The sequence below is a fragment of the Ascidiella aspersa genome, chromosome 9, assembly GCF_963924565.1.
Source record: "Ascidiella aspersa chromosome 9, kaAscAspe10.2, whole genome shotgun sequence".
NCBI lineage: Eukaryota > Metazoa > Chordata > Ascidiacea > Phlebobranchia > Ascidiidae > Ascidiella > Ascidiella aspersa.
Genome location: NC_139455.1, coordinates 18183155 through 18238795, shown reverse-complemented (window position 1 = coordinate 18238795; position 55641 = coordinate 18183155). Strand labels below are relative to the sequence as shown.

The 55641-nt window shown below is 34.0% G+C and overlaps 5 protein-coding genes across 6 annotated transcripts; 4 read left to right on the top strand and 1 right to left on the bottom strand.

Moving 5' to 3' along the window:
• Positions 1 to 391: 391 nt before the first annotated feature.
• On the top strand, positions 392 to 9264 carry LOC146133382 (ras-related protein Rab-5B-like). The gene is made up of 5 exons (XM_083397969.1): positions 392 to 646; positions 1158 to 1309; positions 4993 to 5115; positions 6564 to 6657; positions 7787 to 9264. The coding sequence occupies exons 1-5, from the start codon at positions 496 to 498 to the stop codon at positions 7891 to 7893; spliced, it is 627 nt and encodes a 208-aa protein (XP_083254095.1). The 5' UTR covers positions 392 to 495; the 3' UTR covers positions 7894 to 9264.
• A 297-nt stretch (positions 9265 to 9561) lies between these two features.
• On the bottom strand, positions 9562 to 17606 carry LOC146133381 (uncharacterized). 2 transcript variants are annotated; one of them, XM_083397967.1, is made up of 15 exons: positions 17421 to 17606; positions 17133 to 17188; positions 16901 to 17048; positions 16434 to 16679; positions 15635 to 15688; positions 15359 to 15478; positions 15048 to 15211; positions 13665 to 13735; positions 12432 to 12484; positions 11945 to 12045; positions 11642 to 11755; positions 10899 to 11061; positions 10708 to 10771; positions 10256 to 10384; positions 9562 to 9909 (listed from the first exon to the last, which is right to left on the bottom strand). In XM_083397967.1, the coding sequence occupies exons 1-15, from the start codon at positions 17591 to 17593 to the stop codon at positions 9796 to 9798; spliced, it is 1770 nt and encodes a 589-aa protein (XP_083254093.1). In that variant the 5' UTR covers positions 17594 to 17606; the 3' UTR covers positions 9562 to 9795. The 2 variants fall into 2 exon arrangements, with proteins under 2 accessions (XP_083254093.1, XP_083254094.1); XM_083397968.1 differs by having other exon boundaries at positions 15048 to 15208.
• A 1681-nt stretch (positions 17607 to 19287) lies between these two features.
• On the top strand, positions 19288 to 27653 carry LOC146133380 (peroxisomal bifunctional enzyme-like). Its single transcript, XM_083396439.1, has 15 exons — positions 19288 to 19447; positions 20361 to 20465; positions 20738 to 20838; positions 21155 to 21282; positions 21925 to 22091; positions 22463 to 22622; positions 22808 to 22975; positions 23785 to 23951; positions 25161 to 25322; positions 25538 to 25666; positions 25839 to 25940; positions 26185 to 26330; positions 26641 to 26833; positions 27011 to 27170; positions 27457 to 27653. Exons 1-15 carry the CDS (start codon positions 19316 to 19318, stop codon positions 27633 to 27635), a joined length of 2199 nt encoding a protein of 732 aa, XP_083252565.1. The 5' UTR covers positions 19288 to 19315; the 3' UTR covers positions 27636 to 27653.
• Positions 27654 to 28945: 1292 nt separating this feature from the next.
• LOC146133379 (peroxisomal bifunctional enzyme-like) lies at positions 28946 to 36713 on the top strand. The gene is made up of 15 exons (XM_083396438.1): positions 28946 to 29077; positions 29419 to 29523; positions 29685 to 29785; positions 30614 to 30741; positions 31553 to 31719; positions 31913 to 32072; positions 32430 to 32597; positions 32982 to 33148; positions 33224 to 33385; positions 33507 to 33635; positions 33868 to 33969; positions 34324 to 34469; positions 35009 to 35201; positions 36002 to 36161; positions 36497 to 36713. Exons 1-15 carry the CDS (start codon positions 28946 to 28948, stop codon positions 36673 to 36675), a joined length of 2199 nt encoding a protein of 732 aa, XP_083252564.1. The 3' UTR covers positions 36676 to 36713.
• Positions 36714 to 40712: 3999 nt separating this feature from the next.
• LOC146133378 (uncharacterized) lies at positions 40713 to 44112 on the top strand. Its single transcript, XM_083397724.1, has 3 exons — positions 40713 to 41056; positions 42416 to 42553; positions 43180 to 44112. The coding sequence occupies exons 1-3, from the start codon at positions 40713 to 40715 to the stop codon at positions 44033 to 44035; spliced, it is 1338 nt and encodes a 445-aa protein (XP_083253850.1). The 3' UTR covers positions 44036 to 44112.
• Positions 44113 to 55641: the final 11529 nt, after the last annotated feature.

The window sequence follows — 55641 nt, the reverse complement described above, 5'->3', positions numbered from 1 at the left end:
ATTAACACCAAGATTCTCAATCCTAAAGTAACGCACATTTTTTATTGACATGTTATGTAATAGCCTTGCAGAATTCCTCTGTTCTGTAAACTCAGACACTTGTTCTCAAAGCCACCCATTCAAAAGTTATATAGAATGTTGGCGCTTATACAAAGTAAAAATAAGGATGTTAAAATCCTGTATTCCTGTATAAAATGATTTTATGCCTACTTTTATTCACCCAGATTGAAAACTTTGCAAGGAAGATGTTTAGGCAGCCTAAAATTTATCGAAAAGTTAATGTACTTAAGTTAATGCTAAAATTTACAGCTAAGTGTTTATATTTTTACATTTATGAGTGGACTATATAATTAATTCACTTTTTGAATGCTTTTTTTACTTATTATTAAGAATTTCTTTTTAATTTTAGCATTAAATATAATCGCAGACTTTTTGTTTTATATTGTTCAATTTATTTCAAAGTTCTGTATATAAACTTCCCTAACAAAAAGAAAAATGTCAGCTCAACGAACGGCAAATGCAGCGCAAGGAAAGATATGCCAATTTAAGTTGGTCCTGCTTGGTGAATCAGCAGTTGGCAAAAGTAGTTTGGTATTAAGGTTTGTCAAAGGACAATTTCACGAATATCAAGAATCCACAATCGGAGGTAACTGTGCAATGCTGCCTTTTTTACCTTTGCTCGTTTATTGTGGGCATGACAGCTTTTATACATTATACAACTCTAACAAAGTCAAAAATTGCCCAATTATTTAAAACATGAACTTTGATTTTAAAGCACTATATTTTTGAATTATGGTAAAAACTTTGTGGTATGTTTTAAATGTGTTAAAATTTATCTGATAAATCATTAGTTTAATGTTATTTAAACTATTTTATGTTTTATTAGCTTTTATTTAATAAAATGATTAATTTTATGTAAACTATGCACATATCTTTAATAAAGAATATTGAACGCTAAGGCAAATAGGTCAAGTAAATTGACATTATAAAATATGTTTGATATTTACATTATATTCAGTAGATGATAAATCTATTTTAACAATTTGTCAAACAAATTACACCAGGGTTGAGTGTTTTACACAAAGCTCATAATTATCTTATTCTATGTTATCTTAATATTTTCGTCAAATAATAACTACTTGTTTTGCACTTTACAGCGGCCTTCCTCACTCAAACCGTTTGCTTGCAAGATACCACTGTTAAGTTTGAAATCTGGGACACAGCAGGCCAGGAAAGATATCACAGCCTCGCACCGATGTACTATAGAGGAGCACAAGCAGCTATTGTTGTGTACGATATAACAAATCAGGTGTGCTTTACGAATTTATATCAGTTTACCAAATATTATGTTGTTGTTTAGTCAAACACTTGTTTTTTTTTGCTTTTCAACAACCATGCACTATATTAACTTTCATTAGTAGGGATTGTGAAAGTTCTACTGCGGGTTGTTGGAATCAAGTAGCTAAAAGTTATTACGACTCACAAGCAGGGTGACGGAGTCAGAACGCGACTTGTTAAGACTTGTCAGAGTTGGTTCGTTTTGTTGGAGTCAGACTCTGGGCCTTGAGTATGATTATGTAAGACTTATTGAGTCCCAAGCCTGACATGGGCATACCATATTTTAAAACTGTTAAGGCCACAAGCTGTAATAGTAACTAGGCATACCAGCATGTCTATACCCCCATGAGTGGATTGCTGTATATCCAATATCCATCCAATTTGTATAATTTAAATAAGTGAAATACAGACTGTAGAGTCGGAGCCTGACTCTAGACTTAACGAAATGCGCATTTCGACTCGCGACATTTTTAACCGACTCAGCAGCCCAGCCAACAAGCATTCTGGACTAATGTTATGTTTTTTTTCCTAAAATAAAGAAAAATGAATTAAAAATATCATTCTCACTTTAAATAGACACTTTAACCCAAATTATTCAGTTATTGTCAACTTATGCCCAGATATAATTTGTTATCAAGGATAGCATTCTTGCAATTAAGTTACTATGCTAATAGATGTGTGACTGAGCACTGCCTAAACTGGTTATAACGCCAATGATTTATATAATTGCATTTATTGGTAATTAGTAATTGTAACGGCTACAATTTTTTTTAAATACAATGTTGAGATACAGGAGGTTGCTACTCATTTAAATGCTTATGCCCCTCATGGTGCCAAAACATTTAGACTGCTTGCTTTGTATGCAAGCAAGTAGTATGACGCCATGCCGTCGCACAATGAATTACTTGTCAATTTTGATACCTTTCGTTTGGTTGTTAGTTATATTGTTAATTAAATATTATTGGACTAGCTGACCAATGTGTATTTCAAGGCGTTTTTTTTTTCAACGAAGCTCTTGGAAAACCATTTCTGCGCTTCCGCATGTTATAAATAGAACAATGCTTGTGTCTCCTATAATTTTGCCAGAACAAATTGTTCATTACTAAATGAAATCATATCATTTCAGTGCTTTGGTTTATATATTTGGAGGCAGTGCAATACTTTTGCAGATGTTACCTTCCCACGCCTTAATTTAGGAAAGTATTGCACAATGTTAATTAACCTAAACTGTGTTCCTGAGGGCATGTTTTGTGTTGTCTTTATAGTTTTCCTTGCATGTCAAAATTCCAGGGCGTTTTGACGCATGACTAGAAATTCAGGGTGTAAAAAACACTAGGGATCGACTGATATGACTTTTTAGGACCAATACAATACCTGATCAACGGATACTAATTTTTTTATTTACCCGGGAAATGTTCAAAACTTAAATTAAAAAAGAAAAATCCAAATACCGTTTTAGTTTATATACCTTTTATTAATTATTAAACTATTATTTTGCATATTAACTTGGCGTGATGCTAAAACCAAAATTTGTTTGATCGAAAAATGGGTAAGTTGTTTGTTCTACAGGAAAATTTTTATCGTATTCTTGTACTAAAATATCGGCCTACATTTATCGATACCGATATATCGGTAGAAGCCAATTATCGGCCGATATCATCGGTAAACAGATATATCGGTCTATCTCTATAATACACTACTAGGTGGTTCAGGTCAATTTTAAGCCACTCACCAACAAGGTTACATGCGGAATATTTATCATTATCAACGTTTTATGAAACAGACAGAATTTGTCTTAAGTTTAAGTGTTGCATTGCACTCAATAAAAAAAATCTAGTTTTACCAGCACCCTTAAATATTGCAGGATTATCACCAAGTCTTTGAATCTTTGTGAATTTATTTGTGTATTGAAAAGTTTGGTGTTGTTGGATCAATTGGATTCTATTGGTTGATTGGCGATGCCTTATGATAAATTCCAAAGACAATTCACACTTGTGCAACTACTAAAAACACAATAAACAAGCATTTAAAACATTGTAAAAGTCCAAACAATTAATGAAAGACACACACAAACATATGTGTTTAATAACTTCTGTGATCTAGCCCCTCGGAAACAATTAAGTAAGACGTTAATTTGAGTGTTGATTGGAAAAATTGGAAATTAGAAAAATTGCGGATTTTTTTCTTATAAAATGTTGAATGTCACAGTCAGTAAACCACCTGGTACAATGGCTGAACTTTGAAAATTATTTTACTAAAAAAACATCTGCTTTTTTATGTGAAGGTAAATTGGAAATAAGTGTAATGAACCAGTACTTAATTTTATAATAACATGTTAGATGAAAACACTTAATTTCAACCCATTCGACTCAATGGCCAAGTCAAGCCATTTGTTAAAAATATTTAAATCAAGTTAAGTTAGTATATAAGCCATATGCCAGCGCTTCTGGGGGCGCCCCCCTAGGGAGGCGCCAAGCAATTCTTAGGGGCACACAAGCTCCAAGTTAATTTTTAAATTTTTTGCAAAGATTTTAATTGTTTCGTTTGGGTTTTACACCATTCCTACAGCGCTGTAGGCTACAAACTCTGTTTTTGCAATGTTTTACATTAAACCTGCAAAAAATTTTCGAGCTTCGCGAGAAATGTTTTAGCCCAAAGTCTCTTTGAGTGCCTTTGCATGTTTTCATATCATCGAATGTATAATGGCCCTATTTAATTACATTTTTTTCTAACTTATAGATAAACGATGAAAGTCATCTCCCGTTCAAACTATTTTTAATCCATATTTTATATATGACAACAGGCTTGCAACAGGGGAAATCAAACTTTTTTGCGTGAATCTATAATGTTTTTGCAATATGGCCGTTGTATTGTGTGTCGTCACATCTTTTGAAACAAGATAACGTACTGTTTAAATCAATGTGAAAACCCTCCTGAATTTACAGTTTAGCGTCAATTCAACCAATTAAACTCAATTTATTTCGCGCTTTGCGCGATCGACAACAAACTTTACTATTTTCAAGTTGTCTTAGTGATATTTAATTGAAAATGCTGAATTGATTTTCGTAGCGGCGTGGGGGGGGGGGGCGAAAGGCCTATGAAAATTATCAAAGTGGGGCGCGGCTGAAAAAAGGTTAAGAATCACTGCCATGGGCTATGTATAATTTGCCAGCAATAAGCCTGAATCGCTATTTGAAAAAAAATTTTTGGCCCGCGATGAAAAGAAGTTGGACCACGCTGGTCTGATGAATGAATTTAATCATACACAAAATACTTTTATACCTTCCAATTCTATAAAAAGTTTATCAGTCTTAAACAAACTTGGTAACCACCTAAGTCTGGCAATCAACAGGAAATTATTTTGTTTGCCTGAAGTTTGAACATCACTCATTTTTGATTTAAAAAGAACCAGCTTGGGGAGTTTTTTAATGAAAAAGACTGAATTATTTTTAGTTGTTCAGTACTGTGAGATATAGTGTTAAGTGCTTATGAACAAAACTCAAGAATTCTAGCTGACAATAAAGTTGCTTTGACTGTATGTCATACAAAATGGTATGTTTTAGTTTGTTAAAACTGAAACTATGTCCCCTGATAAGGAAAGAACTTACGTAATATGTTTTTTGTACTTTACTATTGTTTTGTACTGTGTTTCAGGACACCTTTGCACGAGCTAAGACGTGGGTTAAAGAACTCCAGCGACAAGCAAGTCCCAGCATTGTAATCGCCCTTGCTGGCAACAAGGCTGACTTGTCCAATAAACGAATGGTCGACCATGAGGTAATGCAACACTACCAACTACCAATCAATATTTGTCTGAATTTTTTTAACCAAGGCTTAAATACTGAAACATGAAAAAATGTTTGGCTTTAACACACTGTTTTAGAAAATTAATACAGGATGGTACAGCATAATATTTAATAGTTAATAAGAGGCCACAGCTGGATGGAATTTTACACTTTTTTAAACGATACCTGAGAATGGTTTGTCACAGGCAATATGCGTTTGATATTTACCAAAAGGTGGCACAGGATTGTTATTAGTAAATACCCTAGATTTAACCTGTGTAACATTGGGCATTTTGCCTTGTATTACTATTAAAAAATAAACTGTAGCTAGGCAAAATTAAATAATTTTGGGTGGAATTTATATTTTTTTTTTGTACTGCATTATTATATTTGTTTTAGTTAGAATCCATAACCGTTGTATTACTTGTGTTATTAATAAATTAGTAACCGCATGACACGTTAGCATTATGTCAGATTTATTTGAAATCTTTCCTGTCATGTTTAATAATAATTAATTATTCAAAATTCATAATCTTGTTGCTAAACTGTATCTGAGAAAAACTAAATTGTTATTGGTTAGAACAAACACTGTATTTTATAACACTCTTTTCTCAGTTTTATATGTATAAAGATGGTCTATAATCGTTTCTAAAATAGTAAAAAACATTCAGATATTTTACTCATTAGCGTGGTTTTCATATTACAAGTTTTTATATGCAGTACAGATTTTGTAATATGATAGTTAGGTTGACTTGGTGGGGTTTCAAAGTTGAATATAACTGAAAACAACATGTTTAACATAACACAGACTTCTTTAAAAGCCAGGAACCCATATGCGCTTTTTCACACCTATTTGGAATATAATTTTTTTCACATGCTTGTGTCAAAGTGCTTAGAAAGTAACATTTAATTAATCAAGAATTACAGGTTAGACTGTATGCAAGATAAATTTAACATGATTTCAAATGCATGAGTAATTATAGAAAACAGTAGTTCAACAAGAATACATGTTGTTATACATTACCAACATGTCAATTGAGAATGGATTCTATATATAGCTTTATGTTAGGAGGCAATGTCATAATTCATGCAATTCTTGTATAGTCCTTATTGTGTGCCTGGCAGCTTCGAAAAACAAATAATCAATATGAAGTTAGCTGTGGTAGGGCAGTCAGTCAGGGCAGTGGCCAGTAATCGTGTCAAAGTTTAAAGATAATCACTGGCCTTGGGCAGTATTGGCATTATATGGCTCAGTGGTTTTGGTGTCTGCAGCGGAATACTAAAATCACATGCTTCACAAGTCTGACAACTTTCAGTTTGCAGATGTGATATGCTGTGAAAACAACTCTTGGTTTTACTGTTTTCAATACAACACCACTATTAAGTTATAGCCTTAAAAGTATATATAAAAAAGCTAATAGATATGATGTGTATTTGCAGGAGGCAGCAGCATATTCCGAAGAAAATGGACTTCTGTTTATGGAGACTTCTGCCAAAACAGCAATGCATGTCAATGATATCTTTTTAGCTATTGGTAAGTGACTGTTGTAAGGATAAAGTACTACAGTTTGCCTTTTCATTGTTTGGTCAACTTTGATAGTTGTGTTTGTTTGGTTAGGAAAATAAACTTGAGTAATCACATTACATAGTCTTTGAGCAAACCCTAGAGCAGACATGGGTAACATCTGGCAATATGGCCATTGTACCGCAAGGAACACATCTGTAACTTGAAGCCTGATTTTTGGTCATAAGCCCAACAATTTAATCAACGCCAATCCATTAAGTAGTCTACATTTTTTATCTGTGCAAAATGTGTGACGTCACCCTCTATGTCTAAATTAAAGTTTGCATTTTAAAACAAATAGTTCATAGTCACACTATTTTTCTATTTATTTTCACTCCTAACGTAATAACAAGTTCTTTCGCTTATTTGTTTTATAGTGTCCGAGTATGACGTCATATTTTTTATGTATTTGAGATTCTATTTTTGATCCGGCCCACCACAGCATTTTAAGATTCTCATGCGTCCCGCGGTTAAAAATAATTGCCCACCCCTGCATTAGAGTGTGCTAAATATTGCCTGACTTAACTGGTCGTTAGCAGAAAAAATTGCCAAACCCGGTCTAAACTTTAGACCAGTGATTCTCAACCTTTTTTAGAGCCAGAGCCGCATTTCAAACCTAAGATTTGCAAGGAGCCGCATAAAAAAAACACTAGGCATATAATTAAAAAACATTAAAATAGCAACAAGAAAACAACAAATATACATCACGCTAGCCTAGGCTAACTAATTAACAGTGTTTGCCATAGCTTTGCCTATTGCCATAGCTTGGCGATCAGGACTAAATATATTGTGACGTAACAAACCACAAAATTATTTTAAAGAGCCGGACGGAAGTACTCGGTAACATTAGTACTTCGTACTCGGGATCCTTGCTGATCAAATTCATTAATTCTTGATTCCTCTTACTTCCTTTGTTGCAGTTCTGCTACTGCTAACTAATTTTTCACTCCGTTAGTGAGAGCCGCAACATGTACAGTGGAGAGCCGCATGCGGCTCTGAGAGCCGCGTGGAGAATCACTGCTTTAGACAATGATAAAATGTATTGTTTAAAAAAAATGTTTAAAAATATAATTCATGACCAAACCTTTGCGTTTTGAAGCTGAAAAATTGCCCAAAAACGATGGCGGACCCAATCGTCCTGGACCCGAAGTACAAAATCTAAACCAAGATGCGGCCGGTGGATCAACCGGTAAATGTTGTCACTGAAGCGCGTTTGTCTCTTGACAAAATCCTGGTGAAATTTCAATATTTTTGTTTGCTAATGCAAAAAACAAAAACAACAAATCCAATAATTCGTTATGATTCAATGCTGAAAATGTGTTTTTAAGTTTTCTTTTGCCTAATAATAATATCAATCATGGTCTAAACTTTGCCGAAATGGTATGATAGAAACATATAAGAAATCTTATTCCATATAGTATATATGTAAATGCACTTTGCTCCAAACATATTTTAATTTTTTTTTTGATTGAAGAAATATCTTTACACCTAGCGCTTTTTGTCAGCTTTGTTCAGATTTAACAAAGAGAGCATGCAAATTATAGATATCTTGATTTTTGCTTTATTGGTTGCTACAAACATTTGTGTACATATATATGTATTGAAGCTTTCTAAAGCTTTGGTATGATGTGGCTTTTCTCGCACTTGTAGTAATAGTAAAGAAAAAAATTGTTAAAAATAGGATAAAAAAATGGCTGTAGTCTTGGCTCTCGTGAAATTTGTGAGCTTCAGTGCAATTTGTCTTCATTTTTCGGCGGGCCTGTGTCGCATAAATACACCTTCATATGATTTTGTGTGTGTTTGAAGCGCCACCATTTATAGCATTTCATGGATGCATTCAGTTTACTATTATTCAAATACATACATGTAATCACATCAAACTGTAATAACAACTATGATGTTTCATTTTTCTACATAAATTACAAATATTTAAATGTAAAACTGGTCAGACATTTATCTTTTAAATTGTACAGAAAAATTTAATGTACGTGTACTTTTTGTACTGTTTGTAACCATGCAAACGGACATTGATCCTTTTGGAAACTGATGGTTACAATACCTTTATTTACTTAAAAAATCGTTTTTGTGATTTTTCATAGCTTTTGTGTAATTTGACAGGATTTTATGGGTAGTATATATTTTTTTTATAACATTCGTCTATTTATGTCTTTTACAGATTGTTAATATAAAACACATTTATTTCACTTAAAAGTTGACCTAAACAAAAGTGCAAACTTTAAATTAGTTAACAAAAAATTAGCCCAAAAAAAACAAAGATTAGAAAGCTGGCTTGGCAATAAATACCCATATTCTAATGTCCATAGATGGATTTAAAATGTTGCAAAAACTCCAAACTGGAGCTTCTAATAATCGCATTTGTTTAACTGTAAAGCCTTACAAAAGTCCCTGTTCAAAGCATAAATTACCCCTGCATTCCATTGGTTTAATCTGATTGTTTGGAACACATCAGTTTTATTTAATTGTTACTGTCGTTGCCATAGATTCTCAAATATCTGTGTTCAGTCGTATACCAACTTGTATTTTCCTCTTGTATTCTATGTGTTGAATAAAAATTTGTTCAACACATGATGACTGACCTTTTCAAACAGGAAGAGTTAAAAAATTTAAACCAGAACTGAAAATGCTGGTCATAGCAGTTAGCAAAATAATATGAATATCATTTTTGTGTAACATGAATAAACACGAGTTTAGTTTTTTGCTAAAAATACTACACAGATGTAACAAGAATAAAGTTAATGCACATTTCACAATGCAACAGGATTTATATTAATCATGTAGTATTAAATTTCATGATTTTTTGCACAAAATATTTATTAGTCTTCATCACCTCTCTGATTTGTGGTATTTTAATAAACCAATATACTAGAAAACAAAAAAAACAATTTTAGAGCACCTAGAAATCAGAACCTATTAATTGTCATAGTGGGCTAAAAATTTTGTTTTTCCGTGACAATACCTTGTACATCTACCTAAAGTCACAATATGTATTCACTCTAAACATATTCCAAAGTGATAGAATGAACAAATGCAAGATGATCAATATTGCTTGAAAACAATAATTTTTATTAACAAGGCAAAGAAAGTTGTTCAGGATGGATGGCGTTTTTTGCGCAAGGGGGTCAATCGAAGGGGCACTTCTGGTGAGGGCGGGGGTGGAGCTGGTGATGCATCAGCTTTTGTTACATCTTCTCGTACACTTGGCTGTTGACATCAATAACAGTGGTCATATTTTAATTTTTTTTTAACAGGCATCCATTCATAGTTTTAAACAGGTTGCTATGTAAACATGCAAACTCTAAGTTTTTAAAACTGTATTAAATGTTATTTAGAAGTAAGCCCATTTGTCAGATTAGAGACAAAATTCTCTATTCCTGATGATTTGCTATGTTAAAAATTACAGAAGTGCAGTAAATTAAATGTTATGAAAGCCCCTGGACTGTTGTACCCTTAGCACTAGGTCGGGTGCATATTAGTTGTATTATAAGTTCATGTGGTAACTTGGTTCGAAATAAATGCAACCCCATTCTAGTTTTTTTTTTGCATTTACCTTTGAACTTGATATAGTATGAACAGATCTTGGGGATGGCAACTTAGTATTGTTTATGCTTGCAGAAGTTTTCGAAGAAGTTGACAAATTGCCAAGATCGAGTTTTTCAACTGTACTGCTATTGGTCACCTGTAAAAATCTTAGATATTTAACCCGCACTATAATGATTTAAATGGATAAAATATAAAACATTGTTGATTTAGAAAGATTGCAAAAATTAAATTGAGATTTTTTTTTAAATAAGTTAAATTAGGTTGGATATCTTGGAAGTGTTGATTGCTTTTAGTAAAGCTGCATGTTTAAAAAGAAGAAAAATGGTGCCATCATTGGTTTAGACTTACTTTGCTAATGAGTGTGTTCTATGATTTGAGTGTTGAAAGCCTTACGTAAGCGCAAATGCCACAAAATAGAAAATCAACCAGAGGTTAAATTATCTTTCAAATGAAGTTTACCTGTGTTGGAATTTGTGGCCATGGTTCGGACACTTCATCATCATCATTGGTCCCTGCTTCAGTTCTTAAAGTACACAATAAATAAGTTTTAGGCATAGCTTAAATTGTGAACATAAAAAATCTTTAAAGTAAATCAAAAAAAATAGTAATGTGCATCATTCTTTAAATAGGAGTGGTTTGTAAAAACTCACTTTTTAGGGACAGAGTTTGACCCTTTTGACATCGGTTGTCCCCATGAAGAAAGGGTACCTGGAACTGATGGGTGAACAAGAACTGTTGAACCCCCGATCATATCATCATACTGCGAATCTCTCTCAGTAAGCGTATCAACAGGGGCAGGGGTGGTTATTGGACCTTCAGATAAACGTTTTACAGCATAAGCACTAAACAGTACACAGTTATCAGAACAATTAAACTATCTATTTTTACTTGCATTTATTAAAATTTTTAGCCATACTATTTTATTCTGGAAATTAAAAATCTATTATCTTTGTCCTTAAAAGTTACCTTAGAAATAATTTTAGTAAAATTATAAGGCTAACCCAAGCCCCTAATCCATTTTATATATACAAAGCCAGATTCTATTTCAAGGAAAATAAACATTTAAAGCTATTCAATCCTTGTTATTTTTGTATTATTAACAACATTAAACAAGCTTACTTGTTGAAACAACCAGAAAAATTACACTCAGATAAGACAGAAGTCAAGTAACATAATTATGTGTGCCTCAAAACAGAAAGTCGAATATGATTTAAAATTACTAAAAGTGCAAACAGTGCTTAAGTCTAAAGTCTGTTACCTGTTTGCTACATTTTTTTAAATTTTCAAACAAATATCAGTTCAAATAAATGTGGATATACCCTAATTAAAAAAAAGTATATTAATAGTGTTTTTCTACATTGGGCGTTGATCCTAGAAGTGTATATATACTCACATAGATGCAAATCGGTTGGTGTTGTTGAATAGTGAAATGGCTTTGGGGGAGAAGAGGGCAAGGCATTGTAACCAGTTATGGTTGAAACTAGCCCAGTCCCACTTGCAAGTAGGTCTGTGACAACAACCAAGACAGAATAAGTAACTAGAGAAAGCAACAATGATATAGGAATAAACCATTGAGATTGTATAACGCTTTTATTTCCAGACCACTCCTTAGTGGAGGAATATTTGACTCATAACCAGATCTGTTTTAAAACGAGTATGATATTAAAATATAAATGTCCATTTTTTTTTCTTTTACCTTTAGTCTGAACCTGTTGTGCAAATTCATTGGTCTTGATTTGATCAGACATTCGGGAGTTGTAATTGTAGCTTTTGTTTGGAGAATTTGAACACCTTCCCCTAAATTAAAAGTAACAACTGATATTTAACATAATAACATAATGATATAAAGCAGTGGTTGTTATTCTGATATAAAGCAGTGGTAAATATTCGGGCCTCATACCACCTAAAGGTGTTTTAGTTTCGTTTTATACCACCTGGTAGGAAGAACCACAAAAGAGAAAACAGTTTGCCAAAATTTGAAGTAAAAAATTACATAAAAAAATCGTCCCAAAGAGCTAACCGCAGAGTCTGAATTATATGTTGATTTAAGGTTAAAGAGAAAAATATAAATTGGATTATCATTCTTAACCCCACATAATACTGAAAGATTGTTGTGTACCACTTTGTGCCCTTAACAAATCTTGAAACAATATCCTTTAATTGAGACATGAATAGGTACATACCTTGATTCATGACCACTTTTGTTGTTTGAGAATAAAGTACTTCTTAAACCAGCCTTGGATAAAAAATTGTGAAAAATATTGTATAGAATTCTTTAGAATGTTAAATATTACACACATTTTATTATGTTTAACAAGTATAAAACACATTTTACCACAAGTATTAAACACATTTTATCATATAGCTTATGGTAGGGATGGCAAACCACTGATCTGCGGGTCAAAAAGTGACCCACTTGTATCTCTAGAATACTAATATAATTGTTTCAGTAAAATAATAAATGTTTCACCAAATCTTTGTTTTAAGGCACTAATGTTTAAACTACTGCTACGCAATCTAAAGGGCTATTTAACATGATTAAGGGGTGCTAATAGGCCTACATTAGCTTGGCTTCAAATGCTGAAGCAGACTGAATCATTCTCTATATTAGCATGTCCAAAGATATATACATATTATTTTAAAGTGTAAACAGGCCTAAATGTTCATTTCTTTTTATACATATACACAGAGTTACAATCTGGGCTGACCCAGGATTTTTGTAGGGCCCAAGATGTATTTTCAACTAAAAAAATTACTTTATTACCAGGCACAAACAATCGACCCATTGCTATTACATGACAGAATACATTGGTATCATTTTTTCCCTAAAGAACTTAGTAGGATAATAACTAAATGAGTGTTATATGTTTTTACTCATCATTTGAAGTTTCCAAATAAAAAGAAACATTCTTAGAAACTAAAATAAGCAAACTAAGCGTACACTTAACAACGGTACCATTACCTGATGTTTATACAGTTAAGGGCAAGTTTAATAAAATTAGGTATTTAATTTTTCTTCATGCTGCCCTTCTGTTTCAATAATGTGTACACATTTCAGCGTGTACATTATGTAAACAAACTTCCACCCCTGTCTCATGCAGTCAAAATACAATCACACTTGTAGCAAGGATACAGCAGCAACGTTTTGCATTCAATTGACATGTCATTAAATGCATGGCCCATTTTTTGCGTTTTCTACATTTACGGTCTTGTGTGACCAATACACTTGTGACCAATACACAATAAAGAAGGCTTACTATTTCTAGCCTATTGTGTATAGCCAGCTAACTATTTTAAAATAATACTGTAACCATGTTGCCAGTATTGGACAACCCTGATTAGATTATGGTATTTAATATAAATATACATAATTTTGCAATATATGTTGCAACTATTTTACTATTGTTAAGTTTTACCTGATTTGCAGCAGGTGTGGGGTTATTGCTTAAGATGTTTTCTCCAATATTTGTGCTTGGTACAAATCGACCTGACAGAATTTAAAATAATAATATATATTGACACATTTTGCTGTAAAAGAAAAATGCGTATAGATAGATGATAATTTATTACAAAAACAGTCAAAAAGGTCAAGTTTTATAATCAAAAAATTAATGTACTTTCACTGTTACTTTCAAAGTAAAATGATGTTTCATACAGGAATTTTTTTAGAATTATAGAAACATTGCATAGATAGGGCAAAACTGTCAAATTATGTAAAAGAGTTAAATAATTGTGGTTTTATTTCTCGAAACATTAATTTGGCAATGTAATTATGTATTTGGGCTTCAATAGTATATTAATTTGTTTGTTATTTCGCAGTTAAAAAAAAAAAATCAGATAAAAAAATGCCTCAAAAGGCAAATGAGAATGGCCACCATCTGTAGCTGCAAATATTGTGGGCCCAACGAGCTGAATAGCAAGCGATAAAAAGCTTTTGTTTTTGAGTGTATTTACAATAAAGTACTTCTGTCTATGTTAGTTGCATCTTTGGATAAATAATATGTCAATATTCACAGAAGAAGTCAGTTAGCATAATGTAAAATCATAACTTAACTAATCTTTAAAAAACATACTATTTTCGAATAAACTCAGGCGCTAAACACAGATGGACACATAAAGCAATTTATTAATTGGGCAGAAGTTGCCATTGGAGAGTTAATGTGAATCACAAGGCGCAACATGCCATAGAGTGCATATTGGCTTTGTCGTGCAAAGCACAAACATTGTTTGCATGGTACACTGTGTATAATAAGTATCCTGCCATAATCAGGTCACTGTAACTGAATATAAGAAACAGGAAAACAAGATTTGTATCACTAAGGAAAATGGAGTAAGTGATTGGCATAAAATAATGTGTGCATAGTTACTGCAAAAAAATAGTTTTAAATATGATATTTGTACAACTTTTTAATTGAGTTTAAAGAAAATTTTTTTTAGAAAGTTTTGGTGCCCCCTTGATAAACATTAGGGGCATGTCCCCCCAGTTTAAGAACCGTTGGGGTAGACTTTAACAGAGGTCGTTGTATTACTCAGAAAAATATTTTATAACTTTCAACATAAATAATAAATAAATGTTTTTTGGGTGTTATTTACAAGCTAATAAATGTGATATTTTAGCTTTAAACATAACATGTTAAGTTTTTTAATAAAGTATAAATGTTTTTATGTTTGGGACCCATATGCATAGAAAACTTTTTGAATGTTTTATGGGTGTGGTACCATCTTTTTAATAAATAAAGACTATGAATAATAATTTTATGCAATTTAGGAATATATTTTGGTTATTTAGATTTGGAAACCTGTCTCAGATGTATAGTGTTGTTGATGAGTATCATGGTTCTTTAAACCAAATAATTGGGCAGAAAATTGTTTTACGCCGTTTGCATCTGATGAACCTAACCGAGCCTCCTGTCTTGCTAGTTCGATGTAACGTGATACCAAGACAGAATGAGTGTCAGCTCTGCTAAAATAACAAATATTGTTTTAATTTTAAAAGTATTACTGCAACAAAGATTACATGCCATATTTACAAACTGGCTCCGAAATATCAGTTATATTTAAACCAAGAGTGTAATTAAAAAAATACAATGTATGTCAAATGTTTGGGTACCTAACTCTGGATTGTTGCAGTGTCTTTTTATACTTCTTTCCCTTGAGTTCGTTGGCTTGATCAAAGTTTACATTTGTAGGAAGTATGAGTCGGGAAGTGTTCAACGATGCAGTGCTTTTACTAAAAATACACAGCATGTTATCATTACAAAGAAAGAAAGAAAGAAAGTGTAGAAATTACAATGCTTTAAAACTTTAAACTATATCTTACATCATCAAATTTTACCAACACATATACAATTATTGAGTATTATATATTGACAGGTGAATAGAATACCTTTTCAATCCACTTCTTAATTTCAGTGGAAGTTCCTGAATTTCAGAGCTTGATCTAAAACCAATAGACATATCAACGGTTTTAAAAAAACATGAATTGAAATCAAATTAGCCAAAATATGTAAATATAATTTTTTTTGGGCTTGTATTTTAGTGGTAAGAACATATGTTACTTTTAATTCAAAAAACATTGTTTAAAGTGAGAATATTGGCTTAAATCAGGGAACCTAGACCTATGGGCAGGTCCCAGCCTCGCATATCTTTTTACAAACTGCGCATGAGGCCAGTCCCCATATATCTTGACTATATTAACTAGGTAAATGCATTTTTTTTTCTATTTATGCATATAGAATTTATTGATACATCTGTATATACCCTGGAACTATTTTTAATGCAAGTTTCACAACTTAGTATATCAGAAAGTATTTTAATGTGCTTCGTACAAATTATTTTAAGTATAAAGGTAGTTTTTAATGGCCTTAATCAAAATACACTTTCAACGACAAACAGTTGAATGATCTTATTTCTTGTAAGAATTTTTATTACACCTTTACTTTTGCAGGGGAGATAATTATCACGGATTATAAAAAAATAAAAAATAATTTTTTTACAAACAAATGTGTTTCACCATAATAGTTTAGGTTATAATTGTCTAAAAAAGTCTAGTTCCTATTGAATGATATTGTACAACAATTTTTATGAATGTTTAAAGCTGAGAAAACTACAGATAGATCAAACTTAAGCATCATTGAGCTAATATCACTAAACTGAAAAAAAAACATGAAATAAAACAATAAAACCTCGATTTTTGATAGGAGGCCCAAAGGTAAACCTTCTTCCTCATTGCACTTGGAGGAGGCATTGTCATGCTGACTTTGGCACATGACAGGGGCGAGTGGTGAGGGGTAACAGGCTGTGGCCCCTGTTTTACTGAGCTCACATTGGAATCAGTGTGATGGGGATACCACAGTTTGGTGTCGTTGAAACCGTGAGCGCTGTGTTGTGGGGTGTTGGTTGGTGCCTGCATCATTTCAGCTAAGGAATCTCTGGCAAGTTTTAACAGGTTTTTGTGGCTACTCTTGTATTTATTTGATACCATACAATGACAAATACTTAAGAAAAATGAATATTAAAGTAAAGGACTTACTACCTTCACACAAAAAACTGATTAACTATGATTAAGTTACGACCAAGTCCAGAGGCACCCAGTTTACTAGCCAGTAGTGTTTTTAAATTGTAAAGAATGTAATATACAAGAAGATGATACCTTCCAAGGGGAAGCCATTGAATTTTTGTCAGGTCATGGAGAGGAAGTGATGTTGTTTCTGATTGTGATTTCCAACTTGCATTGGTGGTAGATTTCCGACTTGCAATATCTTCGGCAAGGTTTAAGATTGAGAGACAGGGCAAGCCGTCTTCAACAGAAAAAGGCAAGTTATTGAATAGAACTATCATTTGTAGGCTATGGAAAAATGTCTAAGGCATGTTGAACTTTTTACCTGTTTCTGATAGTTCCTTTGGACTTTGGTTGGATGATTTTTGTGTTGACATATTCCTGTAACAACAAATAAACAGTTACATTTGCACCTGGCAACCATCATTAACTTTGTATAAATTCAATATAACAAAACATAATTCAATATAACAAAAACAGAAATGTGATAAAATGAAATAAAGCTAACAAATAAAGTAAAATCATTGAGACTTAAGCTATCCGATATGTTTTAGAAAGAAAGTCCTAGCAATGTTTTAGACTTTAAATTTTTTGTTTGTAAAATATTCTCCACCTGTCTCTTGATGCACTGTGCTTTGAATCTAGTGAAACCTTCCTTGCTTCCATGATGTTTTTCCTTACAGAGTTCCAGCATGCAGGGTGTTGGCATAGCTGAAGTCCGCACATGGAATGATCCCGGTTTATGGCATTGTGTGCTGTTACAGTGTAAGACAAAGTGCTACTCATCTTGCAGTGTGCATTAGCTGAAATTACGACTCCAAACTTTATTTGGTTCAGGAAAAAACAATATAAAATACCTATGACCAAGAGTGTCACACTGTTGTTAATTTTTTAGTATTTTAACGACTTATGTCAAATGGAAAAACCACACTCGAATTTGATCATAATTATAAAGGAGCCTCAAATAAATCATGAAACTTCAAACTTCTGGCAACATACATTTTAAGTGGTTATAATCAATACGCTTGCATTTAAACTTCTAATGACTACCGGTACTAAAACAGTCACCCAATGTGACACTGTTCTTGTGTTTCTAAGATAAAAATACTTTTTTAAGAGAAGCTGGTTAAAAACTACACTGAAATGCTGTTTCAAAAAGGATTTGTTATATGACAAATTATTATTTTTAAACAGTTGTACTATAGTAGTAATTATTGAATTAATTATTGGGTTTATTATGGTAAATTGTTTTAAGCCAAGTTTTTCAATTGTTTCAGGTAAACTTTTTAAGTTTAGAGGGATGAAAAGATGTGTTGCAGTGCACAGTAGTTTACCTTGGTAATTTTTTTACCTTGCAGACAATTTTATAAGGCCTAATAAATTAAAAAGCACATAAAATTTAAATTTGAATAAACATTATTACAAAGAAGGAGTGTCTTATCTGAAACTTAACAAATTAAAGAAATGTATTTTTTTTAAAAATTACTGCAAAATAATTTTAAAATGGGGGTGTTGTAGAGTAAAATAAACTTATAATAAGAAAATGCACATTTGTGACCATCTGTTTTAAGATTGGTGTTATAAATTACTATTTACATATTAACTAAACTAAAAGTAATAATAAGAATTATTTACATCGAAAATTTTTTGAAGAAAATGCTGTTTGTTATTGCAAAAGAATGTGAAATGTTTTTTTAATATTTATAATAACAAGCGTATTATTACTGGTTCAAAAGGGCTCAGACGATTTTTTTATCAGACCCCACACCCACGACACTTTATCCACATTTTTCATTACCTTTCCTTAAAAATATTTTTGTTTTCGCCGGGGAACTTTTCTTCAAAAAAGATGCATAGAAAAGGGTCCCCCAAATACAGTGATATGTTAACCATCATATGATGTGTCACAGTCACCTCCACTATGATAGTAAATCTAAATGAAGCCAGTAGTAATAATTATTCACTTTTCCTTTTTTAGTAAGAGTTAATAAAACCAGTTTAAACTTAATAAAGTTTTATTCAGACAAATCAGCTGAATCAGCTTCATAAAACCATGGTAACCAACGGGAAAGTCCCAACCATGAATCAAACCTTTTTGGTAATTTCAGTTTTCAAGCAAACCAATTTACATTAATTTTATGTGGAACACGGTAAAAATAAACGATTGTTTTCTTAAATGCCCTAAAGAAGATATTTTGATTACCCAAGAACTTCGCTATGCTAGTTGGGCGATTTGCAGACGTTTGCAACTTTGGGATTTTACGCATCGTCATTTCTGTTTGGTTGGTCACGCTCAGTACACTCTATTGCAGAAAACTTTGCAAAATTTTGAGCCACTTCTATTTGTTAAAACTTATAATGTTTAAATACTTTAATATGGCGTAAATGAACAGAAAAGCTAACTTCCTTCACCATTAGTACTTAACCATATAAATAATGATTTCTTAGATTGTTTATTGTTATAGAATCCAGTAGTGTTTTCCAATCTGGGTATAGTCAGCAATCAGCATGACAGCTAAATATCGCATCCAAAATGGTTTTGCTATTATTTCAATTTCAAATCCTCCAACAAATGCACTGAACTATTCTACTAGAAGAGCAATCCTCCAGTGTATTGAGAAGGCAAACATAGATCCAACTGTAAGTCAGGTTCAACTTTCAGCATATACTAAAGTGTACAAACTGCCTTCTAAGATATGATTTTTATTGTCGCTTCTCTTGTATCACCCTTTAACCCCAAATCCTAACCAACTCCTTAACCAAACCTCTCAGCCAACCTTAACTTCTTTCTTTGCACTACCCTTTACGCCGATTGCATTCCACTGCCTTCTAGCAAAAGATCTTTGACATGGAATGCTTGGCAAAAACCATGCCAGTGACATCATTTTGCGTTAATTATTGCTGTGTGACAATGCAAAATAGGCATTAGATGACTTTTTTATTGCAGAGTTTATGTGTAAGACTTCAACAAAAAAATCTTTGGTGGCCACAAATTATAGAATGTTGTTGACCCCCCTATCCACTTTTGCTATTCTAATAATATATAAAAGATTTAAGCATTTTAAATAATTCTAGCTGGACAAGTTATGTCGATGTTAGATGCATTTTTTGTTTGCGTTTTTGTTTTGTGCCTTTTTTCTTCTGTTATATAGTCAACATGACAAGTTCTCACAGAGTTACTTAAAGGGTAACGGGCAGTTATAGTTATTTAACTAATTAAAATATCATCAAAAAAATCACTTAAGCAACTTTCTATTTAGCTATTTTTTAGTGCCCAGCAACAAGCTTTAAATAATGCAAAATAACCAAAAATTATTTGTATATCCTTAAAACTTTTTGCTGCAGACATATTTTGCAAAATGTCAGAAAAGTTTATTGTTAAAAAGCTTTTTCATAAAGCTATTCAATTTGTTAAGGGCCTTTCATTTGTGCATGCTAAATTTGTATGATAATATAGATGAACAAACTTACATTTCATTTATCCGAATAACTGAATAAAAAATGCTATATTTTAAGATCATTCTTTAATTTTTTTTTGTTGTTGTTGTATTAGGTAAGTGGAATAATCATTTGTGGGGATGGGAAAGCATTTTCTTCTGGAGCTGACATTAACGAACTTGTAAAGTATAAATCTTCACGATTTCCTGCTATTATTGATGTAATAATCTGAGTGATTTGTCTTTTAGGCATAGTATTTAGATAGTGTTGGGTTATAAGCCTGGGATAATTCAATAACTGTGATTTTCATAAAAACAGAAAAATAATGTTTGATTGTGATTTGCTTGTTGTTGTTTTTTGGATACCTTTCCAGTAAAATCTATTTTATTCTATTTTATACTTAGCACAAGATTTTTGAGTATTATACGAACTTTTTAAAAATAACTCCAGAGTTCAGGGGTTGGATATATTAATTGCTTTTGGCTCGTTTAGGTTGTGGAAAGACTTGAATCATCCTCAAAACCAACAATTGCAGCTATTCACAACTTTGCGTATGGAGGTGGACTTGAGTTAGCCCTCGGTTGTCATTATAGGTAAATGGGTTTCGTTTTTTGAAGTCTTTTAATTTTTTAACATTGATAAATATAATCCAGTTACTTTACAAAGTAGCTAGCAGTTTGTAAAAACACAGAATGCTAAGTTAATGATTTACATCAGAATAGAGGCATTGCTTAAGAAAGCTATGCTTTTATATAATATACATATACTATTTTGTAGCTATTTGAGATAAATGTAAATAACAATACTAACATCATGTCAGGGCAAAGTATATAGATACAACTGAAAACTTAAGCACAATTTTCAAGATTTAGTTTTCATCTTGGTATGCTTTTTTAAATTTCTGTTAAGGGTTGCTGAGGCTGAAGCCCGGTTTGCTCTTCCAGAAGTGAAGATTGGTATCCTTCCTGGGGCTGGGGGGACCCAACGACTGCCCCGGGTAATTCCCATTGACCAAGCACTAAAGTGGTTTATATATGGTAAGCATCTAAAAAATTCTGCACAATATTTTTTTAAATATATGCTTTTGTTGTCAACTGATTGACTTTAGTAAAATTAAAGGGATTGTTTTCTATCTTTGAGTAGACTAGTGTTGCATGCTTATGCAATCCTTGAAAGTAATGTCTTACTTTATAAAGTTATTTATTTAGAGATTTTATTGCAGTCATTGTGTAAATAGGGATTCTTTGCAAGACAATCATTGTTTCACAATCTACATGCTACCGACCAGTCTTTAGCATTTCTTGTAATCATCAATATAATTATATGTGTTTTGCATTATTACCCAAAATTGACTTTTTATCATATTTGGCGTACTAAGCTGTGAATGCTGTTAGGTTAAGGTAGAGCATAACATGCATCCCTGTAAAGTTAAACATTAACTTTCGGGAATTTGGTGTCAGCTAACATTGCTATATATCTTTAAATTGATCAGTTGCATGTCAGGCCACAATTGCACATTTTATATGAATATTCAAATTTATGGTTACAAATGTACGTTCTTAGTCCAAGAGATCTCCGCAATCTAATTCATAGCAATATAGTTACTGAATTTTTTAATGAAATTCTTAGATACAAATTATGTTTTTTTTCTGTATTTATTTTTTTATATTTTTTCCTAGGTAAAGAGAATTCAGCCATAGTTTCACATGCCTATGGTCTTATAGATGTCCTTACAACTGGAAAACACACTCTTATCAATGAAGCTATCGGACTTTTAAAGAACAGACAAAATGAAAACCTTAATGAACGTAGAATTTCTTTGCTGCCAATTAAAAATCCTGAGAGTGTGAGTAACAGATTGTGAAGTCACTATAGCACAATATCTGTACTGCATTAAAGTATGTTACTTTATATTTATTACAACACATCAACATAATAAAGTTTATTGTGTAATTAGGCTATCATATATTCTAACAATAACAAATTATGTCATCATTAATGATGTTCTAAGTAGAATACCCAAGTTTTATTAAATATTAGGCTTTCCAATCTGAAATGTTGACTAAATACCACACTAAATAAAATATTGAAAGCAATCTTGAGAAATATTTCTTTATAGCAATGGGTGCTTATTCAAATTTGCCACTTTTATATAAAAAAATTAGGCTGCATTTAATTCACAAACAAAAACGTTTTAGCTAAAAAAAATTTTTTCAGACAGGAGCAATAGACACAATCTCAAAATCACTTACAGAGAAGTATCGTGGTGCTACTGCGCCTAATATTTGTTTTCATGCTGTAACCTTTGGTTGTGCAATGCCCTACAGACAAGGTCTTTTGCATGAAAAAACCTGTGCAAAACTTCTGGCGAATTCGGGTAAATCTTTTCTAAATGTATACACCTTATTCACAAATTTGTTGCAACAAGCTTTATTAACTTAAGTTAAATGCTATGTTCTATCAAATAGCAGCCATTGGTTGCTTAAGGACAAACTAATAAATAAACCAATTGACAGCTGAACATTTCCACCTTAGTCAATGGTTTATTCCTCAATTTTTTAGATCAATCTCGTGCTATGATTCATTTGTTTTTCGCCCAGCGGGTTTGCAACCAGTGGCAGATGCCAGGAATGAATTACAGTGGGGTTACACCCCAAGATGTAAAATCATTTGCTGTCATTGGTCTTGGTACAATGGGCCGGGGAATTGCATTGTCTCTGCTACGAAAAGGTGCAGTTATCTGATTATATTAATTTGAATCAATGGGATTACAAGATTAGCTTGAATTGTTTGGGTTACTAAGGTTAATATCACTGATTTTTTCGGTTACCTCTAACCCCGTGTTTGAACCAAAACCTGAACCCCCCTAACTTTTCTGGTGTTTGTGTAGAACCAACTAAAATATTTTGGCTGGAGTAATCTTAAAGATCTAAGTCACAGTAACTGTCTTTGAACCTATGATTAAACCAAGGGGTTACCAAATTTTTTTTCATCGAGGGGCAAGGCCTTGATAACTTAACTGGCTGGCATTCGCGGACAGGATAACTGTAAAAAAATTGAAGATTGCATGTAAGATTTAAAATTTTGTACTTGACCTTATTTGACCTAATTATTACCAAACAAAGAAAAACCTAAAACAAATATTTATCAAAATATATAGTGTGCTATATAAAAATTGTCGTAATGTTTATTATTTTTTCAAATTTTAGTTTGTATTTGCATCTCCCAAACATTTCTGCTTATAAAGTATTAATGACCTTATTTGCGATCATTTTAGAGATATGCTGTGGGCCAGACAAATGAACTGACCGAATCTGGTTCATGGCAGTAGTTTGGTGACCTTTGTTCTAAGGGTCAATTTTCCATTTATAGTTTACAAGAAAAAATTAAATATAATTTTTTTGTCAGGCTTTTAAAACTGTTTTTGTCAGATATATCTTAAAATCCATTTTTTATTTGTGGCTGAAGTATGTACTGTCAAGGGTTTCAAACTAATTTAAAAGATGCTGTAGATAACCCTGTACACTTTTTAATCTTAGCTTTTCCGGTCTATGTGCTTGAAGACACAAAAGATGCATTGCAGATAGGTGTGACTTACATAAAGGACACACTTGACCGAATGATGAAAAGGAAGCAGCTTACCTCTGACCAAGGAATTTTTCTTAAGAGCTGCATAAGACCAACATCAAACTACAATGATTTAAAGGTGGAGAATTAAAAGAATTTTTGTAAACAATAAGGCACAGTTTGGGAAATGCTTTTTTGTTTCAGATCAGATGCTTGCCAAAATTTGTTTTTATAAAGATGTATCATGGGAAAACAGGGTATAAATGTTAAATTTTAGGGGATAGGTATGTACGCTGTACAGTTTTGTATAGTAATACACAACTTTTTGTAAGCAGACTTGGACAACTAGATTTATTTTAGTTATTGAAATTAAATTAGAATTAAAATTAGAGCATTTTAGTTTTTCTAAATTAGATTACAATTAGAATTATATCGTTTTGAGTTTTCTCAAATTAGATTAGAATTAGAATTACCGAATTCCTAAAATATGAAGTTTCAACTAGAATTGGAACTAGAATCACATTTAATTATTTACAAACAATTTAATTTAATCGTAATTTATTCTTATGAGAACGTGAATGGTAGTTATGTATGTGCTAATTTTTATGCCTTTTAATGTTTTTTAGACTGTAAAAATACATACAAGACGTTCCAACCAAAAAATTATAATTGAAATTCTGTGTTTAAGCTGAGAGACTAAAAATGCTGTTGGAGAAAGTAGCATTTTTGGTAAAATCCGAATTAGATTAGAATTAGAATTAGACCATTTAAGCAATTCACAAACTAGATTAGAATTAGAATTAGCCGCATTTTGCTCTAATTTAATGAATTAGAAAACTAGAATTATCTAGTTGTCCAAGTCTGTACTGTAAGTGGTACAAATTAAAGATAGAGATAATTGTGTATGATCAATCTCATACATTTTTACATCCTGTTTTTTGTTTTGTCCTGAATCCTTAAAATGTATGTTTTGTAAAGATGCATCACCGCATTCACAGAACTATAAACTGAATTTAAATGTAAGGGAAATCATTTTCGTGGAACACATGATATCTAAAATGTGTCTATCCTTATATATTCATGTATTGCTTGATTTAAAAGTTGTCAGTCAACCGATTGTAAAATAGGCAGCCTTTAATTTTTTTAGAGTTGTCTTAAATTTGGCACTTATAAAACATAAGTTGTAATGGAACATTTTGTCTTATTTTCCAGGGCTTTTTCTAGACTTACAACTGCAGGTAGTTTTAACAGCTGTCCCTAAAGTGTATTATAAATAATGGAAATGCTTACAGGACCACCGTGTGCATTTTACTAGTATAATTGTTAAATATGCAATGTTTTTCTATAGGATGTTGATATGGTTGTTGAGTGCGTGTTTGAGGATTTGGAATTAAAGAAGGAAATATTTTCCAAACTGGATAAGGTCTGCAAACAATCTGCCATTCTAGCAAGTAACACAAGTGCATTGGACATTGATGATCTTGCAAGTGCAACATCCAGACCACATAAGGTGGGAAAACTGAAATAATTTCTATTATACAACTGCAGTGACTAATATATACAAAAGGTTTAACTATGTCTAAACTTACATATGCTTAAAATTATTCAACTTAACTTTAGCAATATTACCCTTTTTCTTCGTCCTAATTTAAAGATTAATTTGACATTGATGAATCACCACCTGACCAGGTAAAAACTGCATCTAAAAAGTTGTATTTTCATCAGGTTCTTGGAATGCACTTCTTTTCCCCAGCCCACCTTATGCCACTCTTGGAAAATGTGTATGGTGATAAGACATCACCAGTTACTGTGGCTACTGCCATGACCATTGGAAAGGAAATTGGAAAAACACCAGTATGTTTGCAAACTTCAGTTGTAAAAATATAATTACTTGATGTTGTTGATTTTTTCAAGAAAAACACAAATTTGATAAAACTTTTTGTTTCTATTTTTTGGATATACTAATCAGCTATATGATTTACATTGGAAGTATTAGAAAGATTTTTAAAAATGGATGTTTTTACAGGTTCTTGTTGGAAATTGTCGAGGTTTTGTTGGTAACCGAATGTATGATTTGTACATGTCAGGAAGCGATTACCTGTTGGAAGAAGGGGCATACCCTGAAGAGGTGGGTTTAAATTAAATTGTTATGAATGGCAACCGCCAAAAACGACTTAACATATGAAAAAATGCTTTCCAAATCGTCCTAGGTCTACTGCCTTTATTTATGTTGGGACTATAGTGCTGTGATTTTGTTAATTATTTTGGTGAAATTTTACAATAATACACAGTGTACATATTGCTATCTTACTAACCATTGGTTTAGATAGAGCAATAAACAACCTTCTTAAGCAATTTTCACTCTTTTGAAGGTGGATGAGGCTCTTCGTATGTACGGTTTTGCAATGGGACGCTACCAAGTGGGAGATTTGGCTGGAAATGATGTCACATATCGAGTGAGACAAAGTGTGGGCCTTACAGCCAAACAACAGCCTAATACCACCCCGGAAAATAGCAGGTATTAGGACTAGATAGTTTTTAACTTTAATTTAGGTGTGTATGTAAAAATATATATTTAAAAGTATTTCAAAAAACACTGAAAAAAAGCATTTTAATTGTACCTGTAATAAGTTTAGTTAAATTCAGATTGATGATCATAAAAAAACCTAGTGTCCCAGAGTGTAAAACCCCTGTATTAAGTAAAGTAAATATAAACTAAATATAAAAACATGATTAATTTTAGTACAAGTTGTTACTGTATACAGTATTTAATAACAAATTAGGATAATATATCTTTTGATTAATAAGGTTGTTGTTTATTTTTACAGAAATGGAAAAAGGTACTGCCCGCTGTGTGATTATCTGGTGGAGTCTGGCCGGTATGGATACAAATCCAATTTAAAAGGATGGTTTGATTACAAGTTACCAGAATTAGAGCCAATTCCAAGTCCAATTGTCAAGAAAATGATCGATGACTACAGAGGAAGAATTGGAGTAGTACCAAGAAAAATCCACCCTGAGGTAAGGTTTCAAATGTGATTAAAACTATGGACATCAATTATTAGCCTGGTTATTCTTTTAAATTATGTCTTGCTGAAATATGTACTGCTACCATTTTATATTAATTTCTAATTTATGTTTTATCTCACATTTTTTGTGACTTTCGGATTTCTTGTTTAAACCTCAATATCTTTCCAGGAAATTATTGAGAGGATGCTTTACCCCATGATTAATGAGGGTTTTCGAATCCTTGAAGAAGGAATTGCAATCAGGCCTTCCGACATTGACGTAGTTTGGTTGAATGGATACTCCTGGCCAAGGCACACTGGTGGCCCTATGTTTTATGCTCACACTGTTGGTATGTTAGCTCCTTCTGTAAACACTGTTTTACAGTATATGGCTAGACTTTCTACTTTAAGACAATAAATGTTTCATGAAAATTGTGCCGATTTGTTTCACTCTTTAAATACAACACAATATTGCTGGGAACCTGGTAATTCAGTTCTAGATAAAGTTCACTGTATGTTTATGACCAATTACCATGCATGTAAGTTTCTAGTCATAGTAAACTTTCCTTTTGCTTCTTAGTTCGTGGATTTAAATGATTAGACAGATATTTGTTAAAAGGTCTAAATTTTTTTTAGGTCTGCCCCATGTCCTTGAGGTTGTCAAAAAGTACTGGAATAAATCCAACTTCAATGAAGATCGTTGGAGGCCGAGTCGCCTGCTGAGGCACCTAGTTGAAAACTATGGTAACCCTCACATTAATGATTGGATGAAACTGACTGAACTTGAAGTTTCTATGTGGAAAAGTTCATTGTAATGATTTTATATGAAAAAAGTTTCTCTGTATTTCTTGCTGAAAACAACATGTTCCACAATGACTTAACAGCATAAATTGCTTGAGAGCCTAATAGGTTCACAATTGTTTTAAAATACATTGTATTTTTAAGTTTAATAGTGTTTTTAAATGTTCTTCAAAAAGTGTATAAATCTTGCTCCTATTTTTCTAAATATGTTTTCTTTATTACATGCAATTGGTACTATGTTTGTCACGCAATTCTGTCAATCTTATTATAGGTGGTGTAGCGGTTCAGTTATCTTAATTATTTTGTTATCGAGACATTTATTGGATATTGATCATATATTGGTTTAAAGCCTAGCAATTGGGATTGACAAGGTTTATGCATTACTATTTTATTTTTCTCTTGCCATGTCGTAACTTTTAATAAGTATAAAGAAATTATATGAAATTTTGATTTGATTAATATAATCCATCGAAACTTTCTTAAAATATCTGCTAATGCATTGTTGTGATTTTTAATGAAAAATAACTTGTTAAATGCCCAGGTAAACATTCCTAGAATGATGTTGAACATCTAATTTGGTAACTGTAAAGATGTTTAGAGGCCTAGTCGCCTGCTGAAAATTATGGCTGCCCAGTACCCTCAATAATAATTGGATGAAACTGTCTTGAACTTGGAAGTTTCTATGTAGAGAAGTTCATTGTAATAAAATTTTCTCATTGTAACCCATTCTTGTGCTTAACTTGAGTACGCTGCTTGTATTTCTTTTTTGTAATTTGGTGTAGTGTTTGGTGATCTTTGAAAGCTGTAAAAAAAGTTTCTAGGTATTTTTTGTTAAAAATGCAAGTATTATGATGACTAAACAGCATAAATTGCTTTACAGCCTTTTAAGTTTGGATTTTTATAAATGCATTTGATTTATTAATGTGTTTTTTTGTTTTTAAGTGTTTCAACTAAAAGTGTATAAATTTTGCTTTCGTTTTTATAATCATGTTTTCTTAATTATATACGTTTAGTGCAATCATTGCCATGCAATTATATCAATCTTATTATATGTGCAATGTACCACCTTTAAGTTTTCTTATTTCTTTTCGTTTCCCACATCATTTTGTTTAAGGGTCTTAATTGTTTTTTCACTAGAAAATACTGATTTTAAGCATTTGTTCTGTTGCCTTTACATAGATGTATTTAATGTTACCCGATAAAAAGAGCTACTTTCTTGACTAAATTTTATGTCCTGCATTGCTTTGCATTTCGATTTTTATGACGCTTTCGTTTACGCTACGTTCAGTTTTAGAATCTTAGGTTGCATGTGCGGTAGGTAAAAATGGCTGCTGAATACAGGATTCAGAACGGTGTCGCTGTGATTTCAATCAACAACCCTCCCGTAAATGCACTTAGCAGACCAACAAGGCAAGCAATCGTTCAATTCATTGAAAAGGCTAATGAAGATCCGATTGTAAGTTTTTAAATTGTTGTAAATAAATATATATGCTAGTTAAAATTTATTATTTAGAAACTCTGATTTAAATGTAATTAAGGGCTACTTTGGACATGAATTTATCGAGATGTTTACCAAAGAAGTTCTCATAAAAACTTTAAGCAAAACAATATGTTAATCAGAGTCAAACAATTAATTAAATTCGGGCCGTATATAATATATATACTTTACATAATAGTAAATGCTGTAAGAAAATGCTGAAACTGTGCCATAAGAATCCGATTTAGTAAATAAATGGCTTTATGGATATGCTGTTTGTATTATTACTAAATTTGTACCTTGGTTACTCTCTCATAAAGGTTGAGGGCATTGTTCTTTGTGGCAACGGGAAAACATTTTCTGCTGGGGCTGACATAACAGAGTTTGGCACAAACGAACCTGCTGCCTACCCAAGCCTCATTGACGTAAGAAAGTGTTTTAGGCTATACCACCCAATGTTTTAAGTAAGATTTATAAGCACATAATATTTCAATAAGATGTATTGCTTAACAAGAATATTTTACTTGCTTTTAAATAATTTTTGGTAATATTTTAAAGGTCTCAGTCTCTATAACTATATTTATAGATAGTGGCAATCTTGGAGGAATCTAAGAAAGAAACGGTTGCTGCTATCCACAACTTTGCTTTCGGAGGTGGCCTAGAGTTGGCTCTTGGATGTCATTATCGGTAGACATTTTTTTGTCACTTTGGAACAACCTTTCTTAACCTAGGGCAGTGGTTCTTAACCAAGGTTCGATGCAGCTGTTTCAAGGGTTCGGCGAGAACTTCCTCTGAAACATTAATGCTGTTATTTTAGGCTAAATTTCCTCTTTTATGTGCCAAGGTGTCATGTAATGTTATAAATTGCAAGTTTGGGCAATTTAACCTAAATGTAAGTTTATAATTTGATTATACCCAGTTTCAGCTGCTAGGAGGAAGAAACGAATACTGAGCGAAAATTTGGGGTTCGACGAACGCTTGCAGAATAACATAGGGGTTCGACAGGTTACCAAAGGTTAAGAACCACTGACCTAGGGTAAATTTACCCCCAGGGGGTAAATGAGCTATCAATCAAAATATCCGCATAAGTTGGCAGGTCAAAAAAAAATTGTGCCAGCTGTAGGTATTGGTAGCTTACTTTCCTAGTTCAGATTAACTGCCAATTCGAAGCTAGTCTAGCCTATTGATTCTTTATCGTCTAGTGTCGGTAAAGTTATGCTTCGCTAATTGATACTTTTTATCTCTTAGTTACTTCATTGTTACGTCATGTATAAGCACCATTATATATATTGGGGGTAAATGTGACATTCGTCTTTGCTAAAAGGGTAAAACATACCAAAAAGGTTAAGAACCCCTGCTTTAGAAACACAACTCAACCGCCATTCGCTGAAACACGTTAGATAATTATTTTTTTTAGCTTATATCGAGTTTTATGTGCTGCAAATTGCAAGTTTGCTCTTAACCTTCCAATGAAACTTTGATACAGTTATTGTATTTTTTATTGAATACTCACAGAGTTGCTGAGGCCGGGGCCAAGTTTGGATTTCCGGAAGTGAAGCTGGGTATTCTTCCTGGAGCCGGAGGAACCCAAAGGTTACCTCGGGTCATACCTATCGACCATGCTTTGCAGTGGATTGTATATGGTAAATGACGTAATACAATATAGTGTATTTTTAAATTGATTCTCACCTTTGTGGTTTGGGGTGCATGGAAATTTTGCAAGATGTCGTTTCAAAATACGTCATAACGTGAGCTAACTTTACTAAAGCTCCTGTTAATTGTTTGATTCAATCGATAAAAATTCTAATAGAAAAGGAGCTGTGACGCATTGAGCGCACAAAATATTAACACATTTCTGGATATGTACAATTTATCAAGATGATCATGTAATTTTAAAACAAACTTATACATTTGACCAGAAAATAACATTCGTACAAGCACATTAAAAAAATGTGTATAGATTAAGTGTGTAAAACTTTATAGAAAATGTCATGATTTGCACGGTGCCTTTGGTCTTCCTTTAAATCTGACTTGAACATAATACGAAGCCAATTGAAAATTCTCACAGGTTTTTAAAATGAAAAAATATATAGATTTATGGCGTCGTGTCCCTCCCCTGGAAAATCTAAACCTAATAATTTTAAAAACATTTGCTGTTTATTAATCAGGTAGTCTTGATTTATTCTTTTAATGAAAGGCGTACGCCAGTGTTTCTCAAACCTTCATCAAAGCGACTTAAATACAAAGCATATACTTAACAGCTAAGCTGTGTCGAACCAATTATGTTAACTGAACTTTCTACAAGCCAAAATGTAAAGACGCGTTGTTTCAGAAAAAAATGGCTTTGTCACCTGCTTTTTTCTATACTTGGTTCATAAATTTAAATTTTTGGAGTGTTTAAATTATCAATATTTATAAAACCATATATATCAGTATAACATTTTGCTTCTTCAGGAAAGGAAAGCTCTGCCAGAACAGCGCATGATCTTGGTCTTGTTGATTTGCTGGTGAAGGACAAAAAAGACCTTTTACATGAAGCAATTAAATATGCAAAGGCGAAAAGCCAAGAAGGTCTTGATGCAAGGCGTATTTCTTTACTTCCAGTTAAAAAAGAAGAAAAGGTTTCTAGCTCTTTGACTAATTTTGAAAATAAGATGATAAATATTTATTTTGTAAATAGCAGACAAAGCATTAATTTCGACTGCATTAAGTAGAATATTTATTGTATAAATATTAGACAAAGCATTAAGTAGGACTGATTTAAACTATTTTATTTTCATTAATTCAAATATACTTTGCAATATATCAATGCAGCTTGGAGCTGTGGATAAAATATCTAAATCGCTGACCGACAAGTACAGAGGTGCTGTGGCTCCGAACGTTTGTTACCATACTGTTCTGTTTGGTTGCAAATTGCCATATAAACAAGGGATTCTGCATGAGAGAAGGGGATTTGAACTGCTTGTAAAATCAGGTAAGTCGAGGACTGAAACACCATACAGGTTCTAATGTGGTTTACTGCAATATATTTCTGAAGCATCACGTTAGATATTGTAACCGGCCTAAACCTATATGTACTATAAAGATGAAGCACGTAGGTAAATAAAGTCTTAATACTTAAACAGAACGTAAATATTATAATACTCTTTTGTATGTGGATTTAGATTTTGTTATGTTGCATCATTTTTAATTTTTAATCCTTACATCATACTTTTTTTAATTGTTGTCTTAAACATCAATTCATTTCGATAGAATCTGTGACAATTTCTAACAGATTTAGATATTTCAAAGTTTTTTAAAGCTAAAGAACTCCCTTTTTCTTTTTTTACAGACCAGTCACGGGCTTTGATTCATGCTTTTTTTGCCGAGCGAGTTTGCAACAAATGGAAGATGCCAGGAATGAATTATTCCGGCGTAAAGCCCCAAGATGTGAAAGAGTTCGCTGTTGTTGGACTAGGGACGATGGGCAGAGGAATAGTATTGGCGCTTCTAAGGAAAGGTATATCAGTTTTACGAGTGGTTACACGAGTTGCAGACTACTTTTGAAGCTTTAAGATGCTTTTAATTCTACCATATTTCCCTCTTTGGAAAATGTGAGAAACTTTCTTTATTAAAATCAACAATTAACATTTTTGTTTTGCGAACTGCTTAAAAAAGCTTCAAGCCACTTTTAATTCTACCACGTTCCCTGTTATATTTCAAAATATATTCTTTATTGAAATTAACAAGTTACATTTTTGTTTCGCAAATTTCTTTCCAGCTCTACCATATTTTACTGTTTATTGGTAAACTAAGAGCTTCAAAAACTATATAATTGTTGTTCACAACTTTTTATTGGACCATTCAAACTGGCTGTGTAATGGTGTAATTAAATAAATTGCAGGGTTACCCGTCTATGTGCTGGAAGACACCGAGGCCGCCTTACAGAATGGCGTCAAGTATATCAATGCCACACTTGACCGGATGGTGGGGAGAAAGCAACTTACTCATGCTCTGGGAATGTATCTTAAATCTTGTGTCAGGCCGACTTCGAATTATAACGACCTTAAGGTAGTCTTTGTACCTGCTATTTTTTCTCGGTTTGTATTGCCCAATGAATAGTTTAAACCTTGGTATTTCCAATAGGATGTTGATATGGTGATTGAGTGTGTCTTTGAATCCATGGAATTGAAGAAGAAAATTTTCACCAAATTGAATAAAGTATGCAAGAAAACTGCGATCCTGGCAAGCAACACCAGTACCCTGGACATCAACGAAATTGCAAGCGTAACGTCTATACCTCATAAGGTTTGCATTGTTTATTGTTTCCCCTGTTTTTTGTCTAAAATAGCCTATAAACATTGAGAGCCAGTTGTTTAAACCCTTTAGTTGGGGAATTCAATTTTGATATTTTCATTTTGTAATATAGGTGATTGGTGTGCACTTTTTTGCCCCAGCCCACCTCATGCCACTTTTGGAGAACATCTATGGCGATAAGACTTCGCCTGTCGTGGCAGCAACTGCTATGACCATTGGAAAGGAAATTGGAAAAAATCCTGTAAGACAAGATAAGTTTGATACAATTTCTTAACTACGAAAACTATATAATTCGCCCATGGAAAAACGTCTATAGTGAAGTAGTAAAATAAAACCACTTTATATCTGACAGTATTCCTGTCAGTTGCTGAAAAAGTTTCCTCATTTGTGATAAAAAGCTATAAATCGTCAGTTGAAGTAGTGCCCTCAGATGAACTTTGTGGCCAAAGCTAATCAACTGTAATTTTGTTTAGGTGCTAGTCGGAAATTGCCCAGGCTTCGTTGGAAATCGCATGTATTTCTTTTATACGGCCGAAAGTGATTACTTGTTGGAAGAAGGGGCATATCCTGAAGAGGTATTCTATTTGAAAATTATAATATTTAAACTTTTGCAAAAGTTTATTATGCCAAACTAAGTAGTTCTTAGTTTTAACGTTGGTTTCTATAATATTAACTACAACAATTTTGTTTTAAATCATGTACATTGTACACATTCATGTGGACGCGGGGGTGTCTTTTTGTGGCATGTCTCTAAATTTAATTTTTATTTCCTTACAAACTAAATGTACATTACTTGAATGCGAACGAAGAAAAAAGTTTGTAATTAATTAATTTAATAGGATTTGTAATGGAGATCGTTAACACAATTTAATAGCTATTTTGATACTTTGTATTCAAAAGTTTTTTTCTTATTTAAAATCACCGAAAAGATTGACACCGTTCTCCGTCTTTATGGATTTGCAATGGGACGCTACCAAGTGGGCGATTTGTCCGGAAATGACGTTGGATATCGCGTCAGGCAAGGCCTTGGACTGACAGCGAAGCAGCAACCTGTTGGCACCACAGAAAACAGGAGGTAATTTTTGCTGTGGTCTTATTTTTAATTTAATTGAATAGTACGTTACTCGAAACAGTAACACATTTACTAAAATTACGAAACACCTTCATTCTAGGCTGCAAAACTATACTATTAGTTATAAGAAGGCTGTTAAACCCTTCTGAGGTAGAGCGGGTAAATATCAAAATATTTTATTTTTATTTTAGACAAGTTACAGCTGGTGAAATATGCTAAATTTTTCTTTGTGGAGGATTTTTAACAAAACGGTAAACACAGAACTTAGTGCACAGTAAATCATGTTTTTAAACCTTTGTTTGTCTGTCCAGTGTCCATACTTACATAAATACCGACGTTACTTGTTTCTTCCATCCAATTACAAAAAAAAACAAAAATGACTATTAAAAACATTGTTAACTGTCATTATAGGTAATTCTGCCGAGACATGCGGTTAGTAATACATAGGTTAAATTAGTCCATATTAGAACATGTGTAATTAAAAACGCATCTTTCAGCAAGCCAAAAAATCAACATGTAATACATTTTTGAATGGTTTGCAGAGGAAACAAAAGGTACTGTCCACTCTCGGATTATCTGGTCGAATCTGGCCGCAGTGGCTATAAAACCGACTTAAAGGGTTGGTTTGATTACAAAACCCCCGAACTGATGCCAATTCCGAGCCCAGTCGTCCGAAAAATGATCGACGACTACAGGAAAAGAATTGGAGTTGTTCCACGAAAAATCAACTCCGAGGTAGGTAGACGTTTATTTTTACCTTTGAGTTCAAAGTTTGAACAAACTTCACTGGAACGATTTATTATTTTCAATCATTTTCATAGGTTGCTTGCACAAATGTTTTTAAACCTTGTTCAAAATTTACCAAATGTCATGTATGTCAACTTGGGATGTCCGAAAATGTTGGATCGTAACCTTTACCTGATTACAAGTGATAGTGTTGGTTCCGATAGTCTGGTCGAATTGGTGTCGACCCAATACTGAATTAATTTCTGCATTACAGCTGTTTTTGCGATCTAACTTAGCGTTCTACTTTAAAATGTAGCGTAATATAACTGATGGTGAATAGACTTTCCAACGCAAAAACAAATTTCGGCGCAGTACCATCCAAACATGATAACCACTTTTGGCCAATTTGCAGATTTGACAATAGTTATGAGTTATGGCGCGTAATTTGGTATCTAGTCGGATCGTGGTAGTATTGACCCAAATGTCAGGTATCGTATGGGGAAAAACAAATTTATTCTACCGACATTTAAATTATATCAAAGCGACCTCTCAAAAAACGACATTTTTTCTGCAAGAATTTTCAGAAAAAAAAAAACACTTTTGCTACAAAGATTACATAAATATAATAACATTTAGTAATTGGTTAAATATATCTATATTAGACCATGTGTAATTCAAAACGCGCCTTGCAGCAACCAAAAAAAAAAAAACATGTTAATACATTTTAAATGGTTTGCGGAGGAAACAAAGGGCACCGTATTGCAGCAAGCCAAAAAATTCTCTTACACGCCCAATAACAATCATTGCAGGAGATTTTGGAAAGGATGCTCTACCCGCTGATCAACGAGGGTTTTCGAATCCTTGAGGAAGGAATCGCTTCCAGGCCTTCCGACATCGACGTCATCTGGATGAACGGCTACGCCTGGCCGCGCCACACCGGCGGTCCAATGTTTTACGCGTACACCGTTGGTGAGCGAAAAATGTGCCTAAATTAGGGCTTGCCAAACTTCTCAGTTGGCTGACCTTTTTAGTTTATTAAACTTTCAGTGGCCGTTTTGGTATAACAGTGGCAAACAAAACGTTTCTCCGGTATCGAAATTCGGTTTTTGCATTTCAATTTTTTCCTATTATTCAATGTTTTTGGTCATATGCACTATTTGACAGAATAAATAAAATGCACAACACTGGTAATACTCGGTTTCCACTTGGTCTTATGAAATAAAAACTTTTCGGACACCTGGTTAGTGTGCTGTCCCATGATCGCCAAAACTGCTGAGTTTGACTTCAAAGTTCTGTTCAAACAGGCTTGCCGCGCGTTCTCGAAGTCGTTCGAAAGTTCTGGAAACAGTCAAACTTCAACGAGGACCACTGGAGGCCGAGTCGTATGCTAGAGCATCTCGTCGAGAATTACGGAAGTCCACACATAGACGACTGGATGCGTTTGACCGAGGTCGAAGCGTCCAACTGGAGAAGCTCGCTTTAACCTATTCTCGTTCCTAACTTGCGTACGCTGCTGGTAATTTTTTTCTCTTAATTTTTTTTTCTAATTCGCTTTGGTTTTATTAAACCTTAAATTGCAAACAGCTTGTTGGAAAAGACTATATGTGTTGGTAATTTTTTAGCCCCAATGTATAACTTATGCATTTTTTTGCAAGGGGTCGGAAATTTATTTTTTAATCGCGAAACATTTCTGTGCTCCTCAGCTGAGAATTCCAGTTACCTGAATAGCCGCGCACAGAATAAACAACATTCTTGTTCACCCTCAAAGTGTTTTTATTGTAATACTTTTAAATACAGTATTAGAAAATAGTGCTTAAAATCTTGATGTGATCAATTTTGTAAGTAATACTTATAAATGTGAAACAAAAAAAGCTAAATCTCCCTTTTATTAATTATGTTTAGTTTGTTCAAATGTGTAATTTTAAAATATGCAAACCTTATAACAATTGCAATATTTTTCCTCGTGTTATATAAAAGCGTGTTCAATTAATTGCAATAAAATTCAGCATCGTACCAAATTTAAATTTTTCGTGCTTACATAGCTACAGTTCATAAAATAACTATTTAAGGATACAATAGGTCGTAAGGTTTTTTATATCCCTTTCTGGCTGACACACAAATATTTGATTAAAAGACTACTGGGCATTTTTAGTTTATGTGTAGCTTGTTAATCATTACTCAATTTTATAATGTCACAAGTAAATAGGCCTACCTTGACTTAAATGCCAAGTCCTGGGCAAACATAACTGAATTGTGGTCATTGGGACAAATACCTTGACTGATTCAGGATTAACTTTTTCAAAGTACAAACTTTGTACTTGGGCTGAACTCGGGACTCTACGAAGTTGGTCTATTCGGCTGGAGTCTGATTCGTGACTTGCGTAAGAATCCTGGAGTTAAATGTGCACATGCACGGAATCAAATTCAAACCCATAAGATGGCACGCTATAAATTGTAAATGTGGATTAGTATATAGTGGATTGCTGCATAATGTATATCCACCCAAACTTGGTTAGGAGGATGGGTAGAATACAAGGTCGAACGGGACTTGAATCTCGACTTTGTTGAATTTGGCTGTAGTAAGGTATCGACTTATTTGAGTCGGACTCTGGTATTTTAAAAGTTTTAAACAGACTCCGCAGCCCTGCTTTGTACACGTAAAGCTTCAGTTTGTCTGTTTTAAGATAAGATTCCCAATTCGCTTTGCAAAGTATTAAGTTTAGTAATATCACTATGTCAAAAACTTCATTTGACTCAAATCGAAGTTGACGTGATAATTGGTCATGCAAATTACTGGTTTTGTACTTTCTTTTTGAGATGCTTGTTTATAACACTCGTCAGTACAATATCAGAAGTATTCAGATCTGAAACGTTTGCAAAAGGCCACCACAATTGGTTGGTTATGGTTTGATTTGTCAACAAACAGGCAGTCACTATAATCCGGAAAAACGCCAGGTTGCGGCTGTAAACGTTATAAGAAAAGGAGCGGTTGACAAAATTGTTTTTAATTTAATAGCTAAACTGTCTATTGGTTGCGGTTGTAAACGTTGTTGCGCCTTCTCGTTTGGGCTGCTGGGTCGAAGCCAGACGCGAGATTGGACGGAGCCGGTTTATTTAGCTGGAGTCCGACATGGGCTTGCGCTCCAGTAATTCGGAACCGCCAAGGCCGCAGACTGTAAATTATAAAGGTGAAATATTTTCCACCCACGTTATGTGGAAAGGTTAGTTGTATAACACCCCTATTAGAGGATTTCTGTATATTTAACCTATTTTTGTTACATATTGTTTTGGACGGACACAGCGGTACCGTATACCATGAATGTCACAATTACACCTAAATTACCTTGCTGTGTTTATAAGCGATAGGCAAAATTTGTTTCAGAAACACTGCCTTAGACCAGATTATAGCACTCTAGCCTCTGTTCACTGTACTTATGTTTTAGTATTGAGAACCACTTGCTAGTCATTTTTCTCGTCGACTGACGTATGATACGTAACACACAGTTAACACGTTTATTCTTAAAATATATGGTATATTGGGATTTCATCTACCGTACGATATGTTCCATTAACCTGATCTGCAAAAAAATGCGTTTTTAGTTGAGGCAAAATGTTTATGAAACATCTGGTGTTTGTTAACAGCTTTGTCAATTCAGAATGACGCGCATTTTTGGATTGAAAACGCTTCAAAATATTTTTAATCGACTGGTTGTAATCATTTGTTAGCGCGTAATTCATGTTTTTCTTGTTCAAAAAAGCCACAGAGTGACTGCTGCGTTTTTTTTGATTAATTTAGACCGCGACATAAAAACATTAAGTCTTGTTTGCAATTTGTCAAACCTACTTTAGGATTGCCCAAGCACGTAGGCTACAACCCAAGTCCACTACGCACACAAACTGTTTGACTATTAGAGTGTGTTATCTATACTTAATAGTGAAAAATGTAAGGTGGGCCATAAAACTATTTGGTTAGAAAAGTAAGTCTAGCAAAATAGTCGGCCATTTTGCTCGGGGTAGGCTAACGCCTTGCGTAACATTATTGTAGGCTATGTAATTATTATAATGGAAAGGTAACTTGTAAAAAATAACAAAAGTATAGTGAATGCTATAGAATATCTTAAATGCCGTTCTGGCGACATTTTCATTGTTTACCTTTTGTTTTAATATAACCTAAAATGACTATTTGTTTATTTTCATAAAACGATTCCTTGTTTCTATTCGCGCGGTTTTGTTTATATTATAGCATAATCCGGACACCATGATATACTCCCACTCGCAAGCATAGTCTCGTAGCTCATTCAGGCTGCGGAAACTAACTTTTGAAGCTGGCAAACAATAGATTAAAAACCACTGCTCTCGAGAGTTGTACTTTGGTTAGACGACTTCAAATAGAAGTACTAAACTGTTTAGTCAGAGAAGAGTACTAAACTGTTTATATTAAAGTGTATCGCTTCAAGTTAATGTACCGTTATAATCAAATGAATACTGATGTGTTTTTTCTAATATCTTAGTTAATGTATTGTAGTGATTTTCTGACCTCCATGTACCTTAAGCTTATTCCGTAGATAAGCGTGATAGTTTGTGGTGAGCCCGTGATCGTTTCCAGTCGAGGTTTTACTTCAGCTTGTTTCTTCGTTTCTTTAAACTTACTTTATGTTGTAACTTGTCTGTTTGTGCTTATGCGCAAACTAATAAGATAGGCCTCTGTACGCCTTTTTATCCTAAGTTGATTTTATCTGACTGGTTTTGTGCAACCAAAATATTTCACAAATGTTTAACTTTCGTTTTAAATTAGTCACACAGTAGGATCGTAAGATAAACAATTTACGGAATAATACTGTGGTGAGTGTGGTGTGGTGCTTAATTACCACATATTTATAGCGAATTGGGAATTAGGGTGATGCTCATAGTTTAGGCAGTGCTTCTTAAACTTTTTGAGTTTTGTTCATCCCTAGCATCTATCTTCAGATTTCATTCACCCTTGTCTCATAATATGATAAAACTATCTCGTCTATTTACAATAGCACATAATGACTTAGGTTGTTTCGATTTTTGTTAAGATCAACTCAAGCTAAGTTTTACCATTGTATATCTACAATTTCTCGAGTCTCAAAATATAAGGCTACAAAAGCACAAAACACAGTCACCAAATTTTTTGTACTTATACACTCAGCGCAAACCAACAAGCCAAAAAAAACACCAAAAAACAACTCAGTATCGATTTACTGCAGAGCTATCATCCATTTCTGACGGTTCACCCTTATTTACCGCTTTTGGTTAGTTCACCCCTGTAAAAATTTGATCCACCCTGGGGTGAACCATTTCACCAGTTTAAGAAACACTGTTTTAGGGGACTATATAATTACCCATACGACTCCGTTCTATCTTATTCCAATCAGAGCTGGCGTACATTAACAAACACTACGGCTTAATCAGTCTAGTTTTGCAATTAATGTTTTGTCGATAGCAACTAATAGGTTTGGGATTTCAAAGTAATACTTAAAGGAAACGACAGACAAAATGAAGCATTTCAAACAGATGTTTCAAATCTTCGCTGTCCTTGGTACTTGTCTCGGATATTTCTACATATATGGAAAAGATTCTCTAACTAAGGAATCTGCTAGCCATTTTAACAAATTCAAACCGTTGAGAAACAAATTGATTGGGGAAAAACGCGTAGCTTTGCAGCACAGATCTACCTACCAGGCCTGCGAAAACGTGTTGTCCAACCTAACTCGGGGTAAATGGCGAAGGGATCCGTCTGGCAATGTAAGTTACTACGACGCACTCTATGCAGGATACTGGAGGAACAAGAAAATTCTTAAAGATCTGTGGCGCGGCGACGGAAAATGTGGATTAGAAAAGTAAGTTAAACTTTAATCAAAGTGTTGGCGGAAGGAGTGTTTTTAGGGGTATTATTTCATTTGCTACATATTACAACCACCGTTAGTGAAAGTGACCTGAAGTTTTTCCTTATTTGCTGCAGTGCATACCTTATAAATGTATACGCCATTGGCAACGGGCAATCTGTTCACTGGTACATGAAATACAGAATCTTGACACAGGCGGCAATAATTGAGAAAATAAATCAATGCAGTTTCGTTCTTTAACTTTACTCTTCATGACTATAGCACATAAAGCACGATGAATTGTCGCCTATATAGACAATTTTCATGAATACAAATCGCGCTAACCTTATTGTATCAAATAGGTGATTATTTTTGTTAACCCTTACCACAGAATGCTGCTTCCATTTACTCATACGCAAAACGATATGACCGTAAAATCCCAACTACGTACATAACGATGTTTTATGATATTTTGCATTGGACTAAATGTCTTTTTTGGTTTGGAAGTGGGCATACAAAACAATTATGCGTGCTTAAGTTATAGACGTCGAGTTATTTGCGCTCTTGCGAAAAAATCATTAAACCTGGTAAACCATTATTCAGTTTAATAAACGCTATCCTAAAGCCTAGGCAGAAATCTACCACCATTAGGCGAAAATCGCCATACCAAGCAAACTTACCCATTCCTTAATAGCCCCTTATGAATCACGAGGACGTCGCATGTCGAAAATATGCGTATACCCCTATAAATTGGAATTAAACCCGTTTTTTCTCCTAGGGTTGTTATAAATAGCCTACTAAACTTTTAATTAAAAAAAACAAAGGTAGTATACAACTAAAAATTGGTATTTCCACATTTAGCGTTTGTTAAAATCCTTAATATTTTTAATTTTTTTAAGCAATAGACCTCATTATATATTCTTCTAGATTCCAGTTGCACAGGTTTCTTTATAGATTTTTGGTTCTTACGTCTGTTGTAATTTTGGAACGTACTGCCTAAAAATCTAGACCCCATAGTCCATACATAATAAAACGTTCGATGCTTAATTGTTATACGATGAAAAGCATGTAGAGCAGAACACGTGACGGCCTAAGGAGGTTCATTACGTGCTGTACAGTTTCAAAATTGTAAGTTGACTGAATAGGTATTAGCAATTTTTAGCTATGAAAATGTAATAGTTGTAAAAAAAGGTACACATGCACTTCGACTAAAAGATAGGCTACTGTGCAGCTTCGTTGTCCACTGCTTGCCATGGTCAACAAGTTTGGCAACCGTTTAGATTATAGAGGAACCAGTGTTAACGAAAGGGTTTTACCCAAAAGTTACAACTTTTTATTGTACTTATTCGGGCTATAATGTTTTTTTTGTTTCAGTCCCCAAGCCAAGATAGAAGGAAGTCAGGTTCCTCCCGTCCCGAGCTGGTGTGACCCATACGGAAAGAAACCTTGTTGCAGCCATTCAAATGACGGTGTCTGCAGCCTTCCATCGAACAACACATGTGAATGCAATGGGTACGAACCCACGAAAACCAGTCAGATACCAATGAGACGCATTTCTTACTTGGTTAACTGCAAACTACATTTGTTCCTTACTCGCATAAAAGCAATCGCACGAAGCGCGAAAAAAGTGCCTTTTTGGGATAGACAACATTTTAAGTTTAAAGTAGATGCGACGCACTAGATAAAAATGCAAATTTCTCTTTGAAATGCCATTTTTTAAGAATATTTGGTCAAATATCTTGTGTGGGTCATTTACCCACAGCTTCATGGCTGCACAGAAACCCCATAAATGTTTTCGCTAAGTGCATATAAAAGCATACTTTTAGCGTTTATACTATTCCAGTTGCGATTTGATTTTAATTGGTTTAATTATGTATTTTGGTGCTTTGCATTCACATAATCGCTTCACTCGTTATTTAGGACAGCTTGAATATTTTTTTTAGAAAAGCTAAACTGACGTGCAGAAGTATTGGTTTTTGTGTGTACTTATAGGTTTTAATTTTATCGCCACGCGGGTAAACCGTTAGAAATGCTGGATTTATCCATTTTCGTTCATTTTAACTACTGATGTTAAAAATTATTAGATTTCATATTGGTAGTTTAAAACTCTTGAAATAAAGATTTTTTTTTCTTTGCAGTTGTGTTGATTTGAGAAAGTACTTGTACGCCGAGATTTCACGATGGGAAACAGATGACTTGCGATGCAAGTGGACCAACTACAGCAGCATACAAGCCTGTGACGTCATACGAGAGTCTCCCTATGACGATATCTACTTTGTGGGTGATTCCTTGATGAGAAACATGTTCATGACCCTTTCTATGCTGCTCTCTAGCGACCCTGTGCGGGGAGCGTGGGGTAAAGTGATGAACGAGCAGCAGAAAAAAGTTTGCGTCGCCGAGGAGTTTTTCTTTTGGGACAATTGCAGAACACTGCTGGGAAACCTTGGCGACCTTGTCTATCCCGAAAAGCTATGCGGGGGGACAAAGCCTAATTTTTCACTAAACATGCTGGTTTACTTCAACAACGACTATAGAACTCAGTTTTTTACCGCTGTCAGCAAGCTTCTGGGTAAAAAGGGATCTCTGGTTATGGTGGCGGTGGGATTGCATTTCAGCCTTAACGCGAACACGGTAATCGGCGACTACTTGAACCCGGCCGTGAAGGCGATCGAGGACTTCCATAAAGGCAAGAACGTGACGTCTGCCCAGAGGTGGCCACGAATCTTTTTCTTTCTTCCCCTCAATCACGGAATCTTGAAGCAAAAAGTATACCGTGCTAGCCAAAGCAATGCCGCGATTGCCAGGTTTTCCGCGAGAATGACCGAATACTGCCGGCAGCACGAGATCCCGCTCTTCGACTTTAGGCAGCTCTCGCATCACGTGCACAGCTTCGATGGAACGCACTTCGGCCTCGGCGTAAACTTGTTGAAGAATCAGATTTTGCTTAATTACCTGGCAAGCGAGACAAGAGGTTTTTCGGGGCGACCTAATTGATGTGTTTAATATCTCTTTCGCCGCCTTGGGTTGTATCGAAGTATGTGTTAAGATATGCTCTCGTAGTTGTATGTAATATAAGCAGTTTTTAATAAAATGTTTTTATGGTTAATACAAAGTTTCAAATTAGGATCATGTTCCTTTAAAACTCATAGCCCTCTCTAAAGACACTACTAGGCTACTTCTAAAAACAGGTAGCCTACCACATTGTAAGCGGAATGTCAAACAATTTGACTTTTTCAATTAAGGTTGAGTTCGGGTTAGAATTTTTTATTTAGAATCTAGTTTTGTTTTGGTGTTTGTTCGATGCAATTGTCTTAAAACCATAAAAATAAAAATAAAAATAAAATAAGTTCCGGCTTAATTGTTTTCAATATAAAGAGCTGATGCTAAACCTATAATTGTAAGTCTACCAACCTAAATAGAATTTAACGTTTAAAGTTGTTTTTTGCTGGCAGGCCTAATTAATCTACCTTTGTTCATAGCCGTATTTGGTAAATTCTAAAACAGGGAATGGTAGGCTATTATTTAAGGCCAAATTGAATTAAAATTGAATTAATACGATAGGATATATCGTTAAAAAGGGCCACCTGATTTCCTAAACATTCTAATATTCATGAAGTAGAAGTATTATGAAGGCATATTTTAAAGTAAAAGTAGCGATTACTGTTTTATTAGGTAACCTAGGCCTATATGTAATATGTTACAGGTATAGTTCACGCTACTTTTCGCGCATATTTATTTGTCAGCAGTTACCCAATGCTTTACTGAATTTATAACCTTGATTTAAGATATTCACAAGTTCTGTAAATAGTAAAAGACGCTTATTTCAGAGATTAAATTCGCGAAATGTCGAACGAGCATTTGTGTGACTTTCTTTATCAAAAGCCCCTTGTTCTTAAAACGTCTGAATCTGCTCGTCTTTGTTGTGTGATTTGTTGTAAAACACATTTTACCGAGTCGCATCTATAAATCATTTCCGCAATTTGTCCTTTCATTATTTAACGATTATTGATAGTTTATTCCACAACATTCCAAGAAACAAAAGCATAACATTATAGTAAAAAAATAAAATAGTTGTAGACATAAAATGTCTTCCGTTTAATCAACAAACGTGTGATAATCTTGCAAGCGTGCCGAAGTTCATTGTATCTTTTATACTGTACTGCGTCACTTATTTCTTTTCAAAATAGATAAATTGAAATACAAAATGTTGGAAGTTAAGCCGTTTTTGTCCAAGTTCTGGGGATATTCTTCACGTGTATTCCAGTGGGCGTGGATTCCAACAATCATCTACCTTGGTAAGCTCTTGTTATGAGGTTTTACGTAATGTAACGCCCATGTTGGAAAGTAAGGCCTTCCTGCTCGGCCGCGGTCATAGCCGCGCATTTCATGTAAAATCAATGTAAAATGCGGTTAAAATCGATCAAACGCGCAAAAATTTCGTCGCGCTAACGGTTTTCAGTATAGTACTCCATTTTCAGCCGTGCCAATTATACAAATAACATTGTTACAGCCGCGCAAATTTCGGCTGAAATGTTTTTACTGCGGCGCAATTTTAAGCTGCAAAATCGTCTCCCTGCGCCAAATCCAAAGTTTCCAATCTGGTGTAACGCCAAAGCTGCAGTCTTAAGCAGCACTTAATGGCAGACCCCATCCTAGGTTTTTTTAAATAAAATTGTGGGCACACTTGTTAGTCAATTGCTCACCTAAATTTGGAATAAATTTTGTTGCATTATACTGATTGAAAAGTTTGCCCTGGATTTATCCCGCCCAGTTTGCATTTTATGGACTTCACACCGAGATCTTGAGTATGTAGCACCAAATTTTGAGGTATGTAATCAAGGTTTTATGCATACCTGAAATTCATGAGTCTAGCATAATTCAACATTTTTTTAAAATTTAGCTGTGTAAGTTGCTTTTTTAAGTATGCCCACAGAGTGCTTGCGAAAAATCTTGGATGTGCCCAGCCGAATCGGCTGCGTAGCTGCGCAATGTGTCTTTATTTATTTAATTTATTTACTTTGCAGCAAGATATATTTAATTAAATGCATTACAGCGGCTCATTTTTGGCATTAACCTGTTTACAGCCAACTTTCTGCCTATAGATCTACCCATGCAATATAAGGTTCTGGCACACACCTTAGCATTTAGCACTTTCCCAGTCTTCATTCTGTGGCCGGTGCACACCAAGTTTTATTTAAAGCAATTTGTAGGTATACCTGAATTAGTGAATTGCAAACCTACAATTTTGTTGGTAACTTAGTCATTTGTGGCCCCAGAGTAAACTCTTCTCTTGGGAACTCTAAGGCAAATTCATTTATTTTTTTTAACGTGGAAGGTATGAAAAAAACAAATGACGTCAAAAAGCTAACTGTGACGCCGTAAAGAAGTAGCCATAAGAACACTTCACACTGGTTAGTGAAGTTTTATCAATCCAAGCAAAACAAAGTATCACCTTTATACTGGTTAAGTTGACAAAGCTTTTAAAAGATTCTGAACCTCGGGTATGCCTAAGCCTTGATTTCACACCTTCACACCTGATAATCTGGCGCTGGAAGATCTTGGCAAAAAGTGTACTCAAATGCCGTCTGGGCAGTGCGCATACCCAATCTTAAAAAAGTGCCATGCAGAATAGACAAAATGGTCAGCGTTATTGATTTAATACAAGTATATTTTCAAGCTTTTAGTTAGGGTTGTAAAGGGTGGAAAGTTTCCGGCAATTTTGAAGGACATGGGAATATTGGGAATTTTCAAATTTGGCATTTATTATGTTTAAAACATTTGTTTAATATTTCATCAACCAGAAAAAATATCAAAAACCTATCTTGAGTATTTCTAGACGAGCAGGAGGAGATGCTAACCGGCAGCAACTAGTAGAGCGACTTTGTAACTTACAAAACAACAAATGATAAAGATTTAGCTACCGTAAGCTGGGGATATTTGGGCCCAGACCGGTCGGTGTTTTTTTGTTTGTAAAAAACTGATTGGTGATTATGAGAATGTCTGTAGGTATTCCTAAAATCCAAACTGTTGATCTCCGAAAAGACCACGTTTATGAATAGGAAGTGTTTTATACAAATTATATAAATACGTTACAATGAATAAAAAAATGGACAATTTGCTATAAAAGTTACTGCTGATCCAAGTGGGCATTGTGACATATTTCTTGCTTTTATGGGTTAATATGGTTTAATTGTGTCGCAGTTCCTGATTTACAATGCTTCCACAACATTTTTTACAAAAATTACTCTCAAGAAAATTTTTTTTTTTCAAAATTCATGATGTGACAAGTTTTGACTTTATTTTGACCTATATACTTCTTGTAAACAGTCGCCTAGGTGCTGAAAACAACTTTATTCTTTGATTGTGGGACAGATAAGGTCCTTAAAAATTTTTGACTTTATTGAGTTTTGCGGGCCCTAGTGATAATTCATTTTTGCAGTTAGTAACTAAACCATTTGTTTGTATGTTCTTAAGTTATTTAGTTATACATAGTACATTTAATCTAAAGAGTATAAGGCCATTATTTTCCTGTTTCAATATCAAACTAAGGTTGGTTTAAAAGTTTCCAAAAATTCCCAAAATTTCCATGGAAAGTTTCGGCTCTGAAAATTCTTGGGAATTTTGCAACCCTACTTTTAGTCCGAACTTGTGTAATTATTTTTCTAATTTGTTTATTTAGGTTTAAGACGTGGGGCTGATCCTGGAATGCCTGAGCCATCATTACTGGCGTAAGTTTATGTTTGACTCTGTTGGTCTGATACTGTTACAGCTTGGGCCGTCAAATACTAACACAATGTTTTTATTAAGAAATTTATAACAAATTTCTGCTTAAAGAAAGGCACTATTTTAGTGTTAACTTGGTATGCTTGAAGCATCCTACATAACTTACATCATCAAAAGTGTGAAAATATATGTTTTATTTCATAACTCATAACAAGACCAACACAAAAATTTAACTTAAATGAATTTATAATTTATAGTGCCATTTGAAGGTCTTATTTGTATTTAATAGGTTTAGGGTAAGGTTTCCAATTAGTTTTAAATATTTTCTGCCAAACTTTTTTGCATCTACAACTAATGCAAAAATCTTGTTGAAATACACCAGCAATTTTCTATTTTTATGTACACCTTCTTCATTTTTAATTTAGTCCTAAAATGTAACTTTGGAAGTATGTTAGGTAATTGGTTGTATATTATATGCTAAAATGTTGTACACCCTTGAAACACTCTTTATTTTTTGTAAAATGTTTATTTCAGCCCAACTTAATTTTACCAAAAAAGGCAGCCATAAACTTCCAACTTAATATTTGGTAAACTTGTATGTTTGCCCTATTAAATTATGACACTAACTAATGCCTTGACCTTTTAGTGTTACTGGCAGGTGATTCCCATCTAATTTATTTTTATTGTATATAAGTAGTTTAGGCACATTTTTAGTCATATAGAGCTGAGATAAAATTCATTTGGGCACTTTTGTTTGCACATAGCTCAAAAAAAGTAATTTAGCTACCTTTTCACTCCTGTGGCTTAAATAAAACTGATTTGGGCACTTTTTTGTCGGTACATAGCTCATATACAATTAATTTGGGAAGTTTTTTGAAACACATCCTTAAAAAAAGTGAGCAATTCCCCAAAATGCCCAAAACAAGGCACTTGGCAGGAACACTGACTGGCAGTATTTTCAATATAGGTTACACTCTGAAGGGTAAACCAATTTTTAACCTAAAACAGTTTAATGATCCAAATACTTTTTTTTATTAATAATGCAAAGGACTTGTACTATTACATTATTTGCTCCATTTAGGTAATTAAGGGTTTACCATATTTTGGCAAAAATGTGAGAATGCAAACAAAATGAATCTCAATTTCTAATCAGTTCACCATATTGGAATAAAGATAAGGTTCAGCTGATTGCAGAGCTGTTATCTGTTAGACTGCACATTGCTTGTAAATATGTTATTAAAGAGACAATATAAACTAATTTGAAGAGTATTTTCCACAACCCAATACTAATAGTTTCTGTTTTATGGTTTTTTATATTGTAGGTTGTTTTGGGGATGAGAAGCAACCGGGAAGTCAAAAAAAACTTTTTGTTTAGTATAAGGCATTGCTGGATATGAACACTGCAAAAGCAATGTTGTATAAATTCGGTTTGTTGTATTTTGTTCTTTTCTTTATGTGAACATGTTACCGCAATAAACTTGTTCAATATAGTGACTTCGTTTTGTTTTGTAACGTCTCCTGATGTAAAAACATTCCACTGGTTGTTTCCAGTCCTAAAATATTTTTCTAGAAGAGTTTATTTTATCTTAATTTCAATGTGCCACCTTGGGTAAGGTTAGGGTTGCAGGGATTGCAGAAATCACCTTTTTGATTTAAACATTTGAACTTCACTAACATTACAACAGCCTGGAAGCAACAGCATATTTAAATACCTACTTGTAAGCACATCGTTCGACTTCTGCGAGTGTTACGTTCTCATTAAACCAGTGCCCTCCACATTGGCGAAGCAGATGGTTTTATGGGCTTTGAAAGAATAGACGTTATAAATTAAACCTGAAAAATGTGTTTCATACTTTTACGCTTAAGGTGTGATTTATAACACAGTAAAATGTTAATTGATACCGTGCGATCCGATAAAAATGACTTTATTGCGTTTGAAAACCATGAGTGTGTTGTTTTGCTGTGCTGTTGGTTAAAAGTTGTGTCTGCTTTAAAATATACGACAAATATGATATCAATTAGCAATTGTGCATATTTAAATAAAGCGTATGCTTCGATCCAACTTTTAACGAACTAATAAACTTTGCAAGGTCCGGTTTTTAACACTAAACCTGCATCCGCCCCTAGAATCGAGGGCTGCGAAGTAGGTTTAAAATAACTGTAGTCCGACTCAGCGTGTAAAAAATAAAGTCTAGTCCTGAGTTTGAAAAACGACTCTTTCGATTCATGATTCGGGATTTTCGACTCCACAGCCGTGGTTAGTATAACGTTTTATTTAAGTTTGAAGAAACAAGACTTGTTACAAGACGTAATGGAACACTAAGGAATATTCTTAATGCCAAGAACGTCTCTGTTAAGACCTTGCCTTCAATAGATGTTGGAGTATGACTTGATCGCCACACGAACACGTCTCCTGGTTCGTTGTTGGCTTGCAGAGAATGCACAGCCACAATTCCAAGATTGTCTATATTGCTGATATGCCGGAATTCTCTGATGCTAGGAATAGCAAAATGGTCAAAGGCCGTCCTCTTGATAATGGCCTCAAAAAATCCGTTTTGAAGTCTGATTTGTTGGGTAGTTACTGCACGAGCTTTGAAATAAGAATCGACAAAAGGGCAAGATTCCTGATTTTCAAGTAGCCGATCGGAAGCAACTTGCTCTCTTGATGTGCCTGCACTAAACGGGACGTGGATTCGCCACGAAGGTCTTGGAGCTGGCGGGAGATACAGTTCGTAAGAATCTTCGGATTCCGGGGAACGTTCGTGGCTATTTCTTCTGTAATTGTTTCTTCTTTCCGATGGATATCTTCTTATTGGTTGTGATCTTCTGCTTGATGGTGATCTAGATCTTATGGGCGATCTGGATCCTGAAATTCGTCTAATCAAAGGTGGAGTTCTTGGACCTCGAGATGGCTTGCTCAATTGTATTTTCGCTGTATGATTAGCAGCTGCTGAAGTAGATGCTTGAAGTCTATCAAGATTAACGAAGGGTTTACGTACCTTCTGGGCAGGAGAATTTCTGCTTGAATCTGAGCTTGCAGAACTGATTGGCGAGAACTCTGGTTCTCGGCGTACAAACCCTGTTCTGTCCGCTTGCTGCGGTTCGGGTGAGTAGCCTCTATCTGGTTCAGTCACAAAAGCACTCGAGTTTGCTGTCTGAGTAGTAGCTATATAAGCCATTTTATATTGATTGAACACGCTATTTATAGACGAGAATCAGTTAAGAAAATTTCTGCGATAAAGAAAGATTTACGTCATTAATTCTTATAATACTTAACAAAATATCACGTGATAACAAGGCGTGGTTTAAACCTTTTTTTCACACTTATTTCTGACGCGAAACATACAAATTTTACGTCAAAATGCGATTGCGAAACAGCCTCTGTCTGCAGTTAAAATGTCAACAGTTTAAAAATCACACAACCGGGGAAACCGACTAATGTTCAGACCGCGGTGTTTTGAAACATATACAAAAAAACGGATGTAAATAACTTGACGCATAAAAATTGGTGTCAACAATTTGAATTTTGCAAATTCGCTGCAAATATTATGTGGTTGCAAGAAATCTACGTAACGGAATTTTACCGAAAACTTTCCGCTTATCGTTTGCACATTGGCTGCAAGGAGTAACGTAAACATTAGAATATGGTTACAAAGAATTTAGGCCATAGATTTTTACTGAAAATTTTCCGTTACGACACATCGATTAAAACAAAAATTCTCTGTGTAAACACAATATGACAAAATGGCTTCTACAAATATTCCCACGCTAGATTTTGGAACAGCTTGCATATTAAAAGCTGGTTATTTGTTTGTGAAATGTGTGTGGACACGTGGACGCGAAAATTGTTCGATCACATAACGCATTTGCGCAATTGTTTTAGTCAGATTCCTGATTCCTCGAGAAAGTTTTCTCTTTGGTGCCTGAATTAGCAACCGAGGACTTTGATGTCAGCGTTCGCTGAGTTGCTCGAAATTGTTGTGTGCTTGACACACCATTGCATTGCTGTGGATTGAGCTTTTCAGGCGATCTGTGCGGCAGCAGGGGAAACTCCCTGTTTGGTGCGTTGTAATTTTGACGTCACCGGAAAGCCATTCATTGTGCGCTGCGCTGTGCTGTGACCTTTCGCTGTCCAACGTGCTTTTGTATTCTGAAAAATGCGAAATATTTTTCGGCAGATGTGTGTTCGTATGTCTTGAACATTTTTATTGCAACACTTCAAACTTAGGTTATTATCATTTTGGTTATAGACACACATATTTTTTATACTTATATATATATATAGGCGCGACAGGTTACATTTAAAGTTTGAGACAATTAATTTCTGGAATATATATTTACTCACGTTACACATCTTTTGCAATTCAATACAATTTTAAATTCTATTGATTTTTAACATTGAGCAACATTTCCTTAAAAATTTGCATTTTTTTTAGTTTGCACAATTCGTTCAATGTAAGTTTTAAAATAACGACGCATCACAAGAAAATACGCTTTGAAGTTGCTGCTTATTCACTATTGCTTTCAACAAAAGGCAGGAAATGGGGTGTTCCTAAAGTTGTGATTTGAAAGCTAATGTTTCGCGTGTGGATAAATCATTATGCTTTTTGATACGAGGTATTTAAACTCGTGTGTAAACGCGGCTGCGTGATGAGAGAAAAACAGACAAAAACCCAAAACGTACCAAATGTTTTAAAGAATTCGGAAATTTAACACGAAATTATTTCGTGCACAACAAAATTAAGTCGTGATTCACAAGTTTAACGCGTTGATTTCAAACTATTGAGCTCCAAGCACAAAAATTAAGCTCTTTTAACATTTATCAAAAGATCGTGCGATCGACGTTTAAGCTTAGACTTCATAGATATAGACTATACATAATTTGCGAAATGCGATACATAATGGTTTAATAGAAAGTCGCATTAAAACAATTTACAGACCTTTCAGTCGATATTTTTACTTATTATATATATAATTTTGTTTTTATTTTAAAAGATAATAGATTTTTCACCTGATAAACTAGGCAGAATTAGTTATAGTGAAATCCATGTGCAATTGCGTTTTCCATGATTCCAAACGGTGGTGATGTCTTTATCGGCAACGCTTGTTTGTATTTCGTGTTTCGAATTCCAAGCAAATGCTTTGCTGACGCTATGGAGCGTCTCTTCACGTATCTTTCGATGAGATTATTTTCTTCTAAAGCTGGCTTCTTGCAAGTTCCAAACATGACAGTTTTTAGGCGGTCGTTTGTAGGTGGTCCATACAGATTAAGGCACATATTTTTTCTTTGAGCTTCGTTTCTTCAGTCTTCTTGGGAAAGTAGTTTGCAGGTGGTTCGTTCCTCACACGCGGGCATCAATTTGTGGGGTTATGGGTCCGATTAATGAGTCTTCATTTATATAATTGCCAAGATGAATCGACCACACTCCTACAAGATTTGAGATGGCCTGTCTTCGTGAGGCCATTCAGGTCCAATTCTTTCCTTTAGTTCAGATACATGAACAGTCAATTTTTGCTGTCTTCAGTCAAAGCTGTAAAAGCCTCTCTTTGGTTCAGTCACAAAAGCACTCGAGTTTGCTGTCTGAGTAGTAGCTATATAAGCCATTTTATATTGATTGAACACGCTATTTATAGACGAGAATCAGTTAAGAAAATTTCTGCGATAAAGAAAGATTTACGTCATTAATTCTTATAATACTTAACAAAATATCACGTGATAACAAGGCGTGGTTTAAACCTTTTTTTCACACTTATTTCTGACGCGAAACATACAAATTTTACGTCAAAATGCGATTGCGAAACAGCCTCTGTCTGCAGTTAAAATGTCAACAGTTTAAAAATCACACAACCGGGGAAACCGACTAATGTTCAGACCGCGGTGTTTTGAAACATATACAAAAAAAACGGATGTAAATAACTTGACGCATAAAAATTGGTGTCAACAATTTGAATTTTGCAAATTCGCTGCAAATATTATGTGGTTGCAAGAAATCTACGTAACGGAATTTTACCGAAAACTTTCCGCTTATCGTTTGCACATTGGCTGCAAGGAGTAACGTAAACATTAGAATATGGTTACAAAGAATTTAGGCCATAGATTTTTACTGAAAATTTTCCGTTACGACACATCGATTAAAACAAAAATTCTCTGTGTAAACACAATATGACAAAATGGCTTCTACAAGTTTAGCTTCATGCAAAAGGTAATTCATTACAAGTACTTATGGGACAGCAAATATTTGCAGTGTCGTTGCTGGGTGAAACTAACCCGTACCCGGCATTATTAGCAGCAAAAGCCAGCAGATTATAATACTAACGTAAAATGTTAAATGGCAACCCTGCAATACAGGGGTCGGGAACCTTTTTAGCTAAGGGACCCATGTAAGCCAAATATTCTTGGTTTTATTTCCAGGTAAGCCATATAATACTTTGTAACATCTAGTTATATGTTGGCAATTAGCAAAACATAGTAAATTGAGCAAGGCCGTTTATTTAGTTCTCATTCAACGGACAGAACATGTTATGCACCAAAAATGAATTAGCTAAGTTTGCGCAACTTTAATTACGGATTTCCGTTGAAAGAATAGGGTCTTTTATATCATAAGAGATTCCCTCAAACGAAATAACATAAACAGTCTCGAAAATCAAACCAGTATTCGCGCGAATCGCCGAAAATTTGTGTTAAAAAAGAAAAAATAAAGTTAAGAAAGCCCCGCGTGCAGTTTTATTTGAGATCATGCTAAGAAATGATAGCTTAGATTTTTCTGCAAGCAAGATTCTTTCATCCAAAGAGCCATATGGTGTTACAAAAGAGCCGTATATGCCTCGCGAGCCATAGGTTCCCGACCCCTGCTGTAATATGTCACTCAAATAAGTACGGTATGTCAATTATAGTCAGTACATACTGTAAATACATCGTGTCAGTATGTAAATACAGTACCTATTTTTTTATGTGCGCTTACTTCTTTACTTTTAATGCACAATACCAAAACTTGCAAAACCGAAGTAGATGTGTTAAGTTATTTAATTTAACATTTGCTAAATTAAGTAGTTTCCCAAAGATTTTGTTACGTCACAAGCGATTTGAAACAATGTCATTTTGCAAGGGTAAGGTTTTTTGACATATTTTTACACATTTGTTCAATGTCTTTTGTCGGGAACGACAGAAATTTATGTCAGAAGTGATAGCTATGTTTTTTATTCGAATCGACTCAAAACTATTTGTGCCCTTTAATGGGTTGTTTGGCATTCGGTTCGAACCAAAGCAGCTTGCGAATGGTTCCCAACTTCCCAGTCGTTGCAGAAATGTTTCTATTCAGTGGTCCCGTAATCATTGAAAGAACTGAAGAACAACTTGGCCTTTAACATCGTTATGCTGTTGGTCAGGGTGATGATGTTTATCGCACTCTTCGAGGGTGGATGTGTTCTCGAGCAAAGGTAAATATATATTTCAAATTAATAAAGGTACCTTTAGATTTTTGTATGTTTTTGTTTCGATGAACGATGTAAATAACCTAGCTTTGGAAAAGTTTCATTTTTCTCTAGGTGTGTATCCTTTCTGCGAAGAATTACGCGGGAAACGAACGTTCTACCCAATACTCCAGTTTCCAAAACGTTTTCTACGAATGTTGCATTATTGTTTAAACCGCTCTGTAAGAATATGGAAACTTTAAAAAATTTTTCGTTCTAAAATCTAAACAAACCTTTATGTAAGTCAAGCAATATTATATTGTCAGGCCAAGTTTACATTTCATATGTCACTTTTGCCGATGCCGAGTGTGAAGAGTCAAACTTTTGGGGTGTGTAGTACAGCGTTGTACGCATACCTAACTTTCGAAATCCTACCACAATTTACCATTTTCTGTAATTTAGATAGT

What these genes read in the sequence shown, in the direction of transcription:
- LOC146133382 (XM_083397969.1), top strand. Translation starts at nt 496, where the DNA reads ATGTCAGCTCAACGAACGGCAAATGCAGCGCAAGGAAAGATATGCCAA. An exon ending in TGTACGATATAACAAATCAG is followed by an intron (nt 1,310 to 4,992) that starts GTGTGCTTTACG and finishes ACTGTGTTTCAG; the next exon opens with GACACCTTTGCACGAGCTAA. An exon ending in AACGAATGGTCGACCATGAG is followed by an intron (nt 5,116 to 6,563) that starts GTAATGCAACAC and finishes GTGTATTTGCAG; the next exon opens with GAGGCAGCAGCATATTCCGA.
- LOC146133381 (XM_083397967.1), bottom strand. Translation starts at nt 17,593, where the DNA reads ATGAGTAGCACTTTGTCTTACACTGTAACAGCACACAATGCCATAAAC. An exon ending in CTGCAACAATCCAGAGTTAG is followed by an intron (nt 15,212 to 15,358) that starts GTACCCAAACAT and finishes TTGTTATTTTAG; the next exon opens with CAGAGCTGACACTCATTCTG. An exon ending in TCAAACTCTGTCCCTAAAAA is followed by an intron (nt 10,772 to 10,898) that starts GTGAGTTTTTAC and finishes GTGTACTTTAAG; the next exon opens with AACTGAAGCAGGGACCAATG.
- LOC146133380 (XM_083396439.1), top strand. Translation starts at nt 19,316, where the DNA reads ATGACAGCTAAATATCGCATCCAAAATGGTTTTGCTATTATTTCAATT. An exon ending in ACTAAAGTGGTTTATATATG is followed by an intron (nt 21,283 to 21,924) that starts GTAAGCATCTAA and finishes ATTTTTTCCTAG; the next exon opens with GTAAAGAGAATTCAGCCATA. An exon ending in CAACATCCAGACCACATAAG is followed by an intron (nt 25,323 to 25,537) that starts GTGGGAAAACTG and finishes TATTTTCATCAG; the next exon opens with GTTCTTGGAATGCACTTCTT.
- LOC146133379 (XM_083396438.1), top strand. Translation starts at nt 28,946, where the DNA reads ATGGCTGCTGAATACAGGATTCAGAACGGTGTCGCTGTGATTTCAATC. An exon ending in TAACGTCTATACCTCATAAG is followed by an intron (nt 33,386 to 33,506) that starts GTTTGCATTGTT and finishes TTTGTAATATAG; the next exon opens with GTGATTGGTGTGCACTTTTT. An exon ending in AGGAAATTGGAAAAAATCCT is followed by an intron (nt 33,636 to 33,867) that starts GTAAGACAAGAT and finishes AATTTTGTTTAG; the next exon opens with GTGCTAGTCGGAAATTGCCC.
- LOC146133378 (XM_083397724.1), top strand. Translation starts at nt 40,713, where the DNA reads ATGAAGCATTTCAAACAGATGTTTCAAATCTTCGCTGTCCTTGGTACT. An exon ending in GGAAAATGTGGATTAGAAAA is followed by an intron (nt 41,057 to 42,415) that starts GTAAGTTAAACT and finishes TTTTTGTTTCAG; the next exon opens with TCCCCAAGCCAAGATAGAAG. An exon ending in AACACATGTGAATGCAATGG is followed by an intron (nt 42,554 to 43,179) that starts GTACGAACCCAC and finishes TTTTCTTTGCAG; the next exon opens with TTGTGTTGATTTGAGAAAGT.